A 72,089-nucleotide genomic window follows, 5' to 3' on the forward strand; every position below is an offset into this window, starting at 1 on the left:
GGTTTTTTTTTTTTTTTTGACTTTGACTGTCCTGTATTCATCGAAGGTTTTCTTCTCATGTTTACCCTCTCAGGCTCAACAAGACATGTCTTCTCTGAAGAATATTGCAGGAGAGACTGGGAAGAAGCTCAGCTCCTTCGCATCAACCTTCATGACTGATCTTCAGGACAGGATCCTCTGAAATTGATGGGTTCTGTGTTTCAGAATTTTCAAGTTTGCTACATTGCCCATCAATATTTGTGTAGTGTAATGTAAAATGAGTCCATATAAAATTCTTTTTGAAGAAAAATAAAATTTAAGACTTTTCAGGTCTGACAGATTTGTGTTATTATTCTGTAGTCCAGGTTTTGGGATCTTTGATGTTTTAGCTTCTTGCAATGTACTGAAGAAAGAGGAGGAGGGATTGAAAAATATGGACAGTTTGTTCTCTTTAAGGGGGTGATGTATGGAGCAGAGCTGCACATTACATGCCGTTGCAAGGAAACAATAATCAGTGTCCCAAGCATTTAGTATGTGTGCTAATATGATGGCTGGTTTCATGGGATCGTTTGCATTTTTAGTTATTTTTTAAAGTGTTTATTGTGTTTGGAAATTTATTAAAATAATATTTTTATTATTTTTAAAAAATTATTTTTGATATTAGTATTTTAAATTATTTGAAAATTTTTAAAAAATTAATTTAAAGTAAATAGTATTTTCTAAACACTCATTATACTACCCCCCTTGTGTTTTTTTAACACTATAAAACCTTTTCTTTAAAATAAAGTTTTTTTTTAATTCTAACGATATTTGATATTAATACTTAATAATAGTAGTATTTAATTATTATAAAATAAATTAAAAGGCTTGGGGTTTTTGAATAATTAACTTGCAGTGTAACTTCTCTTTTCTCGATATATAATTAAATAAAAAATTGAAAAAACTTGATTAAGTACACTTGACATGTTGTGAATAATTATTAAAAAAATTGTTAAACATTAAATTCATACCTGTATGATGATGAGATTGACTGGTTAACTTCAAGTTTACGCATATAATCTCTTAAAATTAGAATTAAGATTTTATTTATATATGTAAAAAAACACATATGAAAGAGGCCATTTTCATTTTTTTAAGTCGAAAGATGTCAAAATATTTAATCCAGAAAGATTTTATTCACAGGGCGTCATAGAAGTCTAATTTCATTTTTTAAGATTTTGTTTTCTTGAGCGCCGCCCCCCCCCGGGGGGAGAAAACAACAGTTAATTTCCTCAAATGATTGGCAGGTAACTGTAAACTGCTGTTCATATTTTATTAATTTATTTTAGTTCTTAAAGTTTTAATTTTGGTAATTTGATCTTAATTGGTTTTGACTTCTTGAGCAATGATAAAATTGGAAGAAGAGGGGCCATAATAAAAAAGACATGAAAAATGGATGACATTCTAGATTTTCGATGAAAAATACATCTAGATCCTCCATTTTTAAAAATAATATAATCCATACAATTCCTTCAAAAAAAAAATTAATTTTGATATAAACATTAATAAAATCATTTTTTAGAGATGGTAAAGAAATTGTCAAATTCTAGTCGCAAAAAAAAAAAAAATTAATGTTAATACCAATCTAGACTATCAAAATGGATGATTTTATTGTCGATAAGATTCGTTTGGTCGAGAGAGTTTTACTCGTGTGTTTTTTTTATCTTTAAATTATCTAAAAATCTAAATATAAGCTTGGGAAAATTTTTAATTTTTACGTTTGTTTTTTTGAGATGATTTATGAGTTCGGTAAGCCTGTAGAAGCTCTTTTCCATGTGTTTTTTTTATAAAAAACACAAATGGATGGATTATTAGGTTAAAAAATACAAATCCTTTTTTTTTTTTCACCGTAATGGCTAAATCCTTGGAAAACTAGGCTACATGTCGGTTGAAGTTTTTTCAAAAAATAATGGGTCCCAATTTCATTTTTTTAAAATAAAAACCTTGCATGGACCCTTTTTAAATAGGTTAGTTCTAGCGATACCTGATTTTTTTTGTATTTTTTTTAAAAATCATATTTTTTTAAAAAATATTTTTTAATTTATATTTAAATCAATACTATTTTCTCTAATTTTTTTGTTTAGTTTTTTTAATATTGGTTGTTTTTTTAATTATCTTGTATGTATTTAATTTTTTAAGATATTATTTCAATCTCACTATGATTTTCTTTCATATTTTATACAATTGAAATTTGCTTGAAAAATATTTATTTTTGGTTAATATTTCTAACGAGTGCAATTTTATAAGATATATATATTTTTTATTTTATTTAATTAATTTTATATATATTTTATTTTTATTATTATTGATTAAATAAAAAAATAATCTGAAAAAATAAATTTTTTAAATACAATTAAGTAAATAATTTTTATTATGAAACCAAATATCGTGATTTATATCATCGGTTAAAAGTTAGATACATGTTTAGTTATGTTAATAACTTTTATTATTATTTATTGATATAGATAATTTTTAATTTTGACTTAATTCTCTTATTTAAAATTTTTGAAAAATCTTGTATGTTTAGTTTTTTTATTGGAAAAAAAAAAGGTCCAACCCTCGACAGAGTACGGATATGACGAACCTCCTCTCCACAGCGAAAGGGGAGAAAGTCGAATCGAGTCGAGAAGCCACCATAGCATTCACACCCGAAGGGGTCGCCTTCAATATTTATTTCCTTTTGGTCTGTTACCAACAAACAAAAACAGAAACAAAAACCAAAAAAATTGGGCGCTTCCATTTTCCCTCCAACTCCGCCTCCTTGAATTTAACTTTTCCTTTTCCCTCCAACTCCCTCGTTTACAACAACCATAACAATATCCCCCAAATTGTTTTCGACTTCAAAACCCTCTCTTTCGTCATGGAGGTTTCAACTGAAGCAGACTTTGACGTGGCTTCCAAAACCAAAACCCTAGATTCCAATTCTTTTATTCATGCTCATGGCTTTTCTACCCAGTCACAGATTGAAGCCCTAAATAACGAGCTACTCGGAGACCCTGTGATTTCCCCCAATTCCGAGTTAAGCTGTGGAGGCCAATATTTGGTTCCTCTATCATCAAATTCAAATGGGTTTTCACTAACTTCAACTTCAATGCCTCGCTCTGAAGAAACCCTAATCGGCACTTTGCTTCCTCATATCTTAACCTCAGGTAGCCAGATTTCGGTTTCTTCCCAGTCAAATCAGGACTGGTCTGGGTCTTTAGTAGCTAATGGTAACGAAGATGGGTTTCTATTGGATTCTGACCAGCGCTTGGTCGCTCGTTGTGATACTGACAATGGTATTTTTGATGTTGATAATAGAGAACCTAATTCACCTATGCGAGTAGAACTTGAGAATTCGTGGCTTGTTCATGGAGATGTTGAGCATGAGGAAGAAGGTTTTGGTGATGATGGTGAGAAAGAGGATCCAAGGCAACTTTTTCGTTGTGAACCTAATTATCACCCAATGTATCATCATCGTCGGGGTCATTTTGATCCTGAATTCCATGAAAATCATCCGGATTTGTCTACTCCTTCGATTAATAGGTTTCATGGATCACAGGTTCCTCAATGGAGGAATCGTTGGGATGACAGAGAGAAGACAAGGAATCAAGAATACGGGCCTCCTGGTTTTATGCAGGAAACTGGACCTACTGGTGTGGTATGTCTATCAGAGGATATCATTTTGAATTTGTCTGGTGTGTATGTGTTTGTTGATGTTTATGCTTTGTGATATTAATGTTTTCTTTTTTTGTTTTTTGGTGCTGGTTTTGCAGGGTGCTGGGCTTTTTAATAAAGGAAACACATGCTATATTAATGCAGTCCTGCAATGCTTTACGCATACGGTGCCTCTTGTTCAGGCTCTTCGTTCTTGCAACCATGCAATGCCCTGTGAGTATTAGCAGTAGCTACTTAGGAACTGAATTTGTTTGTTGTATTTAATATTCACGGCTGGACATTTCGAATTTTCAGGTAGAACTGAAGGATTCTGTGTTCTTTGTGTTATCCGTGATCACATTGAACTTTCTTTAGCTTCATCTGGAAAGATCCTCGAGCCTTTGAAACTTGTCAACAATTTGGACAGTATCCTTTGCACTCTGTTTATTATTCTGCAAAATGTGGCAGTGGATTTATCATCTCAAGTGCATTATGAAGTACTTTAGACAGTATATTTATTGTGCATTATTGTTTAGTTTAATTTATATTTCTGTGCAGCTGAATTCTAAGTTTCAAGGGGCTGTCAACCACACCCAATTGACATTTTTATACTATTGTGATTTTTGTCTATATTTCATAATATTGCTTGTGTTTTGGATACTATGTTTTTCTTCTGCAGTACCTATTTGATGTTTTGAGGAAAGTTTTTTTTTTTTTTTTGAAAAGTTGGGCTTACTGTGATTCTTAACCCATGAATAATTAGGTATTTCATCATTTTTTCGTCGATATCAGCAGGAAGATGCCCATGAATTCCTCCAATGCTTGTTAGAAAGACTTGAGAGGTGCTGTTTGGATTCAAGCCTCACTGATGACATCTCATCCTCCCAAGATAAGAACATAGTTGAGCGGGTATTTGGAGGTCGTCTTGTGAGCAAAGTATGAGTCAATGAGTGACTTTTCCCATATATTTTCCTTTAATTTGCATATTGCTGATGTAAAAGAATGTTTGAATCATTCATTTTCTTTACTTCCAATGTTTAGTTGCGATGCTGCAATTGTGGTCACTTTTCTGATAAGTATGAGCCGCTGATTGACCTGAGTTTGGAGATTGAAGATGCGGACACACTTCAAATTGCACTGGAGTCATTCACCAATGTGGAGAAAATTGAAGATTCAGAGACAAAGTTTACTTGTGAAAACTGCAAGGAGGAAGTTTCTAGGGAAAAGCAGCTTATGCTGGACAAGGCTCCTTCAATTGCTGCTCTGCATTTGAAGAGATTCAAGATTGATGGGACCTCTGTTGAGAAGATTGGCAAGCATGTGGAGTTTCCCTTGGAGTTGGACTTGAAGCCCTACATCAGTGACAATGATTCCAATGATGTGAGTCATGGATTACTAGTATCAAAATGAATTTAAAAAGCCGTAAGATCACTTAAGAAATATTTCAATGGCAATGAAGATGAAGAGCGTGGAAATATGCATGCTAATAGAAATTCAAAAATGAAATCAAGCTATGACTATTGTCCATCCATTTAATTGATCTTTTTGTCCACAAAGGTCAAATGTGATGTTAGCTTGGGAAATAAATGATTGAAGAATTGACTCATGTCACCTATAAATTGTTTGTGAGCATTTAATTAAAATCTTCCATTTTCTTGACAACAGGTGGGCTTCAAGTACCAGCTGTATGCGGTTGTGGTGCATAAAGGATATTCACTTACTTCCGGACATTATGTTTGCTATATAAGATCCTCTCCAGACACATGGCATAAGCTGGATGACCCAGAAGTAATAAATGCTAGATTCAATCTCATTGCTGTTGATTGTTGTTTTGCTCTAAATCTCCTTATACAGTACCCCTTTGCATCCTTTTAAACCTATAAATAATAAATGATGAATGAGATTGTAATCATTAGTTGTATTTTGTGTATCATGGGGTTATATTTCTAACATCTGTTGGTTAAGTCAGGTTTACTTTTACCTGAACACGGGTTTGTTCTGATGTGGAACTGTCACTTCCATTGTTATCCCTAGAATTTCTAATTGTGGATTTTCAAAAGCCATCTTGTCCTAGATTTCAACATTTAACCCCTCTAATGTCAATTGTTTGGGAGGTGCCAAACCATTGAAGTCCTTAGGCTTACTGTTTGCTGGATAAATCATTAATTTATGAACAAATCTGCCAGCATCATGTGTATTGGGCATGGGTGTGTTCATGTGTGTATTTGATGGAAGAAACTAGAAATATTTTTCTGTAATTCTGCATGTAACACCTTTCAAGGGTTGATTGATTTTGATGCATTACTAGCTAATTCTGAAATTATGGTATTGGACAACCAAAATAACTGCCATATTCTTCAGGTCATCAAGGAAAGGGAAGAATTTGTGCTATCTCAAGCTGCCTACATTCTGTTCTATGCCAGGGAGGGTACACCCTGGTGTTCGAGTTTGATCAAACCACAAGAGTTTTGCTTGGATCGTAGCAACTCAAATACATCACCCAAGTCAGTTCTAGATAATGCTAATAGTGAATGCATTAGTGTAGCAGATAAAGATAGTTTGGAGACCAGTGTAATTAAGGATGCAGTTGAGGCAACTTCAACTCACATTCCGTGTGAGAGAGAGTTTGAAGAGATTGTATCTAGAGGTGAAACTGAGGGAATTTCCTTTCAGATTTCCTGTGCCAACATGGTTGATGTTTCTCTGCCACATGGAGTAAGTGATGGCCACGATGCAGTTTTGCATGATGAGATGTTATATTTTCCACCTGTTGAAGAAGATTACAGCAATCAGTGTGCTGAGAAAATTGGAAGAAAGGGTGATCTTCGTCCCTCAGCCCCACCCAGATCACCCACTCCAGATATATATTCTGGAGAACTGCCAGGTAAAGGAGTCTATTCCATTGAAGTCTTTGCATATTTCTTTCCTGAGTCAATATAACTGAAATGAGATAAATGGAACTTTTCAGAAGCCAGACGTTGTATTCCACGAGAACATCTGAAAGTGGAGAACCATGCAAATTGTAAAAGATCATCTAAAAAGGTCACGAAGGATTCGCAGACAGCTGAAGCTCTTAGATGCATCAAGAGAATGCCAACTGCAAGGGGCATGAAACTTATGGCTGCCTTGCTTCCTAGGAATGACAAGACCAGACCAAGATCATCTCCATGTAAAAGGGCCAGCCCTCCTGGTTCTCGCCGTAAACCCATTCGTGTGGCAGTTATTCGTTGAACAATTGAGGTTGTCTCATTTGGCTGTCTTGGTCTTTGGCCAACGTAGAACTAATATACTTGAAACGCAGAGTTTATACTTCACAGTGCATATTACCTTTCTGAGCTGCTTCTCAGTTTCCCTTGTGATGTTGCTAAATCAGGTATTCTGGTCTCTTGGTTTAGGTATACCTTTTGGTCTGGAAATGTAATGTCAAAATGAAATGAAGCTCTTTTGCAACCTTGCTTTCGAATTTAGAAATGGCCTTCGTTAGCTGCAATTTGAACTGAGGCTCGCATCAATGTGACATAGAATTCGACGCTCGATCAGTTTTTGTATGTAGCTGTCACTGCTTATAGCTTCTGATGAGGTTTAATAGACTGAAGAGTCAGGGTACTTCGGACTGAGAAGGCCAGGGATTTGAAAAAATACTCATCCATTTTATACTCAATAGTCAATACGTTAATATATATATATATATATATATATATATATATATATATATATATATATATATATATATATATATAACGGAGTTTCTTTGTTTATGTCAAGAGCATACAAAGCTGATCCTAGTTTCCTTCTTAATTCTAAGGCCTCAATTTTGGATTTTTCACTACAGACAGGAACTGAATTAATTATTTTAAAGTATCAGAAAACCTTCATACCAATCCTTCCTTCTTTCCATAAGGAGCAGGAGCATTTGGTATATTGGCAAAGCAGACGAAACGCCTCCAAGTTTAGTTAATTGACATGGCTGATTCATTCGCAAGGGGAAAAAGTAGTCACCAAGGAATGCCAGAGCCTTTGCGAAGCAGCCAGTTTCCGGAAATTGCCAGCACCACCACTCAGGTGGTCCTAGTCATGGACGGACCCAAGGAGTTCACCATAAAGCCGCTTAAGTGGGCTCTCGAGAATATTTCAGCATCCGGTGGCATTAAAGTCACTCTCCTTTGAGCCATGCCATGGATCAATATTCCTCGTCAGTATCTAGTCTTCTTTTGTGTGTGTGTGTGTGTGTGTGTATCTGTACGCATATCTTGTGCTGTTACAAATCGTGTACATAATTGATGAAATTGTATAACCCGGGGCTTAACTGTGCTTTTTAGTATCATAAAAAACGAGGCAAGATGTTTGGGCCGTGGGATTCGAAGAATTAGCTGTGGCAAAAGAGCAAGGCGATGAATGGAAGAGTTACTCTAAATATGTAAAGCTTCAAGCAATGATTGACCTCTGCAAAAAAATTGGGGTATGGATGTATTAATCTTTGGCTGATGAAACATCACTCATTTTATATTGATATTCCTGCCAATTATTTCTCATGTAATTTATGCAGGCTGTGCCACAAAAGGAGGTTGTAATAGGGTATCCCTTGAAATTGGTAGTGGTAGAAAAACTTACAAGCCTTCATGCAACATGGGTGGTTTTTGATAGGTGAAAAATAACAAGACAGAGTCATTACTATACTTTTCCTCGAGGGCCTCGAAGATTTTAGTGATTTAATTAGTTGTTCGGAGAAGAGACATGGAATTCTTTGCGGGGAAAGTTCCTTGTAACATGGCTATGACAGATAAAAACGGGGAGCCTGTAATTATCAGAACGCAGCCAGTGCAGAGTTCACTCCAGGGGAATCACCGGCCACTTTTCTAACCTCTCCACTATGATTTCCACTAACATGTAGCAAGTTCTAGAGGAGAAATAACCAGAGACACATGAAGATCACTATCAAGAACGTTTCCTTTTGGTTAATTATGGATTTGTAATTCAAAGATATTGGGTGGAAGTGATGCAGAGCTGATGGTGATGGTGAAATTTCTTGTAGGATGTGAATAATAAAGGACTATATATCGACTATGGTCTCCAGCCTACATCGACTTGTACTTCAAACCAGCTCGTCTCTCTCTTTTTCTTTCTTTCTTGTCATAAAGCAATTTTCACCGTTATGGTTCTGGCTGTATATTACTATATATTTAGCTTTTGAAAATGACTAGGGTCAGGTACGCATTGTTAAAAAAAATTAAAAACAAAAAAAATTGAGTTAGAGGACCAAAAATATTGTTTTTGAGGTTTTTTTTTCTCATGTATAAATAATATTTATATGATATAACTAAATTCTCTAATCCTCTAAAAAATTAAAAAAATATATATTTGTTTTTGTATATATTTTATTTATATAGACTTGAAATATTATAATGAAATATTATTATTATGAATGAAATTTTATAATTTTATAACTGTTATGTTAATGAAACAATTATATTTTAAATTAAAATAAATAATAGCTATTTAGTTTTTATCATAACCATCACAAATATCAAAATTAATTATAAAAATTAAAAGAAATAAATTTTGAAAAATAAATTAATTAATATCACTAACATATTAAGTTTCCAGTGTTATCTTTTGATTTATAAATATTCATATTAAAAAACTTATTAGGATAGTCTATTTACCATGACTCTCATTTCATTTACTACATGATAAAAATTCATATTTACAAGTATTTAGAATAAAGTATTTCTTTTCAATATAAAATAATTTTTTTTATTCATTTATAAATTACATCAACACGTATATTATAAAGTTCTTTCTGTTCGGATTGATTTAGCAAAGATCATAACAAAATTAGGCAGGACAAAGCTTTGATTACGATTTACATGCTTTGAAGACATTATTTTCAGATACTATGGTATAATGCTGCAGGTATAGGCTAAGAATATGGTAAAAAAACTCTATTAGTAAAGGGAAAAGGAAAACAAAGTTGCGCGGCTGACAATAATAGCCTCCTCCATTGAAAATCTCGGGGACAGTTATAGAATTCTTGCATGATATTTGTGACTTGATTCATATCTTGTATACAACCACAATTTTTTTTTTAGTAATAAACATTCTCATAATAATAATAATAAATAAATAGGTCAGAATAAAAAAAATGTTTTTATTATTATTTTAACATTTTGAGTGTTGATTAAAAAAACAAACCAAAAATAAATGGATCAAAACCCAATCATATTTTTTCTCTTCTTATGGGTTCAGTGCTCATTTTGAAAACCACTCAGATGGCAAGTTTTTTTTATTTTTTTTCCGGACCAATGTCTAAATCCTGTGAAAATCAAGTTTTTTTAAAAAAACTAATGACAATTTTTGTAAGTAACCGAAATGACAAATCTTTTTTTAAAAAGGATTGATGCCAATATTTTCTTCGGGAATAACCAAATTGATGAGTTTCATATTTTTAAGAATTGAAATTAAATTTTTTCTCAAATAATAAAAAATAATTACAGTAATTAATAATAATTATAAAGATAACTTTAGAAGATAACACATAGTAAATGTAATATCTCGTAAGAAATAATACTATAAAAGTAATATCGTTTTTTCTTTAAATATAATACTATAAAAGTAATATCGTTTTTTCTTTAAATATAATTAACTCCTTATATAAATTTATGAAATCAATGCATTTTCTAGGATTTGTAATTTTCTTAAATTATTAGTTGAGGACTCTCAATTTTTCACGTTATATATTTTCTCTCCATCAATTTTGTGGGAGTCCCGACTGGCGTCCACCAGGGTATAACAGCCCCAAAATAAATTTTTCATTAATATCATATACCTTGTATATTCATATTATATAAATATTTTTTATTGGCAAGAGGCCTTGTTCAAATAAGATATTTTGTAAAATATAGATATTATATCAGGAATAGGAATTATAGTTGAAGAAACAATTGCAATTTTGTAATATTAATATATAAATATTAGTTTCTGACATTTACTGATTATCAAGTTTTAGTTTCGCTTCAATTTTTTCATGCGTTTGGTTTGATTATATATATTTACTAAATGTTGGTAATCAAAATATTGGTACTTAATAAAAATTTTATCAACTATTAACATATTTTATTAAGTATATTTAATTTTATAATTTCCAATTATATTAATTGATTTTTTTAATTAAAAAACCATTAACATGAATTGTAATAAAACAAAGCTCCCATTCTCCTTTTCTTAAAAATAAAAATTATGCAATTTTATTTTTAACAATTAGAAGCAATGTTGTTTCAATTTCTATAAAAAGGTTTAATTGTGCGAAATAAATTTTGTGCAATGTTTAATTTATCAACACCAAGTTCCTATTTTTAATCTTACAAATTACATTGGCAATTTCTTTAACTGATAAGCGTTTTCTAGATGTTAGCTACTACATATTGAATGGCAATTCATTTTTAAGTTCTATATTTTTATTTTAGTGAAATTATAATTATTTTATATAATTTGAAGATAGAAAAAAAAAATTAATTTGAAGATAGAAAAAATAATTGTAGAAGGCAACTGTGAAAGACAGACATTGTCTTTTTTTTTAACAGACTAGAGAGTCACAGCACAGCTACTCCATGCTTGGGCCCCATTGATGAACAGGAGATTTATTATGAAAGGACTTCTCTCCTTCTCTCTAACAAGAGCAAGTAGATCTGCCCTCTAACAAAGAAGGAAGAAAACTCACAGCTCTCTGTCTTCCTAAATGACACCAAGCAAGCATCACGGACCCTATTTCAAGATATGGATGGGGAACTTTGCTGCATCTGAGGCTAGGCACCTAATCTCCCTCCCAGGGAAAAACAAGACACTAATGTTGCTCCTTTAAACGCTTCTATTTTTAAGGAGATAACAAAATTTCTTAATCTCTAAAAGGAAAGCTTATTATTCCAATAGATTTCTTGCTCATGCCGGCTGATAGTTTGTTCGATTTTTTTTTCTTTCTCTCGTCTATATCCCAACCAACTAATCTGATTCCCTCTCGTTTATATTCAGAAAAAATCCTGAGCTGAGCTGTTCTTGACAAGGTTTTTTATTTATTATTATTCATTTTGTATTCTTAGCTCGCACTCCCATAAAAGAACGAAAGAACAACACAGCATCAATATGATGATGATGATACATATAATTCTTATTACAAGTTAATCATTCATCACAAACATGAAACACGCGACAAACCAAATAGGTTAACTTGATGGGATTTTCTCATTACATTAAAAGAACCCACACCGGATTTGAAGCCACAAAAGAATGAAATCTATCAAATTCATTTTATTTTTTGTCAAGCCGTACCGGACAAGAACATTTCGATTTCATCAAGAAAACTCCTGCCTTCAGGCCTATTCACTTTCTTCACATAATCACGCGCAGCTCTTTCCAAACTATACTCATCTAACCCAGCTCTCCCACACCTAACCCACATCCTCTCCCCAAAACTCCTATGAGCAAAATATGCCTCAGCATCCACCACAACGACACTGCCCTTTTCACCCTCCTCCGCATCACTCTGTTCCCGCATGATTACCTGAACTGGACGCCTCTCATAGTGGCCAACACTCGTGCCCTCCAACTCATCTAATGAAACGAGTCCTTGTGTTGTCACGGAGTATAGCTCGCCATTGATTTGGTGACCGGCGCTACCAGGGAGGTACAGCATGTATGGAATCCCATAGGGACCAATAACGAGAGGGTGTGGTTGGTGGGTTATGCAGGTGCCTACGTATGAGGCTTCTTTCTGGGAAATCAGTTGTTGAAAGAGGTAGTGGTTTGGGAAATCTTTTTTCAGGGTGCCGTATACGAAGACCAGAGTTTGTTTGGTTTCATTTGAGACGTTTTTGGCATCAGCCATTGCTAGGCTCAGAGAGGGAGAGGGAGAGGCGCAAAGTGATCTACAATTTTGCAGGCCGTGGTTCTAGGTACAGAGGCCAAGACAAATTAAATAGACAAGGGAGTTTCATGAAATGGGCTGGGCTAGTTAAGATGCGTACACGTTGTCGGCAGACATGTTGGATCAAGTGGGCTATGTCTTGTCAGTGACTGGCCCATAAAGATTGTGAGGCGTGTTCAAGAAAAGAAAATCAAGAAATACAACAAAAAGGCCTCGTTGCCTTGCCTCTCCTAAAAATCGTCCTTTTTTTTATAATGAAACTAACATCAACCTGTCTGTGCATTTGGGCTTGGTTCGATTCAGCAACATTGCCGCTGATTTGGTGGTCTCAATTTGTCGATGCTAGCTCTTTTTTTTTTTTTTTTGCAATTGCAGGGTGGGTATTTAATTTATCACTGTTTTGCTATGTAGAGTGTAGATTTGGAGTAAGAATAAATATAAATTAGAGCACACCTTGAAGTGTAAAACCGGCAACATCTATTTCTATGAAATTAAGAAAATGATTAGACGAATCTTGACCCTTTTTAAATGATTAGAGTACACACACACAACCCAGTAATTAGCAGAATCACTCTGCAAAATTTCAATTCCAGTTACATTAATTAACAGTGTAAATTGGTGTTAGCTGAAAAGAAAGAGAAAAAAAAAGAGAAGAAGCACAATGATATTCGTATTGCCTAATAAAGCATCATACCTAATAACCTAGGCTATTAAAAAAAAACATAAAGAAAAATCATACCAAATGAAAGGGGGAGCGGGGCGTACATGTTAATCAAAATTATTAAACATGCAGGAAACAATTTAATCAGTTAAAAGAAAAAAGAAAAGAAAATTACAAAAAATATTAGAGTTATTGACATATCAACCTAGTTCGTATATCTTTAAACCTCTTGATCTAATTTTTTTATCTAATTCAGATTTAAAATTAAACAATATCAAAATTTTTTTGATGTGACCTAATCAACTTGACTGATCCAAAGTGAAAAAAATAAAATAAAAATGATAAAATTAATAGGAAAATATCCCTTTGACTCGAATCTTTTTCTAGTTTGAGTTTAAAATTAAACCTTATGAAAGTTCTTTTAATATGATCTAATCAACTTAATTAGTCTAAAGACAACCTAGTCTATTGTTAAAAAAAGTTTTGAAGATGAAATTGAGAAAAAAAAATATGATAAAATTGAAATAAAAAAATAGGGGAAATGAAAAAAAAGAGGCTAAATTGTAAAAAATAAAAAAAGAAGCTTCGCTATTTATATGATCAATAAAGTTTTATAAAGAATTTCAGACTTTTTAGTAGAGAAGACTAGTTTATTTCCGGTATTATTACTGCACGTTGGATCAATTTTTTTTGAAACATAAAAAAACAACATCTAGACAATATAAATTTTTTAGCATCGTTATTAAACTCAACACAACAAATTAAACTTGAAAACTCTCAACTCTACTTTTTGTTTTGCCCGAGTTTTAAATTAAATCATGTGGAAGTTCCTCTTACATGACCTTGTTGATAGGATATATCCAAAGATAAAAAAAAAATCAAAGAAACAAATAGAAACATGTTAGGTTAATCCTAGCGAGTTTAATAAAAAAAATATAAAAATCAATTTACTATCAACCCAGAATTAAAGGATAGAATTTAATAAAATTTCCACATTAAATGATGAGATTGCAAAAACAATTAAATAAAAATTTTAAATTTAAAGGATAAAATTAGAATTTTTTTCTTCAAAAGTACAAAAAAGGAAAGAAACCCAATTTAAAAATTAAAAATAAATAAATTAAAGAACCTAATACAACAAAGCTCAAGTACATTGGCTTGAAAGAGACCCGTGGGCCTGAGCCAACGCTAGCAGGAATCAAACCCATGACCTCGGCAACTGTTGAGACCACATTAACCAATTGAGATACATGATGCATTTGTTGACAAATGATTTAAAATAATATATCAACTTGTTTTAGTGTTGAGTAGTACATTGTCCGTGCTCTATAATAGGTCATTATCAATTTATTTTTTAATGTAAAAAAATATTAAGTGTATAAAAAATATTTTAAATGTCTTGAGTTTGACAGTAATGTCAAACCTAATCGCTTGGGTCATACCAAACCTAGGCATCGAGTTAAAAAAATAGGAAAAAAAAAGAAGATAAATTTTTTTATTGAAGAAATAGCAAAATCGTAAACATAAAAAATAAATCATTTCAATGAGAATATATAATTTGAATTTTTAATTCTAAAACATTAAATTAGATTTTTGTGATGATTTGTTGTTTATAAATAATTTATGAACTTGGATTTCTGTTTATGATATTTCTAGAATAATTTAAATATTTTTGTTATAAAAAATTTTTAAAAAATTATAATCCTCAACATTTTAATTATCACCTGCTCTGATCAAAGTTGCTTGGGCTGACATAGACCCAAGATACGTTTGTCTAGTGTTGGGTTTGGAAACCATGCTATATCCAAAAGCCTTGGATCTTGCAGTCATGCCATACTCAAGGTATTTGAGTATGACAAACATGTTTGATTTGACAAACAACAAACAAAGAGGACAATTGGGCACTTTAATTGTCAAGAGAGAGAAAAAAAAGAAAAAACACAAACAATCTATCACCGGTGTCTATCTAACCATTATCTATCTAGCGTGTCATAGCATGTGAAAGAGGACACGACTGTACATCCAGTGAGACGACGAATGACCAGATTTGACCATCAGAAAGTGTCACACGTGTTTCCTTAATGGTGCGGGTGCCACTCAGAAGAAAAGGAAAACCAAAGAAACGTCTTGTAAAAAAATAAAAAATAAAAAATAAAACTATTATTATAATTCACAATGAAATGTCTCTTAATTGGAAGTAATTTCTCCATTTTATTTAACTTTTGTTATAATATGAACAGTTAAACCAACTCTCCATGTGATTTAGTAGTTTTGTAAATAATTTTAGCCCACTTCCATCGTATGTCGAAACCTAAATAATTTTAGCCCACTTCCATCATATGTCCAAACCGCCCAAGCCCAAATATCCTTTGATGTAAGGCTCGCTGTGTGCTCTGTTGCAGGCCTTAGTTCACCTGGGCCAGTTGCCTAAACTCTCAGGCCTGGAGGATTTTGAATATGCTATTTTCCCTTTATAATATTAAAGTTCCATCGTCCCTCTTGCCACGATCAGGATTCAGAACAATCCATAAGCTGTTTTCTTTTGACATCCCTCGAAATTATTGTGCACTGAATGTCTGATCTGATGTATTTGAAACTTTTCCTTCGACATAAAAGACTACAATCTTCCCTGGAAATGACAATCTTGACAAGATAAACTTGACTATCACATGGCCGGTCTCTCCAAAAAGTCTCTCTCTCTCTCACAGCTAGTAGCTTGTCCACGTCCACGTCCACGTCCACGTCCTTCGTAAGAAGGTATCACAGGGCATGCTGTGGGGTACGGCCATCCAAAATTATGCCAGTCCTTATAGTTGCATCAATTCCTCAAAATTATCACGCATCCCTATATTTCTTCTTTTGTATTTAAAAGGTTATTCTATTGTTTTTTTTTTTTAAAATTACTTAAGTTATATTTATATTCCATATGGAATATTTCACTCATTTATTTTGGGCCCTAAAATTTTTAAATTTTTACTTTGATCCTTGTATTTTAGTTTTCTTTCATATAAGTCCTTAATTGAAAAAATATCCTTAAATTCTATTATACATACAATCTAGTTCATGAATGATTATTTTTAATTAAGTCCCTTGATGGTTAAAATTAGTCACACTTATTAAATATGCAAACAAACAAGAATAAGAGTTGAGTAACACATATTTGTTTTATAAAAAGTGTTTTTTTTATAAATTATTTTTCAAACTTTTTATTATTTGTTTACCATTGAAAAATTTAGTAAATGAAAAATATTTTTGAATCAAAGAAAAATTGAACTTGATTTGTAGGAAGATCTTTTTTTTTTTTTGAAAGGACTACACTTTTCAAAAGTTATAAAAAATTCAAGAATATCTTGCTATTTGTTAATTATATCAAATTTGATTATCTATCTTTTGATTGGTATATATTTTGTTTTGAATCTTTTTTTTTCCAATCCCCCCTATAGAATTTGATTTATTGATTTTTATATCAATTTTGGTTCTCATTTTTTTTCTTGTTATTTATTTTTTTCTTATCTTTTTTTCAATTAATTTTTTTATCTATCAAATTTTAGTTCATATTCTTTTCTATTTGAAATAATTTATGAAAATTATATATATATATATATATATATATATATATATTTTCAATTTCATCATTTTTATATGTAATATTTGGTCTTCATTCTCTTGATTGTTATTTGTTTTATTTAAAATAATTTATGTATTTGAGATTTGTTTTTCAATTTCATCCTCCAACTTTTTCAAATGTCAGATTTGATACTCGTTCTCTTAATAAACTTTAAAAAATAAATTAAAATATTAATAAATTATTTTTCAACTTATTTTCCATGACATAGTTAAACACTAGAAAGTGTTTTCCAACTAATTATTTATGACATTGCCAAACATCAAAAAAATAATCATCTTTTCAAGAATTCACTTAAACAAAAAACTTTTTGGTAAACTAATGGGGCCTAAATTTAAATGTGTATATCTATTTTAAAAGACAAACTTTTAATTTTTTATGATATCATATATCTATTGTTTTAAAATATAAGAAAATATATCAAATAAATAAAATAAAATAAATTCATAATAGTTATATGATTTTATAAAAAAATAAAATTTTTATTAATATATATATATATTGTTATTATTATTAGCAAATTGAAGTGTTTTTACTTTGATTTTGTTTTTTCCCTCATATTATCATAAATATGTTATTTCTCCATAAAAATTTTATTTCCAATAATTTATATGGGTTGGTTAAAAAAGTAAGAGTTAAGTGGATTTAATTAGATATACCCAGTGAAAACAAATTGTTCACTATAATATCATATATCTATTGTCACAATTTTGGCAAAATTTAAGATTTTACATGGGGGGGGGGCATAATTCAAAAAAACTCATTCAAGGATTAAATTGTTTATTGCAATCAAATACTAGGACCAAAAATTGTTGTCAATTAGTGACTTTTCTGTAAGAGAAAAACATAAGGGCTAAAACAATGATAAAAATATAATATACAAGGTTGATATTAAGACAAAAAATAATAATAGTAAAGGGACCTTTCAAACAAAGAAAGAGCCCTTATACATTCGGAAAAACAATTATTTGTACAATAAACATTCTTATACATTCGTTCACGCAAATTATTCGAAAGCTCTTTTTTCTTTTTATATACTACAGAGTAACATGATGGTTTTGTTGAAAAATATTCGAAAGATTAGACGTGCATTTAATTCGCATTTATTTACCAAGTAAACCTCCATTTATCGTTACTCTAAAATTAATAAATTATTCAGTCTCATCAATTTTAATCCTTTATTATTAAGTATGGTTTTATTTAAGATTAATCTTTAAGTTTCTCTCATTATTTGATAAGAAGATGTTATTTTTTTATATATATATAAACAAACTCATTCTCTCGCATTCACTTATTTAATTAGATGAACTAGTTTATTACCTTGCACTACACTACTAGCTGGATAAAATAACTAATATAATAAAATAATAAGTTTGTAAAGAAATTTTTGATATTATTATTAATTTCAGTCTAGTATAACTCAATTTATTATCTAGCTTAATTTCAAATTAAACTATATAAAAATTATTTTGATATAATTTAATTGATTTGATGATTCAAAATGAACCTAAAGTTTTATTTTAAAATTAATTAAAGCAATTTATTTATTAATTTTATTAAAGTTTGAATTTCTTATGCTTTTCCTCGTTATTTCAAATAAACTTTCAAAATTTTTATTTTGGTTTTCTCTGAAATGACAGTCTTTCAATTACTGTTGGAGCTTACCTGCAGTGAAGTGATAATCTTATATATTTTTTTAACTTTTGCTTCATGATCTTTAAGTATCTCATGTAAGCAACAGGCATCCCATTTTTTTTTTTTATTGGAAGGAAATTTCAGTTCTAGATTATTTCAACATTCTGTTTCCAGGTCACACATATAATTTAAAATATTAACCAAGCGTGATTAAACCAGCTACCTTGAAAACTGGTTTCTTTATGTTAGTATTTTGTCAAAAAATAATACAAGTAAATATCACAAGATTTTAGTTCCAAAAGACATAGAGTGTCAACTTAGCAGAAAGAGAAGATTGAAGCCTTTACCAAATCTTTCCAATGATGATGATATATGCGAGCGATATTCCGTCTCTTTCACTGCTTGATCAAGTCAAACATATTCATGACAAATACCTAACCTAAGATGGTATCCTAAAATGTCCAGATACAGCTAGTTTAGAAATTAGTTTTATATGTTAGATAATTAATTAAATTTTTAGTTTTAGTAATCTGATTTTTTTTTATAGTCAAAAGAGTTGGTATTTGATGCATGTTAAGCTAAAGTAATTGGTAGTTGATACATTCAAAAAGTTCTATTAATAGATATATGAGCTTTCAAATACTTAATATGTATATTTGTGGAGAAAAAATACAATGATATTTTAGAAAAATAAACTCTAAAAATATATATACTAAAAATATAAAGAATAAAAAGATTGTAAAACTAGAGTACGAAAGATTCATGAGATATTAATTTATAGTTTATAAATCTTGTTCTTTTGTGAAAAGAAGGGGTTAAAAAATAATTTTATTATTGTGATATTTTGAATTGCATTACACTCAAAATAATATGTATTGGATCAATATAAAATATTGAGGAACTCGTGTTAAGGTTTTGAAAGATTACTGAGAAAGTAATGGATTTATACGAGCTACCTAAGTTTATTACAGATAAAAAATAAGTTTAAACACGATATTTGAACCTAAGTATATTGGGCTTGGGTGTGACAACTCGAGCCTATAGGATGTTAGGCAACATGCCCAACATGGACTTGGACTACCATGCCTGATCCTAAATACCTCGGGTTGAGACAACAACCTTGAACCTTCTCTCTTGGTAGCATTTTGAGATTGGGTGTTATAACCCGAATCTATAAGTGAGTTTTTAGAATTTTTTAAAACTTGTTAAATTTAGATTTATCAGACAAGAATATTCTGGATTAAAATTATTGTAAATCTTAGGATTTAAGAAGTTTAGATACTTGTAAAACCTATGAAAGCTCTCCTTGCATGTCTCCACTGCACCATTCACCATCCCTTGAAGAACCAATGACCAAAGTGGTGTTAAATCTTTCTGGACTACAATGTCATTGTCCAAGAAAAGGATCTTGTCTAGTTTTGGATAAGCTTCAGGAAGATAAAATCAAAGATGATTCAACATTGAAAAATATTTTAGATTCCTATATTTGAGACTTTCGGCACCAGAAAAGAGAGAGGAAGGATGATTTTCCATGAAATAGTATTCTTTAATCCTGGCATATTTAATTTGACGTAAAACAGAGCAGTAAGAGGCATTCTACCATTTAAAATCATCGATTTTTTCAACTTGGACTGTTGCTTTTACTGGTGGATTGATAATAAAACACGTTTTCATCGCAGCAAAGTTCAGTTTATCTGCGACTATATGAAGAACATGTTCCTCTAGATCTTTTCATTGCAGCAAAGTTCAGTTTTTCTTCAAAGCATTTACATCCTCTTCAATTAACTACAGCATGACCCTCAACTTCCTTGACATTGTAGGATATTCGTATAGTTGATTCTTAGCTATAAACAAAAAAGACCCCATTGTTGGTTTTGCATGAACTAGTGCTCTGGGACACATAATAGAAATATCCAAAACAGAATGAATGACGTAAACCTAGAACATCTTGGCTGGAATTTGAGCAAGAAATTCAAAATAACCAGAGATGAAGATGGAGAAGATGTGTGTTTGGATCTCAGCAACTCTATTCTTCGTTCTTCTTCTTATCTTCTCTTCATACTCTTTCTACCTCCATGGTGTGGCTCCCCGTGACTTTCGAAAGGTTCACTTTTCTTGGTGGGTTTTGCTGCTTTTAATTACTATATGTGTCTTCTTTTATGTTCAAATTATAATGGAGTTGGATCTATGATGGCCTTTTTTTGGTGTTTGATCTGTTATCCTAATTTTTGCAGATCTATCACTTTGTTTTATTTTTTTGGTCAAATCTTGGGATTTGTTTTGTAAGTATCTCTAATATTGTGACAAAAAAGAAAAAGAAATAAAAGATAGAGTGAATCAACAACTGTTATCACAAACAGATGAAGCGGGAGAGGAGGACAGACTGCGAGACAAAGAAATCCAGGCCAAATCAACAGTTATTATTACAAACAGCTAAAGTAAAAACTTTCAGCTAAGAGAGGAAGAAAGGCTGTTTCTTGGAGCTATTGTGAAACTTTATAAAAAAAATCCGTATATTTTTGCAGTATAGATAATATTTTAATATCAATTTTTCCAACGAAAAAACAAATTTACATTTATTGATCTCAAAAACCTTTCACGTGCATTCAATTATTTAATTAAATAACTAATCACTCAAAACGATGCTGAATACCCTAAATGCTATGTGGAAAAAACACGAACAATCTAGTTGTTATGTTCTTCATTTTTATTGTATAAGAATATTTATTATTATTATTATTATTTTTGTATATTTGCGTGTAGTGAAAAATTGATATCAAGTGAAACGAGGGGACGTTTAAGTAATTCCCATATTTTAGTTGCATGCTCTCTCACTTTTTGAAGACATAGAAAAACAAGAAAATCCTTCTTAAAAAAGTACCTAGGCACAAGCTATTATAATCTGGTATTTCAGGTAAATTATATTTGTTGCATTAATTTGAATGGAAAAAAACAAAAAATAGATACATGACTTAGTTTATCCCTTGTACATTTTATGAAAGAAACATGGAGAGATACTTTCATTCATGGATATTAAACTGGCTTTAGGGTTGATTTGATGTTTGATTTGCTCGAATTATAAGTTGAGTGGTTTAATTTGAGTTTTTTACGTCAATATCTTTTTTTAAAAAATAAAAGTCTACATTCACTAAGCTTTCATGTTTTGAAAAATAAATTCTTTTAAAAAAGATAAATTAAATTTTGACTGAATTTCAGGTTGACTCGTCAGGTTTATTAAGTTAAACCAGATTAATTATGAATTAATTTTTTTAACACCTAACCTGAATTAAAGGCTATTCAACCAAGTCTCGGATCTATTTTTAGGACAAATTGAGCACTTGTCCTTTAGCCGAGTTGTTTTACTAGATTAATTATAATAAAATAACACAATTTAGTAAAAGTCACCAGTAGAAATGTGACTTTTTAAAATATCGCTAGTGGAAATAGAGATTTTTTTAAAAAATAATTAAAATAAAATGCTTTAAATTTCAAAACAAAGAGAAGAGAAAAAAATTAAAAAAAAAATCTCGAAAGCATACTAAAATTCCAATAATAACAATCTCATTATTACACTTGTTATTATTGAAGTTTTAGTGTGTTTTACGAGTTTTTTTTTTCTCCTTTCTTGTCTTGAAATTTATGTTAATTAATTTTAACTATTTCTTTAAAATATTATTATTCTCATCAACAAATTTTTAAAAGTCATCGTTTCACCTATAATATTTACTAAATTGACAAACAATGTTATTTAAAAAAAGACAGTGTTAATTTAAAAAAAAAGTATTTTTTTAAATAGTAAAAAAGAAATGTGGCATCGGTGTGCGTATATCTGTCGCAACCTCAATCGTACTAATTCGCAAGTCCCCAAAAATGAATTTTAAGAAGACCGGCGAAAAGACTTTAGGAAAAAAAACTGTTAACTAACAAAAAGGGGCTTCTTTTTACGTGATCGGAAAAGTCCACCTCACGTGTACGGTGGGCTATGGCACCACACGAGTTTTTCTTCCTAGGTGGGTCCAAATGTGTCAGCGACGGGGGAATTTCTTTCTTTATTTTTACCTTACTATTTGTTAATACCGAAGAAATTAACATCCTTAAAAATAGTGATGAATTCAGTAAACGCGGAATATAGTGATGCGTTTTGTAAATATTTAATTTGATTGCACGCATGCGTTGCAAATCCTAATTCTTTGATGCGAATAAGATGTTTCTCTGATATTTTAATTATTTTTGAGATTTCACATCTAAAATGTTTGGATAAAATCTTAAAAAAGAAAAATCAGAACAAACTATTTAAATTAGTTTTTTTCTATCTAATTTTTTTTTGAACTTCTTGGGAATTATTTACAAGTACATAAAACAAACAAGGGAAAAAAAATGCTTGAAGGGACCCCACGGACCGGCCTCCCCCGAGCAATAAGATTAGGATGAGATACACAACTTGTTAGGAGCCTGTTGTGTGGTGGAGATGGCATCCATACGGTGCTTTCTGCCCGTGCATTACACCCAGCAAGGTTTTGACGAGGTGCGCATGCTTTTTCGTAGCACCGAGAACGCTTCTCCATTTTATAATGGAGTTCTTTTCTCTATATATATGTTCATTATTATGTCGAGTTACATAAATCCCATCCTTGCATGAATATTGATTTAAGTAGAAATACTCAATGGACAAATTATTCAGTGTAATTAATCTATAAACAGAACTCAGAATTTGATTAGCGCTTTCCATCAATGAAAATTAGGTTTCTACACAATTTTATGGAGCAAAATCAGATTTCTATCCAGATTTGTGAAATCACATTGTATGGCTCACCAAATTGGATAGAGACTAGTTTTGTTTAACAAAAGGGTTTGATTATTTTTTAAGAAACTATTTCTACGTTAATTAATTGTTGAAAGGTGTTGAGCAACTTTTATCCTTCTAAATTCAATGATTTAATTGGTATGATAATATTCATTGGTTAAATTCTTTAATATTTATATCTTATCTATTACTTATTGGATAACAAGTTCAAATATCATAAAAATACTCTATTTTTTTTTTGTCTATGATTTGAGAGGGAATAGAGAAACTTGCTCAATTCTCATGGTAGAGAGATGAAGTCTCGGTTGAGACCGAGTTCGCCTATAAAAAAAGAAGATTTCGGTGTCAATAAGTTTTTTTTTATAGAAAGAGTTTATTTTAGGTGTTTCCCCTCCTTAAACTTACATGAAATGATAGATCTAAGCCCAAAAAGAATTTTAGTTTCAAGTTAATTATAAGTTTTGGAGTCAATTTTTTAATTGTTAGAAGCTATAAACATGTTTTACAAGGTGTTGAGGGTGTTTTTTTAGGGGTCAAATTATATTTGAATCTGAGTAGGGCAGGTGATGTGCGTTACATGCTATTTCTTCCCCCAAAATATTAATAGGCGGATGACTTGTTGTTCACCCCTTAAGAAGATTAAAAATAAAAGGCCCAAGAGCTATGGGCTATCCAAGCTCGAGAGCCGGGGTTTTTTTTTCTTTTTTTTTTAATTTTTATCCATTACAATTGTATTTCTTTTTATTTTTCTTGCTTATTTTTTTCTTCTAATTTCATCACTTAATATTTGATTGATTATTAATTAGGCAACATAATTTGTTTTGATTTGATTTTTCCTCCAATTGCCTCGATATTTGATTGGTTCTTAATTTTATAGGTGTCTATTTTAGATAAAAACATTGTATATAAAAAAATTATTGAATTCAATTGAGTCCATGATCCGGGTCACGAGTTTGGTTGGGAAGGGACTAAACTTCATAATTTTTATTGTTGTTGCATAAATAGTTCTTGATTTATTTAATTAGATGTATGCATAAACTTTTTGAATTTCACTTGAGATTTTTTTATGCATAAAAACACGTCAAAATCTACATATACAAATTATTTTGAAGAAAAAAAATATTCGACTCACAGCGAAGCGCGAGCCAAATAGCTAGTAAAAATCTAAAAGGCATGGCCTTTTCAATGTGCTCACATCATTGTTCACCCTCTCACATTTTACAGCGGACCTGCTATTCAAAATTTTGCTTTGTTTTCAATTTGGTCATTAAATGTTTTTTTATGTGATTGCATACTTTTAAGGCCAAATTCAAGAGAAATTAAATTAAATTTATTGACTAAGAACAAAATTAAAAAAACAGGGGGACAAAGTAGAATAGGCATCACAAATGGGGGATGATTCAGAGTTCACATGAAAAGTTTAATTTAGTCCCCACACTTTAAAAAGTATTTTGGTTCCTCAATAGTTTTTCAATTAAATTTTGCTAAAAAAATTTATTTATTTTATTTTTTAATTCCTGGTCCGAGACAGAATAGAGAAAGGTCACCAAATTCTGGTGGTAGAGAGAAAAATATCATCGACATCGATTTTGGCCACCAAAACGATCGATTTTTGTGTCAAATAGTTCCATTTGATAAAGAGAATTCAATTTAGGTGTTTTTTTTTAATCATGTAAGTGCCTAAAAACTAGTTATGAACTTAGGAATCCTTTTGTTTTGAGTTGATTTTGTGTTTTGAGATTTTTCTTCTTGGGTTTTTTGAGGTCATAGATAGGTTTATCAAGGTTTTTATGGTGTTTTCTAGGTTTTTTGGATTGAAAATTGGGTTCTCACGTGAAAAAACCTTCAGCCCTGATTCTTCAACAACTACAATGGCCAGAATATAGGCAAAATTAGACAACACATCGTTCGCCTCAATGGGGATAACGGCTTCTTATTCAATTTTTCAATAAAACATGAGAAGGAAGATTTGTCGTAGATTTGTTGTTTGCCCTGTCTGTAATATAATTATTAAGAAGCATGCGGGCCCTAACAAAATGGACCGAGCGGGGTAGCCTGACTTTCCAGACCCAACAACGCCTCATATTTTCCTTTTTTTTCATTTTTTTTTATAAATATTTAAATTAATACCTTTTCTCTCTTTCATTTTGTTTATATAGTCTCTTTTAAATGAGAAATATTTTTAATTATTTTTTATGCATTTAAATTTTGAAGAGACTATTCTAATTCATCTATAATTTATTTTTTAATGTTTTATATAAATAATTTTTTTAAATTTTGTACGTATAATATTTCTAATATGTATAACCCTGCACAATATTTTTTTCCTTTTATTTTAGTCAATCAATTTCATGTGTATATATTTATATTATTATTTGATTGAATGTAAATTTGATTTTGATGAACAAAATTTTGTATTGCAATGTCAAATATCTTGATTTATACATGTATATCGATTTTCATTTTTATCTTCATTTATTGTTAGTGAATTTTTATTTTTATTTTTCAATATATATTATTTTTGATATATTTTATTATATATATATAAATGTATAAACTTTTTAATTTACTTTTATAATTTTTTGTACGTACAAATACACGTAAAAAAAGCCTATATATATATATTTTATAAGAAAAAAATATATCTAATCTGTTGCATAATGCAGCACATAGCTAGTAATAAATGAGAAAATGAATTGATGGTTTCAGTTGGCAACCAATTTATACAATGTAGAGAGAATTATTAAAGTGTAATTATTACGAAATCAATGTTGGATGCTTATATTGGTCCCATGTTTGATAGTCAAAAGTCACGAGTTCCTTAGCTGATCAAACATGCACACCGGAGAAAGTATTCCGTGTACAGGAAAACGAGCGTGTTTGGAAAGGTCAAAGTTTTTCTCAAAAGTCGATTTATTATGGCAAAGATGTTAAGCCCTCGGGTTCTGTTGACCCTAAAGCGGGCAATACTTGAAATTTAAGCTTCGGTTGATTCTTTTTACTCTTTAATTCTAACTACTTTTTTCTCCTCTAATTCTTTCAATTTTTGTGATTAAGGTATTTAATAATGAGGTTAAACCTGTATTTTTTTAGAGATATCTTAGAATCCGTTTGGAAATGCGGTGCAAACCACGTTCTTTAAAAAATTAAATTATTTTACTAAAAATTATTTTTTTATGTGTTTCGCATCGTTTTAATACGATGAACTCAAAAATAATTTTTAAAAAATAAAAAAATCATTTTAATACATTTCAACGTGAAATATATTTTAAAAAACAACTATAATCATACTCCCAAACAACCACTTAAACATTTCCAGTCAAAAACCAAAACGTTTCTAGAAAAAATAATAAATTCCAGGGCCCAAAGTATTTAAGGGTTAGGTGGAGGTGCATATTTTCTACGGATTGACTAATTCGTAGTCAAAGCTTGTGCCTAGTCCAGCTCCTTAGGAAAGTGTCTTGCTTTGCTGTTTTATTTGTTTTACCTTAAAACAAAGCAAATTAAAATCACCAAAAGAATTTTAATACTCCATTGCTTAATTTTTTGTTGGGGTGGGAGGTGATTCGACTTAGAGAGTCTATTTGGCCTCTACTATGTTATATTTATTGCGCTTATTATACTGTGTTGTGTATAAAGTAATTAAATTGCTTGGTAATAAATTATAATATATTGCATTGTGAATAAATGTATTACTATGATATTTACATTAAAACGACCATAAAGCATATAATTTATCATAAGATTTTTACTATCTAAATTAACAAAAAAAAATTAACAACAACTATTTAAATATGAGACATTACAGTAATTTAATATGATTTTTGTTTTATAAAATTCATGTAAAAATTGACTAATTTATATATTTAAAATTATGATCGATTAATGGTTTAATGGCACTAGGGATCCCTACGGTGTGGATTTTTGAGAAAGAGACTCTTATGGTTTCAATTTGACCAGCACTTGGATCCCTATTGTTTAATCCACCGGGCAACCAAGATCCCTTCATCTATAGTCAATCCAAATTTCTATTAATCTTGACTTCAAAAGGGGCACCAATAAGATTCCTATTAATTCTAGTTTAGAAAAAAATAATCAGCCTCATTTTTTTACATTTGATTTTTTATTTAATTTTTAATTACTCCCTCTCTCTCTTATTTTTTTTTATTTTCATTAATTCTTATTTTAATTTTAATTAATACTCTCTCGCATCTGTACATTTTGTCTCATATTCCTTACTAAACGCTGCTTTACCGTTTAAGTATGACAACGAAGTTCCATAAACATTAACGCTGCTTCCACTTGGTGATCATCCTCTCCAAATTATGAACCTTTCTCATTTTTGTTTCTGTTAGTGTCATTTTTAAAGTATCGAGTCTTTCTGTAGGACTACTGTTTGATTAATAGTGGCATACGTCCTTCAGAATAATCTAAAGAGGTCCAGGTCAAAATTTTATGGCATACAATATGAAGTAAAATCCTGGCGAACAATAAAAAATAATTGATCTGGTAGATAAATGACCCATGTTATATGTTAGTTGACCAGGCATGCACCTTTGCATAATTTCATCATTTATGTACTTTATAGAACCTCGAGATGAGAAAATAGTGGGTTTAAAGTACGGAAGAGCTAGTGAAATGATCTTCGTATCCCAATTTTTTTTTAGTTTGGAGGTGTGGTGATTTTTTTTAAAGATATAATAATTTTAAAGTATAAACAACATCTTTAAAATCTAAAAATACATGTTTTTTTATGTAGATTCCATAAAAAAAAGTCAAAGCCACCTCCAAAACAAACACTTTTAAACTTGTAGCTTGAGTAATGTTGAAATGTGCAAGCGATTTCAGAATCATATCTTTGTATCCTAGTGTTGCATGTGCGACGTTACGATGATTACAATTATAAAATAGCAAAAAAAATAGAATATTTTATTGATGTAAATACGCTAATTCTGTTAGTATAAAAATCATCAATGAATTTATCGATGAAAACATATCGTCAAAAAATATCTTGAGTTGATGTCATATTTGTCAGTAATTTTTTTTTATGATTTTATACCGATGCATATAGTGACCACTTATTTTCATTGGTCCTTAAGAAAGGGGCATGTCAATATTTTTCGCCAAATTTGTTTGTGAATATTACCAATGTATTTTCAACGGATATGTCCATCAACAATATATATGTCTCTTTGATAGGTTCACCTATAAAATAACCAATTACATATTCTGTCGATAATCCCATAAGGGTGTATATTGAAACAATTAACAATTCTTTGTAATTCTCCAAGGAAAATTATGATGCTTTAAAGAAAAAAATTCCCATCGATATGGATCAAAATAGTTAATAACTCTCTGTAATTCTCCGATAAAAAAGTTGATCATTTATCGACTAAAATTTCTTCCATCTTTAAAGAATTTTTTCTAAATGTTATCAAACAATTTCACAACGGCATTAAAAAATATCAAATGACTAATTAAAACTGAAGAACAAATTTCATATAATGTAAAAATCAATTGTAAATGTCTATACAAATTAATTACAAGCTCTAGCTGCAGATGGAGATGAAAAAGGAGATAAATCTCATTGAGGTTCATATGAGAAGTATATTGACCGGAAAAGTAGGTCATTATCTTTTTTTAATTGCTTTTTTTTGTTCTTCATACTTTGCCTTCATCCCAACCCTCATAGCACAAATTCGTTGTTCAATCAACTCTTCAACAGCTGGTGATGGTTGACTCAAGCTGAATTTTAGGATACTTACAGTTGAGACACTACAATCCAATCTCATATATCAAGCCATAATCATAAAGATACTGTAAACTTGATTCTTATCGAGTCCACAAATTGCTCCAACCTCCAATCACATATCCAAATCGTATTCCGGATAAGTTGAAGGGTCCTCTCCATATTTGGCACACATGACGACGTTATATTGTTCCTATACCAAAGAAAAATAAGTTAGATATATGGATGAGAAAATATTAGTTCAAATAATATACAAAAGGTTACAAAGTTTACTTACAATAAACGCATTAGCTCAGTTATCGACAAACTATTGCACCCCTTTTTGTCTATCCTCCCTCTATATATATGTTTCCATATACAACTTCATTGAAGTAGGCTTATACCCAAGCTGTGTTGACTGTAAAATAAATCAATACTTAAAGCTTATCACAAATAATAACTACCATTTGAAGAAAAACACTTAAAAATAAAAAAGCTCTTACTTGACGCTTTGCATGGTTAGTGAAAAGAAGTGACCTGCCAATATGCTTAATAATAGAATCATGGGTCTCTTTGTTTCTGTTCAAGAACTCACTCCTAGAGCATCTTTTAAAAGCATATGACATGAAGAACTTTAGATATTTCTCCTAGATACTCTCTATGATGTGGGGAGGTCTACAATGCTTTAAAACATCAAAGTCATCTGACTCGTCATGTCTCATGATATACCATTGGGCATTATACATGAAATTATGCAACTTGATTCAAAATTCATTAAACCAAAATTTTTTACAAAAAAAGATTACTATTATACAAAAAACATATACGTCACACATTAAAACTTACCTATTAGTGCTATGTTTTTCTCAGAGTTGCCTTGTCACCATTGAGTTTGCCTCATCCTACCAAAATTTCTTCTTAAAATCATTTTCGTAAAATAATTACTTTTCAAATTTTAAGAACATATTTTATTCGTTAAAAGTATTAATCATTAACTAACCTCGAATTTCCTCCACCAAGTCTCAACCATAGGCCTCCGTTATGTATGATCTTTAAGCTGACTACATTGAAAAGAAGCACCTTCATTGATGTTTTTATCATCGATGTTATTGTTATCGCGACTTCCATATTTATGAGCCTAAAAATAAAAAATTCACTCCAAGCTATATAAACATGTTAACATTAATTTAATGTTATTTTTGAACAAAAATAGATTTTCTTATGTGCTTAAATTAAGCTTCCATTCCAAAATTAGCTTGTTGGAATATAGATCCCTAACATATAGGACCCCAGATCCATGTTTGGTAGTCGACGAGCCAGCACTATTAGATGGTACATTAGGTGTCGCTTTATGATTGATACTTAAATGAGTCGAAGGATCAGGAAAACTATTGCTTGACGATATAGTATCGCTTTGTTTTGACCTTATACTATTTATATGCATCTAAGCAATATAACTAAATAATTAAGAATATTCTTTTAAAATCTCATCAATGGTTTATGTTTTTTTTTAGTGTATTTATCTATTTATAACAAAATTCCAACAACACCTTTTCTATGCAGGACCTAACCCAAAACACCACTAACAATAATATCACAATAAATCTTGACATCTAGCTTTATTCCACTAAAGATTTCTCTCATAAATTCATCAGGATCCACTGTAACCATAAACAAAATTCCAAGGTTTTATGCTTTATACCATTAGCTTGACAAACCAAACAAATCAACATGCACACCAGGAACAAGTAACAAATTCTACTTTTGGGAATTTATATCAAAACAAGGACTATCTGCTACTGAGCTAGAAAGATCTTTCTTTAAAAAAAAAAACACACAGATCCTTTCATGACCAGCCAAGGAGGTCGAAAATTGCTTGTAGCAGCTTATCTTCCATTTCCACCCAAAAATTTAAAACCTCTCGCTAAAAGCATCAATTTCTATAGTTTGGGAGACTTATAAAACCAACTCAAAATCTTTAAACAAGCCGAAGTGTTAAAACTTTAGGCTGAAAAGGCACGCCTAAGTTAAAAAAGAAGAAGAAGAATTTAACAATTAAGCTTTAATGCAACTAAATTATTTTTATTTTATTTTATAATTAAACTATTTTATTATGGTACTGACAAAAATGTGAAAACAAATCCAATCCTCTTTCTTTTTTTGCAACCTAGCCCTATCCATGTTGTATTTCTTTGTCACATGTGCTTATAGGAGCTTTTATAAAAAAAACTTTTTTAATTAAAAATATATTAAAATAATATTTTTAAAATTTATTTTATTTTTGATATTAATACAATAAAATTATAAAAAAAACACTTAAAAACATTTATTTAAATAAAAAGCAACTATAAAAAATCCAAATCACAGAAACAAAAACGCTGTTATCACTGAGAAGTTCTTGTGCTGTGCTTGTAATTTACAACACAGCATACTCAGGTATTGATCAATGCCCATTCTAGCCTAGCCTCCTTCTCTACCACACGAAATTCATCGCCTAAAAACAAGTTCCAAATCCTCGCGGCATGCAACTCCCAAATTGATGCTTTGTTGAACTTGAAACCACATGTGTAGTGGGACCAAATTACTAATCATTTGCTTTCTTTTACTTAACGCTCGAAGATTCTCACCTGATTGCACTCCAATCACGCAGCCAACTGTAACTGCTACATGCACACAGTGAGACTATAAAATTACAAAATGCTGGAAAAAGAAGATTAAATTAAGAAATTTGATTGGTCACATAGATTACATAATATCTCTTCCCAATGCATAAATTGCAAAAATTACATGATAAAACATAGTGTCGTCATGTCTGCCAAAGAAGCAGCACGTGTGTTACTGTATGGCAGTTTAAGACTAGTAGTTATTTTTATTTTTATTGCTATACAAGAAAACAAAATCAACCCCTGTACAAAGGCGACCTTTCATGCACCAAAATTCCTCTCGATATTGATTGCTTCAAAATCTTGATCGGACTAGGGAACCATCCCTTCCCTCCCTTCGACGATCTCATCACGTCACTCCCTCTTGAATCTGACGTCACCGCCACCGATCTTGACTTCCTCATCATCTTCCTCCTCTCCTCATCTTCATTTACCTTTCTCGCCGATTCATCCTCCCCCTCCTTTAAAATGACCACGTGTCGTCTATCAACCTCCTCTGTCATGCTCCTGTTGCCATGTCCTCCCTTGAATAACGACCAAAACGACGACGACGACGTCGTCTTGTGACTGTTATAGCTCTGGTCAGCGGAGGGCTTTGACCGGAGAAACGGAACAGCTACTGATCGAGAGCGGCGAAAAGAAGGCTCGCTGCCTATTAAATTGGAGACGCGGCCGACGCTTCCCACTCCAGCCACGGAGGAGAAGCGGTGAAAAGAGGAGAACGATGAAGAGTAGCCGGCGGAGGAGGATGCGGTTGTGGCGTAGCAAGCGCAGGGGCGCGCGTTAGCGCAGTCAGGGCAGAGAGAGGAGAGGCGTTCGCGGAGGCACACGTGGCAGATACCGGTCCGGCGACGCTTGAAAGGGTGCTTTGGACATTTCCATATCTCTTCTTCATCGACGTAAAGAGCCATTTTGGTGTAAGTTCCCTATGTCTCCCTCTCCAAAAGAAATTGTTTTGTTCTTGTTTCTCTCTCTATGCAGCTTGTTGTTTCTGTTCTGGCTTCTGGATTTGCTTCTTAAGGATTTATAAAATGACTTGACCATGATTAAGTATCTCGAGTCAAAACCTAACTACGGTCAAACTAATTAAATAATTAATCAATCATTCAATCAGAGCCGCTTAGAATGCCAGTGTCAGACGGAGCGTTTTGGAGAGGATAATAAATGTCGTTTACTAAGAGAGTAATTTACTAGAATGCCATAAATAGGGAGTGGCCTCTACACTCCACAGAGCGGGGTCGGGTCGGGGCCTGGGGGGGGTGTTTGGTGATGAAATGACCAGCAAATTTTAATTTAATTACGGATATGCCAGTTCACACGAATTAAAACATGTAAGGATGTATTTGTCGTAAGGGGAACAGGTAGTCTCGTCCGTGGATTGGAAGGGGACTCTAGTGACCTAGTCGAGTCATAGATGAACAACAATATGTGGGACCCAATTGACTAAATGATTTGTTTTATTTTACTAATATTTTTAATATTAGAGAGCGATTGCTGGGATATTATGTTGACTGTGTTTGGTTTGAGATTTTTTTTTTAATTTTTTTTCCCCAAGCAGTGCTTCTTACTAATTAGTATTTTACAGGGATTGTTGACCAAGAAGGCTGTAATAACTAATAGTCAACACGATACCATCAAATGTAAGTTATTTTAGTTCCTCTAACAAGTTCACACGTGAACGAACTGATGCACTTATGCTTCGATTCCCTGTAGTGTCCGAGATATGCATATCTTTTAAATTTGTCATAAAGTTTATATATTTTTACATAACATAGCCGACATTCCATAATATACTTATATTGCAGCCTTTGTATCATCAGACACAAAACATTATAAACATTATTTTTCTTTCAACGAACTTTTTTATTTTTTAATCTCATCTTTTCAGCTTATGTTGCCATCGTTCTATATTCTCGAGTTCACTTCTTCTTTTTTCTTTTTTCTTTTTTTATAAACTCACATATGAAAAATATCATAAGAGAATAAAAAAATAATTCTATAAAATAAAATTTAAGGTTAACGTTAAAAAAATTGAAAGATCAAAGGAAAAAGATAAGTAAATAATTAGAATCTACTTTCAAAATAGCTAGAGTTTCAGTCCGTGACATGTTATCTTTGTAATTTCTAAATTTTATATTTTAGTCTTAAATTTTATTTTTATCATCTTTTTAGCTCCTAAGTTTTGAGAAAAAAAATTATTAGAAAAGAGAAAAAAGAAAAAAAAATGTTGGCTTACCACATTCTATCCACAAAAAAAAATATCGATATTATGTCAATGAGCTCATGTTGCACAATAGAGTTCTAATGAGATGATTTAGAGTTTTATCTAGAGATTATCAAAATTTAAACCAGATGATGATACTTTTTCCTTTTAATTAAATAAAAAATCACATTTTTACCCATTTAAAGAAAGATTAGGCACGCAAGATTGATATTAGAAGAACAAGCACAACTAGGGTTTTTTTAGGCCAAGCCCATGACTTTTTTTAATAACGATAAAATTTTTTATTTTTAAAGATTAACATTAAATTTTTCATTAATCAAAAAAATATTTTATTTTTAGGGATTAATGTCAAAAGTTTTGTTAAAATTCTAAAATTAATAAAAAAATTTTATTTTTAGGAATAAACATCAAAATCTTCTATTTTTAGGGATTTAACATAAATGTTTTTTTTATAAAACTCCAAAATCAACAAAACCCTTCTGTTTTTAGGGATCAATGTCAAAATTTTTTCTAAACCAACAAAATCTTCTATTTTAGAGATTAGCGTAAACAATTGTTTAAAATTTTAAAATTGATAAAATCTGGTATTTTTAAGGATTAATACAAAAAGTTTCAAAATCGATTAAATCTTTTATTTTTAGAAATCTTTTATTTTTAGAGATTAATATTAAAAAAAATTTAAATCGATGAAATCTTTTATTTTCGGGGATTAATGTCAAAAGTTTTTTTTTAATTCTAAAACGATAAAATCTTTTTTTTTTTTAGATTGGCATCAAATTCTTGACAAGTCTTCAAATGTTTATCGAAAAAGATGCTAAAGCTCTATAGTTTATTAACAATATGACAACAAATGTAGACCTGGTGCCAATGAGGGTTTTGAAAGAAATACTCATTAGCAATGCCAAGATTGAATATCTTAAAAAATACCAACTCAACGAAGATACTGACATTACTAAAAAATTGATAAAATAAAAAATGCTTTGATTATACTACATGTCTTAATCAAGGGTAATACATTGATAGATATTGGATATAACATGAACTGTATGGAGGTATTTGAGTAATCAATAGAGGATTCATCACCTTAAGTGAATTTATTTAATATATTCTTAAATAGTATTGATTATAAATTCTCGTGCAAGGTAAAATGAGATTTGAAGAATTAATAATTATGGTGTTGAGACCAAACTTTATTTGATAGAGTAGACACACTCTATGTTATAATGTTTAAATTTAAGCATCATTGATGATGGATAATAATTAAATTGAGAAACTGGCCACTGAAATGTTAAATTAAATCATTTATTAATTTTCTAATATTTATAGAATCATGACACGTTGTCAAGCATTGTACTTGATCCTCAAATATAAATCAATCAATTATTGAATTGATAGTAAATCAATTAATTTAATCCTATAATTATTCTGAAATAATATATGTGATATTATTCATGGGACAAATTGATATTTTGCTATTTATAGAGTTTTTTTATTTTTCTATAAATAGAATGGTTATGTTTTATATAAAGAGAAAAACTACTTAAGTTATAGAACACCTAAAAAAATAAAAGAAAAGAGCTATCATTCTAAAATATAATAATTCCTTTCTTTTAAATGAGTTTAAAAGATTTATTACTCATGGTGTGTATGAATTATTGTCAAAGATCAAACACTTTAAGAACTTATGATTTATAACAATTTAACTTTAAAATAACTATTTAATATCGAAAAAAATATCCGATCTTCTAGTAATTTTCATGTAAACCCCAAACAACTCTAATCTCTCTTCCAAGATCTTTAGAACTCCTGAAAATGTTAAACTTATCTTTTCAACTATGCATACGTATTTTAAGAAAAGCAACAATGAAAACATGATAATTCATTAGAAAGTAAGAGTTTGGATATGAAAAGCCTAATCACTGGTGATTTTACAGGCCGAAGTATTGGGGCCCTTATGCTTATACTCCTATTGAGAAATTAAGCTTAGTTAACGCTATAAGCCGAGGCCTATGGACCAAAACATGCCAAACTCTTTCTTCATCTTTTAGTCTTACGGAGCTGCAAGTCTAAATGACAGCCCAGTCTTTAGAAACGACCTTCTCTCTGGTGTTTGTTTATTTTTTATTTTTTATTGTTTTTTTTATTATTTTCTGCTTCTTGTATTTTTTTTAAGAAATCTCAAGCATGGAGTGGATAAATTCTAATTAACCTTTTTTTTTTACAATAAATAGATTCTGAAAAACATTTTATTTTGTTATAAAAGAAATATTCCAACTCGAAATCTTTGAAACGAGGAAGATATCAATGCTATAGCTCGTGTTTGGAAATAACTAATTAACAATATAACCATCTAGGCCTCGATATCACTCGAGTTTGGGCCCTGAGGTCCCGGGCAGCACCATCTTCTCCGGCACTCTAAAATACTTGCTTCTTGAGGGACTTTTCTGAGTTTTTTCATGGTTTCTTGCCGCAACAAGTTAGAAGAAGTTGTGTGCATGGATCGGTAACGTGCCTTTATTAATCACTGGACTGGTTAATTTATCATGTGGATTAAAACATTGGACAACAAACTCACTCCCCGTTTTCATATCCTTAACAAGTCTAATAGTCTAATCAATCAACGAAATATTCCAAAGACGGGAAAAGCACATAGACATGGGCTTTCTGCTGACTTGTCGAAAATTCCAAGCACAAGAATTCGAGCGTCTTTTACTCTAAAATTAAATTGCTAATTAGACTTGATCATAAAATTAACTTGCAACTCTATCTATACTTTTCTAGGTAATACATGTAAATTAATTATCATGACAAATGAGTAACCATGCACTAACATTGAACAAGGCTTTGCTTTACAGAACTGATTTACTTTACCGTCCTTTTCAGATTCTGTTGAAAATTTTGCCCGTTAAAAAATTGATTATGACATGCTTAATAGATATATTTGAGTTCAAGAACTCTTGATTGATAAAACTCTCAAACCCAAACTAAAAGTTGCATGCCACAGTGAAAGATTATAAACATTCTTAGAAACTTATACAGTTGCGCCTTGAAAGGTAAAAATTGAGCTCGTAGGGCATCAAAATTTTTAGAGGACAGAGAACTTGGGCAATGTAAGCTTTGTATAAAACCAGACGGGTGTGCTTGAGTTTAGATTTGGGTTAATTGTAAAATAAGTTTTTGATATAGGAAATTGTTATTCTTTTGATTCCTTGTTTATGATTCATGGGAAACAATCTAAATATATAACACCCACACCCACAGGGTCGAACCTCTATAGATTAGTATCCTTGGGACCATGGAAATTTATTAATTAATCAATAAATTATTTATTTATATATTGATTAATAAAAAGTTAGTTTATTATTTACATAATTATTGTATTATGAATTATCATTAACATTAAGTCAAGCAAAAATATTTATAAAAAAAGCAGACAGTATTACAAATGGTAAAGCTAAACACAATGATTAATGAAATGTATAGTATTGCATGAGTGCATAGAAATTCCAACTTGCACTCAAAAGAAATTAAAACAAAGAGTATAAAAATAGTTTAACTTACAAGTGAGCAAACCAACAAAATCAAATACGATCAAAAGTTCATCCAAGTATCTATTAAAAAAGGTGATGCCAAAATCATAAAATTCGGAAAGCTATAGAAGGCTTTCTATAAATGGTTTATTCAATTTGAAGAATGTGTGAATATAATAAAAAAAATTAATTACGGAGAAGGCAAAAGAGCTTATGTAAAAATGATGTACCTTGTAGATAAAGTCCATTTTTTTCTCAAGTTTAGCATAAGTGCTTCGAATCAAGTCATGGCATCAAAGATGCATCAATTTTTTTTCAGAGAAAGCAGATTAATTGTTATAGAGCTCATGAAGATAAATTTGTCGTTAAGAAAGAAACTAGATTGATTTTTCATAAATATATTTTCATTCTGGATGAAACAAGATTGTTTTATAAGCTATAACATAACAACTTAAAGGTAAGAAATAAGACAAAGAAAAAACTTACAATTGTTATTTCTTGTAATAATGACGGTTTTGAGAAAATTTCTTTATAGTTCAAGTATGCTAAACCACAATGTTTTAAAAATGTGAACTTAAGCAGTATAAACATTGAGTATCATGCCAAAAAATTAGCATGGATGACCGAGATTTTATTCATATAATATGTTTGACAACATGATATAAAAATCAATGGTAGTTTTAATAATTGTCTTAGCCATCCAAAACTTATTGAGTTATTTTTCTTACCACCCAACACAACATTAAAGTTTAACCTTGTGATGTGAGGATCATGTGAGCTTTCAAGATGTTTTATCATTGTTGATTTTATTGGGATCTTTTAGAGGTTTATGAAATGGGATCCCAAATCTAGAAAAAATAAATGTTTTAGAAGTAATGAATCTTGTAATCTCGGTTTGGATAATAGATATTCAAGCAAGTATGATTGAAAATTATGTTCGACATTGTAAAATTAGGTTTGCATATAATATGGTTTCAGAGATTTTGGATCAAATTCAAATAATAAAGGTGTTCAATAATTATATGTTTTAATTAAAGAATTAAAGTATCGTAATATAATGGATGTTGAGTATCTTTTTAACTATCTAGGGTGAAACAAGATGATTTTAGAGTTATTGAGTGATAAATTTTTTTTATTAAGAAAATCATGAAATATAACAAAAAAGATGACTTTGAAGATGATAGTTTATTTAAGCCTATTTCACACAAAGATGCATTCAAAGCAACAAGCATATTGCATACTTTTCTCTTGCAACACAAGAACACCTGGCCAAATTTTTTTAAATACAATAAGAAAAGTTAGAGATGAGGTCTAAGGAGAAATCAATTTTACGAAGAAACACGTAACATTGGAGTTATATTTTATGAAGTTCTTCTAATTAAGTCATATACATAATTTTGATATATAAGGAGATTATTAATTTATATATCAAGTGGGATTCATGTATTTTTTTGAAATGTATTATCTTATAAACATAATGAACTATTAATTTATCAAATTGATTCCAAGTCAAGACCAACTAAAAATATTATTTAATTGAAGTTCTTAATTTATCAAAGTTATACTTTATATTATGTTCATAGGTAAAACTAAATATTTCTAACAATCTAATGTTGGATCTTTTTATCTTAGTTATATATTTGAAAGCCTCGATCATTGCTAACTGAATAATTTAACATAATATTTTTTTTCAAATTATAGCACAAAGTAATAAAAAAATATTTTTTTGTTATAATAAAGAACAATGAACATTACTCAACAAAATGTTGGTTTGACAAAAAATTTTTTGGCAAAAAGGATTTTAACATCACCTTCTGTGATGCATGGTGAAAAACTTGAGAAGTTCAATAATGTGAACTTCAATAGAAGGTAAAAAAAAATGTTCTTTTATCTCACCATCTTGAACTTGAAAAAATTATTTATAAAATATACATTAAAGGATGATATGTATAATGTAACAAGACATGTCTATAATGAAAGGAGGATCGTCTTTACTTATAAAGAAGTAGACCACAAAATAGGTGTAAAATGGTCTTTAAAAATGATAAATTTATACCCACAAAGAGTGGAATGTTTATAAAAAAAAAGGTATCAATGTGATGATCTTTTTAAAATAAATGTTATATAAAAAAAGGTGAAAAATAATAGGATCGCCTCTTCTTCTTATTTGTTTGAGTTTTGTGGTATATGATATAACAGATCAAGACATGTGAATTATAATTCTATACAAAGATTAATTAATCTTGAATTGTTATCAACTATGATTCTTAATACTTAAAATTTATAAATGTGAAATTTATGTAGAATTAAAATTTATAAAGATTTCATTTCAAACCATTGAAAGAAGTAGTGAACCTTCAAATTTAATTCACTTTTATATTAGTGATTTGTAATTTGTGCAAAGTAGAGATAAAAATAAAGTATTATATTATGAGATAACTAAACTAGATATTGTTACACCTATTTGTAAAGAAAAAAATATGAGAGTTTTAAAGTGTTTAAGATTACAACAATGAAGTTGAAAACTAACATAATAAAAAGATGATGGCAATAAAAAACGATAGAGAAGGAAAATACATGACAATTTTAGTGAATTTTATTTTTAAAATGATATTATCCACCAATTTATAACTCTCTATTCATCTTAATAAAATGAAATTATTGAACGTAAAAAACAAACTCTAAAAAAATAATGAATGTCATGTTGATAAGTTCAAGATCACCTAGAACTTATAGAGGGATAAGATGTTGATGGTGCGTATCAATTTTTTATGCACAAATCAAGTATTGATGATTTAATGATAAAACAGTTAAGAATTGGAATCTCACTAACCAATTTTATTTAATTAAATTAATAATTTTTAAGTATAAAGTATTGGTGGATTTTACATGTTTTAAACTCGAAGTCTTTTATTTGAATTGATACGTTTTAAATGATAATATAGAGAATAATATATAACTATTCATTGTATTTTATTTAACCATTTAAGTTTTTAATTGAGATGTTATGACACTAAAAACAGACAATTATGATTTGTATAGCAATTGATATCAAGGGAATAAAATAAAAAGGAAAAAGAAAAGAAATGTTATTTTCAAACAGAATGTTAAAGAACATCTTGTTAATTGGCCGGCCGAGCTAAAGAGGAGCGACAAATGATTTTTGCCGAATTTGAAGTTACACGTAATTTTGAAAAGGAAAGAGATAATGAGGCCAATAAGATGGAAACAACTTTGCTTGATCCTCGTGGCAATTTCTCTCTCTCCCACCATCAACCTCTAATATCAATTTCTATCTTCATTGTTTCACGTAACATCATAATATTTTTGTTGAACATGAATGATAGAATGATTGAGTTTTTTTTTTGGATAATTATATTATCTGATGGTTAATAAATATAATATAGATATTATTAAATTTGACTCAAATTTAATTCAAGATATATATTTATATTATATAAGTGTGTCCATACATATATAAGACATTTATATTTTTTTAACCCAATAAAATATATATGTGTGTGTAACTTTATTATTTAATATATACACACACACACACTTCAAATACATTTGTATCACTATTTTATTTTTTGTAGAATAATAAATAATAATCATACAATATATATATATATATATACCTAAAACTCGCTAGATAGAATATGAATGTCTAAATCTTGTACCTGATGAATAATTGATAAAGTGTATATATATATATATATATATATATATATATATATATATATATATAAAACTTGATATGTGGTACTCGTTATAAACCTTAGCTAGATACTTGACCCCCGCTTGTAAGATTGTTTTTCAAAAAATAATTTCATATATAGGTTTTTTTGACATGTTTTTGTAGTTAAAAAAAAATTAAGTGAAAATAATAAAGTTTATGCATACATTTGATTATCAAATAAATTGAGAACTTTGAGTGTTAATAAATGAAAAAAAACATACACAATAACTCAAAAATAAAATTAGAAAAATCAAGAGATAAATGTAGATTAAGATATCTAATCTCACAATAAGAGACATTTACCCGGTTGTGTTTACTAAATTTTTTTATTCAATCAAACGATAATAAAAATAAACACACAGTTAAATTGATTCAATAATCTAAAAAGAAAAAAAAATATTATACAAGGTTGTATATATTAGATAAATCAGGAATACCTCTTAAAATAAAGTTCATCTATACAAAAAACATATTAAAAATTATAGATAAATCAGAAAAAACTCTTAAAAAATTAAATGCATAACAAAAAAATAATTATCAATTAAAAGAGGCTTTTTAAACAAAACAAAAGGAATAAGGAGTATTAATCTAAATATAAAAGATGGAAATCTAGCAAAATTTCTTAGCACGTGAATTAACTAAAACACTAAAAGAGTTGGGGTGAAAATAGTGAAGCAACTCCTTTTCTTCTTCTTCTTCTTTATTTTCATTTTTTAAAATAAAAATTATCCCCAAACTTTTTTTCTTTTTTATTTAATCTTTTTATAGCCAAATTTCATGAGATAAAGTTTTAAATTATAGTATAAATACAAAATTAAAAAAGAGATGATCACAATGTACAACACAAATAAAATGTATGGCCAATTTTAAAATTTTTATTTTGGCCCAAAAATTTATTTTATTTATTTTTCAGCTTTTAGGTTTAAGATATGAGAGAAAAGATAGTTGGAAAATAATAAAAGAGAAAGAAAGTTTTGGTTTGACATATTTTGGCCATGAAAAAGATTATTATTATTATTATTAGTACTACTACTACTACTACTACCATCATTATTATCATTCTCATCATCATTATTAATACTATTATTATTACTAATAATATCATTATTACAGATATTATAACTATCATTTTTATTATTATTATCATTATAATTATTCATAATTATTATCATCATAACAACTATTATTACTACTATTATTATGATCATTATTAGTATTATTATAAGTATTATTATTATTATTACCACTACTACTATTATTACTATTCTTGTTGTTGTTGTTGTTGTTATTGAAAATAAAAGCTATGAACTTAACTTGAATGATAGAATTGAAAACTATAAATTTTTTTTGACAAAAGGACCAAGAAAAACAATAAAAAATAAAAAAAGGGACCAAATTAGAACAATTATTATCATTAAAAAAATAAAAACTATAAAGGATAAAACTGAAAGCCATAAAAAATTTGTTAAAAGGACAAATGATAAAAATAAGAAATTAAAAATAGAATGACCAAATAAAAAAAACATTATCTATACAAATCAAAAAGCAAGGGTTAAATTGAAAAACAACAAAACTTTAACAAAATGAAAAATAAAAAAATATATAGAAATCAAAACTAACGGGACTGAATCTGAAACACCAATAACAAAGAGGCACCGACGATAAATCAACAACTTCTGGACACTACGCACCACTCCAAATAAAAGAGGAGATAGTGAGATATAACATGAGACGACGAAAGCTCATTTTTTGCACTAGGAGCCACCGCATGCGCCGCCTAAAAAGTCAAGAACATAAATTAAAAACAAATAAAATTTATATAAAAAAAGTCAAGAACATAAATTAATAATTAAAATAACAAGGATTGATGTAATTTTTAAGGACAAGAAAGAAAGGAAGGGAAAAAAAAAACTCATCGGCAACAAACTGGATCACCAACACTAACATGCACCACTCTAAAGCTAAAAAGACACAACGGCGCTTCCAATGACATGGCAAGAGGGTATTTTTAGATGTCAGGAGGCACCACACATGTCGCTCAAATAGCACAGACACCTCTTATGTGCTGGTGTGTGCACCGCATATGCTTGTCCAATTTTATTTTTTATTTAATCAAATACCAAATTGCTCCTGGAGATGACTTAATAATTACGAAAAAAAAACTTTGTGAAAAGACTAAAAATCCCTTTGACTATTGGTTTATTTTTTTTTATGCTTTTAAGGATATTTTTGTAGTTTTACTGTAAATTTTAATTGTTTATTATTTTTTATACTTAGACAAATATCAAATTGATCCTCAATTGAAATTATAATAACAAAACCATTATTAAAATACAAAAATACCCCTTGATGTCAGGTTTATTTTTTTTGTTTTGAATATTATTTTGATCCTTTTACTATGCAATTAAGAACGAAAAATACTTATTTATCCCCAATTAATTTGATAATAACAAATAGCTCATGTAAAAAGATTTTAATAGCTTGATAATTAGTATGAAGTTTTTTTTGGCATCATTACACTATTTCAATTAACAGTATAAATTAGTGTTGAGCTCCAATGTTTTTTTAAGGGGCTTTATCTCTTTTTAATTAATTTTAAGAAGGTGATTGTCTAGTATAAAATATTTTACAGAAAAATATGTTTTTAAATTTTTTTATATTTGTTTATTGTGAAATATTTTATAAAAAAATTAATCAATATAAAATAATTTTAGCATTTAAGATCAATTGATGGAAAATATTCTATTCAAATATTTTTTATAATGTAAAATAATATTATTAAAACACAATATAATAACATTTTTTTATATAACTTAAAAAATTGTATTAGAAAAAATCTCTTATTTTGAGACAAAAATAACTAAAATTATAAGAAGAGCTTGACTTGTACAAAACAATTTACATATATACTAAAAGATTTTGAGTTTTTTCTTGAGTGCTTTATTATTCATGTAAAATACCTCAAGTTTTTTTTTGTTTTTTTTTTCTTGCAATTGAGTTCTTTTGTAGTTTAATTAGATAGAGTTAAGCTTAACCGACTCAAAATACATGATAGAGAACTGAAAAGTACATCATGAAAAAATAAATGAATTACTCAAAATACCCTAAATCCATTGTCCTATGCTACGAATAAGGTGGCGATGTAGTAACGATAGCTTCGACAATAGCTATCATAAAAATAATAATAATAAAAATCCTCGTAAATGTAAGATTAGATTCATTGCACTGTGTGAAATAGTGAGAAAACTACAAGAAATTATGTGATCTTTAGATTCTCTACCCTTATTACTTTTTTTTCTTAAAAAAAAAAAAGAATATAATTTTCAAATTCTGACGTACAAACTACGTGGAAGAATAGATACTTATTGGTGAAACAATGTAACAAAGTAGACGATAAAAATATACGACGTGTATGCTTAGACCACTTGGCCGGCCACTAGAGCAGTAGGGAGGGACCCACAAATCGAAACCCCTCGAAGCTGCGGGCAGGAAGGGCCCACCACAATAATTAGTAATATACAAGGGGGGCCCAACTGTGCAAAAGTGGAGCCCACAATGACACTGAAACGCCGTAGTATTTGAGAGTTAACAGGACTTTTTAGTGGGTTCCGTGTGATGGTGAATCGCTGCTAAGCACGCCATAAAGCAAAGCGAAAGCAAAAGAAAGAGGGCTGCGCGGTCATGCCTGGTGTGTCGTGACCGAGGGTTCAAAGTTTACTTTTGACTCCAAATGCTAGCCAATAGGCAGCCATCTCAAGTCAACTTAAACCATCATACACGCCTAAACAATAATTTTTAGTCTTGACTTATTATTGTGTCATGATAATATTAGTAATTTAAGTGAAAAATAGTTATTCCCAATGAAGCTCTCACACTGAGATTTGATAATTCAAGATGTTAATAAAATAGACTTAATTGTATGTGTGGTTGGGACGAAACAATTATAGACTGTTGTGTGGGCATTGAATCAGAGTAAATAATTTGTTGATTTTCTTGTAAAATGGACAAATCTGGTTGATGAACTTGATTGCTATTTCAAAAACTGGTTGAAAACTTCAAACAATGAAACGACGATTAGTTCCTCCAAAAACTATTGAGCTATGAATAAAGGCGATGAACAATTCGTACTTGTACTGTAATTGTAATTGTTTGGAGGTATACAGCATGTTTTTCTTTACAAGTTGGGTAGTGAATATTTGTATCATTTTGATATATTTAATTCAAAATATGTTTGGTATTATGATAGTTTTCACGGCTGCGGTTTGAAATAAAAAAAATTATTTTTAGTTGTAGTTGACTAGATTAAAATATATGCCTATTTAAAAATATAATTGAAATTATTGTTAAATAAAACGAAGTTCAAATATGTTAGGTTAAAACTATTTTTGAAAGTTATTTTGATAATAAAATGATAAAAAATCACATGCGGTAATTTTATAGTCTTGAATTACATTATTGTGCATTAGATTATTAATACATCATAAATACAACAATATGACATTAATGCCCTATTTTTATCATTCCATTAAATTAGTTGCAATCCCATATTGTATAATCACTAATATCACCATATTGTATAATCATTTTCAACTACTCTAATCTTTATGTTTTTACCTCATTAACCCCAAGCAATAGCACTCACATGAAATACAGATAGAAAAGGCTCACACTTTCTCAACACAACCATAACATCTAGTTGCAAGGGTAAGTGGATGGCAAAAAAAAAAAAAAACATGTTAAATAAGATCTCATATATACCATAGCAAGAATTTTTTATATAGAACTAACATCCGAGTAAAGAATGAAAGATTCACTTCTTGTTCAAAGGCTTCAAACTTTGCTCGTACATTCTTTGTAATTATTTAAGCATTTTATCAAGATCCCTCGTTGATGCCCGCATATCTTTATTTCTCCTTAAATAAAAGTACTTGGTAGAAAAAGAAATAAAATCATTATTGATTATAATTTTATTTATGGTATGAGGCTTTGTTATCACCTCGCCAATGCTGCACCTATTTTTTTCTCCATACTAGTAGAGCTGGAATCACTCTTGATCCAAACATTATCAACTAGTTGATCCCAATGCAAAAATAAATAGGCTTTAATTTCAAAAGATCTTTTGTTTTTTTTTTCATCTCGCACCTCAGAATGTTCTATTTTTTCTCTTACCACTACTATATGTGGTACTGATGTTTGACTTATCAACTCCAACTACCATGTCACAAACATCATATGCTAAATTAAGAATGCTATCCTTATCGGAATCATTGCTTTCTTCCTTTAAATTAACATTATCATCATCATTAACATTCTGAATGTCATCATCCTCGTTATCATCATCAAACAACACTTCTGAAGAGGGAGTCCAAATATATTGTTCAATAGGCATTATATCGTTGAACATTCTATCAAATTTTTAACAAAAAAGGTGGTTCAAAGCTAACATGCCTAAACTTTTTGCTCCTCTAATTTCTTACATAAAAGTAAATAAATATAATTAATGAAATCTAATCAAATTTTCAACTATATAAACCAAACAATTAAAAGGTTAAACAATAAAGTTTTTAATAATTAACCTGGATTTACCGCCTATCACTTACATATATAGTTCTTAGTTCACTATTCTAACCAACACTAGTTTCAAAAATTATTTTTTCCATATTCTTCAATCCTTTTTTGAATCATCTCATTTGTTCTTAGATTGTAGTTTACTGAAAGCATGACAAGTCTTATCTTTAAAGATAGTCATAACAAATTTACAACTGACTTTATTGAAATGAGTATTTGGTCTCATTTCCATACCAATAACTATGATATAAATGTCATAAAAAGTATGGAAATTATTTTTAGTCCAAGATGTTTTATCCTAACTTGTAGCACTTTTCATTTCTTCGTTTTCTAGGCTTATTTAACATACACAATCAGGCACATGAGTATTTAAAAGTATAAATGTAACGCCTTGAACTTTTTAATAGAATTTACAAGTTTTCAATAATTATGTTCATTAAAAAGAAGGAATTATGTGTGTGTGTGTGTGTGTGTGTGTGAGAGAGAGAGAGAGAGAGAGAGAGAGAGAGAGAGAGAGAGAGAGAGAAAGAGAGATAATGGCACCATTAAGACCATCTCTCCAACAAATTATATCCACAAGTATATAACAAATTATATCCACAAGTATATACACCATTTTTACTTACACATTAGTGTGGTTATAACACCTTATAAATTACAAGCATAAAATAGACTACTATTATAACCATTAATCAATACCAAGTGCAATCCAATAAAAAAGGTCAGGTAGCTCGATAACTTTTTTTTATAGTATCGAGGCTTTTAAAATAAGATATTTGTAAGACATATAAGATCACAAAAATCACCATAAGTAATTACATCATCATGTTTATTACATTTCACAACTATATGAATAAATTAATATCATTAGCCCTTTCTTTAAACACATCCATCTATGTCATTTTTAATTTAATATCTCCTCATCAATCACTAATAAAATCTTCTTTTCCATTAAATACATTTAACTATTATCATCACAAATGTAAACTTTCCAAGCTTGAAATCTCCTTTCTCTCTAGTTTTTGTTTTCCTTGGCTCGATATCTATAGTAGAAATCACTATTATACTCTATAGAGCATAAATTTTTAGAAGAATAAACACTAGATTTGAAGAAGAATGAAGAACAATGAATACTCCTCTGTTGTTTAATGGCTATCAGCCAAAACATTGGCAACGAGTTAAAATTGGCTAAAATTACAACAATATCATTAATGAGTTCGTGTGTTATTTTTTGTATTTTTATTCGACAATTAGCACTCTCGCAAGGTTTTTTCAATCTTTAATTGTCCTAAAATTTTAATATAATATAGAAAAATATGTTTAAGAGACTTTTCATTAAGTTTCAGCTCGATCTAATTGTTGGATTTAAAACTATGTTTAATGATGTGAAATTATATAGTATGTATTTTTTCACTAAAATCTAAATTTTAGATATTATTTTATTTACTTAAATCATCATGATTTTTAAATTAAGTCATTAAGAACTCTCATCCATCATCATCATCATAAAATTCTCATCAAAGTTTTCATCACTTTCTGTCAGAATAGTGCGATGAACACGTGATAGAGTTAAGATCAGAGATGTTCCAGCATCAAATGCCATAGACGACCAACATTCCTATTATGTATTGGCTTATTGGAGGTCCACAGCTCCATAGAAAAAGGCCATAACTGCAGCTAAATCCCAGTATCAGAAATACTAAAAAGGATAGCAATATTAGTGGTGGAGGAACTCAGAAGAATAAATAAAACCAAAGAAATAACTTCAAAAAACCACTTTGAGCAACCTGAATCTCCTGAAATAATTGAATAAATTAAAAAAAACAGAGTCCTAAATCCTAAAGAGGTCTAGCAAATAGAAGCATAACACTGCATGCTTGTTAAACATGTGTAGGTGGGATCGATATCATGACTTGTTTCCGATCGGGTACTTGCACACGATCTAGTTCCTGCAAAAATAAGCAAAGTGCAATGAAGAAAGATCCTCCCTACCGTGTACTCTATAATAGTATTTAATATTATAATATTAGTTGTTTTATAAAATATTTTCTTTTAAAAATACATTAAAATAATATTTTTTATTTTTTAAAATTTATTTTTAACATAAACATAAATTTTATTTTTTTCAAAAAAAGAGAAGAAGATAATGATGGTTTAACAGTATTTTTTTCAAAAACAAATATAGATTCCATACCAATGAGAAATTAAAATGATGGTTTAACAAGAAAAAAAAATCCTCGAGTAATCGTTAATCAGCAGCTTTAGAATTTGTGCTTTGTATGTTGGCTATTGACAACTCATGAGAGGCGTAACTTTCTAGAAACTTTTAAGATCGATTTGTCTTTTATTGAAAAAAATCGCTGAAAGATATGTATTTTTCATAAAAAGTAAAAAAAAACATGATAGTCATAAAATTGGGGAATCTATGAGCACTTAAAAATTATCTTATTGTTCGCTACAATATTTAACTAGTTTAATTTGATGCTCGTATTTTTATTGAATTATTTTATAAATAAAAAATAATATTTAGATATTAAAATGAAGTTAAAATAACATAAAAAAATCAGTTACATTTAAACAATACTAATTAAGGCTAGAATAATATTATTTATTTTTAAACAATACACGTTTACTTACAATGAAAGAGGAGACATTGAAAAATAAAATTATATAATGGAAACATATTTTTTTATCATTAGAAGATAAAACATGCATCGCTCAAAGCGCATGGTGGCCCTAACATCCCAGAAGTTTTTTAAATTTAAAAATATTATTTGAATATTAAATTACATTATCACCCTCATCAAATCTACAATTAAAAAAAAAACAAACGAGGCTAAAAGATCTTAATACTCGTGACCCTAATTACTTACATTTCTTAGATTCAATGGCACATATGTAATTTAACTATTTATATAAAAAAGAAAATATCAAGATACCCCTGCCCTCGTTGCGTTAATTCATTTATCATCGACAATATTTTTGTTATTTTACTGTAATAAAAAATACTGAATAGGTGAAAATGCTCCAAGCCAAGTTTACAGTGATTAATAAACTGTTAGAAAATACAAAAACATTATTGACTCCAAGACAAGTGATTTTTTAGGAAGGCTATAGAGATAACTTGACTATTGTAGTGAATGATGAATTTTTCATATGGTTACTGGGAAACCTTCTTTCTTTTTAGTTTTTTTTATAACCACCACCACCACCGCTATTACCGTGTCTTCTTTTTGGCAAAGAGAAATTTTACCATTCGATTATATTCAAATTTTTTTGTCTTGATATTGACATACACTACCTAGATCCTATCCATGAATAGCTACTCCAAGTATTCTTCTCAGGATCATTCCTATTACCTATCTAATATATTCCTTTTATATTTAATTACTTATTATATCTAATTATTAGAATACATCTAATATATATATATATCATTTTATTTGATTAGAATTCAAATTTATATTCATTTATAATTTATTAAAAAATGTGATTTACAATTTCTTATAATTTATTATTCTAAATTAGAATTTAGAATGATTCACTATTATTATTATTATTATTATTATTATTATTATTATTGAGATGAAAAAAATAAAATTGATTTCAAGAATAAAATTAAAGACTATAAAAACTTTGACAAAGAAAAAATAAATCAAAAGAAAAAGGACCAAATTAAAATTATTATTATTCTAATTAAAAATAAATGAAAAACTAGATGTCGCGGGGGCACGAGCCAACGCGACGTCGTCTGACGACGATGGAGGCTTTTTGTCGTGCCTCTTGTGTGAGGTGTGGTGTGTTGGGAAGGATTTTTTGGATTTAATCATAAAATTATGATTAATGTTCAGGAGTTGTCACCTAGTATTATGGGCACTAGGAACCTATGGTCTGCGAGAGTCTGAGTAAGGGACTAGTTGTGCAAGGAAAAGACGCATCACCCCCAATGCACCCTACCTAAAGTAAGCTGCATTGTTGTTTGATTGTTTTTTCTAAGTCGGGTTTATATTCGTCGGTCTTTTCTAAGGCTCAAGGTAAATTTCTCTTCATGAGAGAGTCTCTACCTTATCGTGTTAAATCCTAACCATTCTAAAGTTTGAATTTTAGCATCCCATTTCTACACCTTGTATCTTTAATACCTGAGGGTGTATTTTATTGTGTAATTTTACACCTTACAAATATTAAAATATACATTTGGATCCTAAAAAAAGATTGGAAAAAGATTTTTGACATGTTGGCCAATTCCTAATGGATAATCATAAAATGATTACGATATCCATTTTTTAATTTTCAAAACACGAGAAAGATGCAATCTTTTAATGAAAATATGCTTGAATTTTTTTTTAGAATTTGGCAGTATGCAACAACATATTTTTTTTTCTTTTTGAAAATGTTTTGAATTTTTTAAAAAAATATTTCAGAGAAAACCAAGTATTTTAATATCGGATTTGTATTTTACAGTGTAGATATACAACTCGATATTATGCAAAATTGGTAGAAAAATATTTGAGAAAATCATAATTTTTTGAAATGATTTTTGAATTTTTTTTTGTTTCTATTTTTTAAAATGGAGGTTGGGCCGAATCCAACCCAACCATTTAGGCTGGGCCAAAACTGGCCCGGCCCAAAGCCAAGTTAATTATTCTACTACTGCATGCAGAATGAATTATGCATGCAGCGGCCTTGACGAAGAAGAAAGAGGCAACGCAGGGAGGAGAAAATTGCCTGGCTTTGGGGTCTCGAACGTGCTGAGGATGTCTGGCTGGTGACTTAGGAGGCTGCGGCTGAGGTGATAGTAGCCGGTGGCAGAGGAAGCAAAAGAAGAAAAAGAAAACAGGAGGGGTTGCAGAGAAGAGAGAGAAACCAACGGTGGCTGTTGGTGGTCGGTTGGTGGTTGTGTTAGCTTCCTGTGGTGGAGTTGATGGTGGGAAGACCAATGATAAAGGTGGTGGTGTTGCTGAGAGCACGGTGGAGAGGGAGAGTGAAGAGAGAGAGACAGCGGCAGTAAAAACAGGAGAGGGAGCTGATTTTTTGAAATGTTTGGACCTGATTTTATCCTCCCTCAGGTCATCAACGGAGCCTCTATTTATAGGTCGTGGAAGAGGGTAATCTCGTCTATATCGGGGTAAAATTTCAGCCCTTGATTTGTTCGGGGAAGGATCCCAATCGTTGGTTCAAAGTCTCCTCCCTGAGTTGTAAAATTTGCAGGATAAGGCTGCCTTAGTTGACCTCTTCACGTCGTTGTCGGTGTCGTCATGTTGTCATTCATCCTGAAACGTTCACATGAGGTTGTAGAGAAACTGCAGCGGATCCATTTCGTGCAAGTTTTATTCCATTTCATGCTGAAATCAAGCATTAAATGCACCTGCAAATAAGGCGCCCACGCTGTTTTTTTGGATAAAACGGGGAAGATAATGGACAGTGACCATCGTCTGGTCCTCTTTTTTTTTTTTTAATACTCAAAACGACACCGTTTTGGATTGAATTAGGGATTTTTATTGATTTTCAATTTAGTCCTCCAACTTTCAATTGGTTCCAATTGAACCCCTAATTAACCCTAAACTTTTGATTTAATGCAATTAGGCCCCTGCAGAACTTCAACTTCAGCCCCGGATTTACTCTCCTTTTGCAATTTGGTCATTGGTCTCGGATTTATGTAATTTAACCTCTAATTGACCATTAAACTTTCAATTTTACCCCTGGTTTTTGTCAATTGAGCCCTCATAGTTTGCCGCCTGTTTTAGAATGGTCATTGGTCTCGGATCTATGCAATTTAATCCCTAATTGACCATTAAACTTTTAATTTTTTCAATTTCACCCCCGGTTTTTGTCAATTAAGCCCCTATAGTTTGATGCCTTTTGTAGATTGGTCATTTGCTATGAATTTTGTCAATTTAGCCCTTAATTGACCCTAAAACTTCAATTTTCTTACAATTGGGCGCCTAATTTCAATAAAATAACTTGGGAAAAAATAAATTTGGTTTCTTAAAATTCTAGTTTTCTCAATTAAGCCTAAATTAGGCTCCCAAACTTAATGTTTTCACCAATTAAGCCCCAAATAAAATTAATTTGACCCATTTAAAGTATAATTAAGTCCTTGCACTTAATTAAATCCTTTAATTGGACCCAAATTAATTATTAAACATAATTAAAATTCAATTCGTCTCATTATTAAATCAAATGGCATATTAAAAATTTAGTTATATTATTGGACTTAATTTTTATGCAAATTCGTTCAATAATCATTTAATTTGACATTGAATTTGTATTTTTTCTCTATTTTTGGGCATAATAGGGGTACAATTAGGCCTTAAATTTCCTCCAAAATTACAGCTTGATTCCCCGGTTTGCTTTCTCCACGTTGCTAGCCTTTATTATTCTTTTTATTTATTTTTTATTTTGAAAAAGAAATTGATTTTTTAGGAATAACCTAGAATTGGATTATGACACTAGATATGAGGGATAAAATTAAAAACCACAAAAACTTTTATAAAAGAGCAAAGGAGGTAAAAAAAGAGGAATCAAAAGTAGAATGACCAAATTGAAAAACTTACATTTATAAATTAGAATTGAAAGATTGAATTAAAAACAAATAAAACTTTAAAAAATGAAAAACTAAAAAAATCAAAACTAAAAGGACTGAATCTGAAACCAAGAACAATAAGGACCATAGTTGATTTTATGAGGCAGAAGAGAGAAATGAAAGGGGAAAAAAATGATCATTGGCGACAAACTCGTCATCTTTAGATGACATGCAGTACTATTAAAGAAAGAGGACATGGAGGAGAACCAAATGAGACCTTTTTTTTTTATTTTTTAATGTAATATAGATAGATACATTCTCTTGTTGTCTGTGTTTTTCTACCTTCCTCTGTGTGTTATTTGATTTTTAAACATTGGTGTTTCATTAAATAATATAATTCTTTATAAAGATATTGACATAAGGTCCGAGTCTTTTTATTTTTTTAAAAATTTAAATTTAAATTTGTTTTCATTCAAAAACACCTCAAATATATTATTGAAATCTCAATAAACCCCTTTTCACCCCCAAACAATCTAAAATGTGAAAATAAAATCAAATAAAAATAACTCTTTAATGAGCTCCGATCTACTTTTTTTAGCATGGTTAAAGAAAAAAACTATCTTTATTAAATTAACCTTTATAAGATGTACTCATTATTTTCTATTGGGATTTGGATGGCCAAATACTTTCTCTCTCCTTTTCTTTTTTGAACGAATTTCTCTCTTTTACCTCAATAATGAATAACCAAGGATTGAAAGGTAAGAAGATAAAGTATATGAATGAAATATAAAAACCTAAAATAATAAAGGCTAAATATGCAAAAATAAAAATAAACTTATGGGACCAATTGAAAAAATAAAAATCTTTGGGGATCAGGTTGAAGTTTTCCATGTTTTTTAAATATTAAAAATGAAAAGGTGCTATGTTTATTTAAGTGTGTTGTTTTGAACCGTATTCCCTGTTATTTTTAAAAATTTGATCTAAAATTTTATTTTTTAATTTAACGTTTGAATATGTTATGGCATAATACATGCCAGAGTATGTTGCTTTCATGATATGAAACTATGATAATATGACTTATAATGATAGAATTAAAAATAAATAAAGTTCAATGACAAAAGTGTAAGTGAAAAACTAGGGTAAAAAAATGACTGAGCAATTACGTAAACGACGGAATGTAAAAAGTGCACGGTCTAAAATGCCCGCCTGTTTTAGTTCATTGTATATATTTTTTTTAAATGGAAATTTTAATGGGAAAATGGCTAATTGGTACTTTGACCTCCCAAAAGGCCCGGTCCATGCACGTTACTCCAAATCAATTCTACATGGTATTTTTTTAAGGCAAAATCAATCCATCGTGGAAACGAATCAAATGTGGAGCATACTTTATATATATATATATATATATAAAATAATTTTTTATTTCGTTTGTGTACAACAGTTTTCCCATACAAAATAGGCTGTGTTAATAGTCTTTTTCCCATTCACTATCTTTATACAAGTTAGGGTGGTTCAATATGGATAAATAAACCATAAAGTAGTAATTAATCAATCCATCATGGAAACGTATCAAATGTGGAGCATACTTTATATATATATATATATAAAATAATTTTTTATTTCGTTTGTGTACAATAGTTTTCCCATACAAAATAGGCTGTGTTATTAGTCTTTTTCCCATTCACTATCTTTATACAAGTTAGGGTGGTTCAATATGGATAAATAAACCATAAAGTAGTAATTAATCATATGGACATAATTTATTTTCCCGTATTCTTATCTTCTTTATCACTTCTTACAAACACAAATATAAACACAAACATATATCATGGAAACGTATCAAATGTATGATTAAGTACTTTCAATATTAACCCCCCCAAAATAAAATAAAATAAAATAAATAAAATGTTTTTCCGTATTAATTATAGATACATGGGAATGGAAAACTACCTAGCTAGTACTTCTGGATGAGGAATTCAATCTCATTCGTAACTTAATTAATAATATCCTTACGGATAAAATATATAAAAAATAATAGTATAATTAATTACCCCCCAAACAAAGACTAGGGTATTATATATAACTGATATATATTCTTAAAAGACTCGAGTTTAATTTTTCATTTGTTTTTTTTTTAAATTATACATTCCGTGCCATGTTAAATAGCTGATATTATAAGCTTCTTAAATATCTACGTTCTTATGTACTGGAAGCAGCTTCTCTCTAAATTTCCTAGATCCTCACCGGCTCCTTCTATCTAGTGTTCTAAAATATATTTCAAGTACAAATTTGTGGGGTTGCCAAAACAACCGTTAAATGTTTTTCTTTTTTTCTTCTTTTTAGAAAAAAAACTAATCCTCTCAACTGTAAATTAATGATATTTTTGAACAAGCGCGTACATCAATGAAAATTATATAAGTTTCTTCTCCAATAATCCTGAAGAGCAAATCATTCACATTTATTTGCTACATTTAGATGAATATAATGATTTTTTTTATATTTTACTATTAAGATTTAAATTCGACAAGTTAAGAAATAAATTATACCTCCGTAGCAGTTAAACTACTCCCTTGGGATTGCCATTTTTTTTTTTGCCTAACAATATGTAACCTTTTAATAACACCCTGATGCTTGAATTTTTTATTTAAAATTAATTTTTATATTTTATAATTATTTTGATACGATGTTAAATAATTTCAAGTAAAACATTCTTAAAAAAATAACCACACAAATAAATGATGGGATATAGTTTTAATACCAATTAAATTGTTCTGACAATGTAGAATAAGAATTCAAGTACCTTAGTAACATTTGCCCTACAAATGCTCAATTATAGAAGTGGTTTTGTTCTTTAATTAGGGTTAGCCGACCGTAGCCAAACATGACATGATTAGGGACATACCATGATATAAACCGGTCTTAGAGAACTAGTGCTCTTATTAGCTTCCATACCAAAAGAATTAGGTTTGCCCAAATGGCCAGTTTAAGATGTCCCATTTCCTGTCCTAAAACCATATCCTCAAAAAACCTAAACAAAATAAAAAAGAAGTCCGACGAGCTATTTACATAATACGAGATTACTCTTCGTGAAAAGCGTGGAAATTTTGTAGATATTTTGCATATTTTGACCAATTCAAAAATTAGTAATTAAAAGAATTAACCCTCCCTCTGATTTTGCTAACATAATTTTTTATCTAGAGTAAATTCTTAATGTGTTTTATGATATATTTGAAGGTGTGATAAATATTATTTTTCAAAATACTTATCGTTTGGAAATATATTAAAATAATATTTTTTTCTTGAAAAATTTATTTTTAATATCAACACATTAAAATTATTAAAAAATACTTAAAAAAATTAATTTAAAACTAAAATAATAAAAAAAAAATCTCAAATGCATAGCGGGATTGCAATGTAAAACAGAACCTTAGTATATTTAGTGATTTTTTAAATTGATTATCAATTTGAACACTAAAGGGTGCAAATAAAAAAAGCTGAGGGCTGAAATGGAATATTTATGTTTACTGGGACAGTGAATTTCAAGGCATTCTAGATATTTGGTATATGTAATGGTAATGTAGAAAAAATAAAAGAGAGGAACAGTGGGGGAAGGCAGATACGATAAGACCAGAGAAAAGGGAAGATGCAATGAAAATGAAAAGAAAAAACGAGGTGGGTTCCTTGCACCCAACGCATCTTTATGGCTTATTTTAATATAGGTTTGGGTTCGGAACTAGGCTTGGTTTTTGTAGACTTTCTCTTTGTGTGAGGATAAGAACGACCACTCTCTCATTCAAGAACCCCCGTGTAATTTCTCCCAGCCGCCTCCATTTCTCAAAGACCCAAAGGCCTTCTCCCTTCTTTTCTTAGCACCCGACACAAACTCAACACACCTACATACACACCCACAAAAACTCTCCCTCCCTCTCTCTCTCTCTCTGTCCCTGCTTAGTACAAACCAAGAAGAAGTTTCATTATTTTCTTCAATCTCTCTAAGGCCAGGTCGATCATTATCTTTTTAGTCATTCAAGCTGGCGATCGAAAACCAAGAAACCACTATTAAGCCCAAGAACAGAAGAATAATGGTAATGCCTTTGCTTTCTTTTGAGCTCTTCATCTTCTTTTCTGTTTCTTTTTCCCGGATTTGAAACACTGGTTTATTTGTTTTCATTTGCTTTTTAAAATGTCATTGGAATTCATTTTGTGGAAAATGCATCTCACTTCACTTGGTGAATGGAGTTTTAGTACAACAGTAGTTGGTTCTTCTTTGTTGTCTGCTTGAAAGATTCTTACTTTTCTTCCTTTCCTTTTTCTTTTTAATACTAACAATCTGTTTGTGTTGAATTGTGTAGGGAGCTGGAGGACCTGATGATGAGGACCACAGGTGGCCGCCATGGCTAAAACCTTTGTTGCGCGAGAGATTCTTTGTTCAATGTAAGATGCACGCTGATTCACACAAGAGTGAATGCAACATGTATTGTTTGGATTGTATGAATGGTGCTCTTTGCTCTCTCTGCCTTGCCTACCACAAGGATCACCGTGCTATTCAGGTAATTCAATTGTTTTCCCAATTTTGTATTTGTGTTTTTACTCATTCTTGTCAGTGTTTTGATTTTGGTCCTGGATTTTTCTTCCTCCCTTCCTCCCTTCTTTTTTTCTGTTTTGTTTTGTAAGGTTTGTTTTTCACTTTCCTATTCTGGGACTGAAAGAATCCCTCTGTTTTCTTACTTTTTTTTGGACATTGTAAATCCAATATATTAAATTTGTTTTTATTTCCATATATAGTGGATGAGTGAAGATGATTTTCTTTAAATTTGTTATTCAAAATCTCAACTCAATCTAGTCAATTGAATGCAGATTTTACCTTTTCAAAATTAAAACTTTCCTTTTTTTCCCTACATTTTCTGAACACCCAAATAGACAAATTTGGCCATTGGTGAAATCCTTTCTTCTATTTTTTTTTTAAATGGGATTCCCATGTCCTGCAAAATCTCATTTGGCTTTGCATTTTTTTCATTCTGAACAGTTACAAAAACAAAAAAAGTATCATGAGCTTCACATGGTCTTCTAACACTCTGTCTCTTAATGTTTCTTTGTGAATGTACAGATAAGGAGGTCCTCATACCATGATGTGATAAGGGTTTCTGAAATACAGAAGGTGCTAGACATCACTGGTGTCCAAACTTATGTTATCAACAGTGCTAGAGTTGTGTTTTTGAACGAGAGGCCTCAGCCAAGGCCTGGAAAAGGTGTAACCAACACTTGCGAGGTCTGCGAGCGCAGCCTCCTCGATTCCTTCCGCTTCTGCTCTCTTGGGTGCAAGGTATAATTACGTTGTCCCAAATTTTTATTTTTCATCTTTTCCCTTTCGTTTACGGAGAAAGTTTTGGGAAAGGAATGGGGATATGAGATTCAGACCCACCCACCCACCCACCCACAATGTTATTTTTCTTGGTCAGCAAGCATTCTGAAAATTCCACTTAATTGAATTTTATGCTGGTGCTGGGTGGTTACAGCCTTCAGGAAGTTGACTTTTCTCGTTGTACCGAGGGGGCAATGAGAAGGCAATGTGGGCGTTGAAAATTCCATTTCCTTTCCCGCAATTTTCTCACCGATCTTGGATTTCTAGTATTTTGAATTTGCTTCTAGTACTTACTAGTTTCTGCATCATAACATGAAACATCTTCTCAGTTGAATAATGTATAAATGGGGTAGTATGTATTAATGTTTGTTGGGTATCTATGGCAGATTGTTGGTACATCAAAGAACTTCCAGAAGAGGAAGAAACAACAAATGTCCATGGCATCGGATTCGGAGGACTCTTATAGCAGCAGCAGCAGTCATGGGCAGTACATGAAGACGAAGAAGAACAACAATGACAACAAAGTGCAGAGCTTCTCCCCCTCCACACCACCTCCAACACCTGCTAGTCACCGGGCAGCAAAGCGAAGAAAGGGAATCCCCCACCGAGCCCCAATGGGAGGACTAATAATAGAATATTAGAACACTGATGATGTTTTAGCAAAGATATTAGATCACCCCCATATATACAAGTTTGTTATCTAAATGCCCCTCTTCTCCAAACCCCATACTTGCACAGCTCTCTTCTGACAGAGAGGGACCAGTATTGGAGGTTTTAGCCCTAAGTCAATGTTGATGTGTATATATGAAGAAGTAGTACTGCTACAGCACATAGAAGAAAATAACATGAATGTGAAGGACTGGATGGTAAGAATAAGAAGCCAAGGCTTTTGCTATTTATATTGAAAAAGAAGAGATAAAAGGAGATAACAGTGGGGGTTGTTATACATGAGTCTGGGCTTCAAGAAAAAGAAAAATGTAAATAGGGTTTTGGTGGGTAGGTGGGTCGCTTAGGAAAGAGGCAGTGAAAAGACAATGTACTCCCTGGTTTGAAAATGGTTTCGGCTACTTGTCTGGAACGATAATGGTGTTTATATAAAAAGGAAAATGAAGATAAGAGATTTTTAATTAATCTGTGTATGCGTAGATAGCACCTTGTTTTCTTGCTCTTTTTAGAAACTTGTTCATTATTGATCATCTCTGGTTCGACTGGACTCGTGGTGAGTGCTTCCAATTTTAGCGGGGCCCAACATGACTGGTAGCTCGGGCGTGTCGGTACTCTATTGGTGGTGGGGAAATCTAAGTGTCTTGATTCTCGGTATGCAAAAGCAGGTGAGCCGCCCCTGCCTTGGATGGTTTTTTTTTTTTTTTTTTCTCACTTAAGTTTCTTAGAGCCTTGTAGTCACGCGGGGTTTTTTAAACAACTAATTTTTTACTTTAAATTATTTATTTATTTATTTTTATGTTTTGAGGTGTTTGTATAAAAATTTTTTTTAACAGTTTAAAAAATATAATTTTAACATATTTTTAAATAAAAAGAATTATGAAAAGACAAAAAAAAAACCAACAACGTAGGAAGTGGGTTGTTAAAGTCGGTTCATGTGGGACCCAATTTTGTGTTTCTTTCTTGACCATACGATTATCATTGACAAGGGCTTTAGGTGACTGTGTCTTGAGTGATTCTTTTAGCTGTTCCCAATTTGTATTTTGTGGGAGTCCCTCAAATTATTCTATTTGCGGGGGGTAAAAAAAAAATGTGTTCGGGTCTGTATGATAATTTTAGGTGACTAACTGGTATTTTTTTTATTTAATTGAAATCCAATAGGCCTTTTTTTTTTAAAAAAAAAATCCAATCCACTAGGCTAACATGCAAAGGTATCTGTCCATATTTGCATTCCAAACCCATCCTTAATTTTTATTCTCTTTTTTTTATATAGCATGAATGGTAAAACACACAATTAGAGATTATTTTCCAGAATGCTTTCCATAATCTTTATTCTCTCTCGACTCTTTTATAGCATGCATGGCTGTACACCTAGAGGCCATTCCGTAAAGTGATTTTAGTTTAATATTTTTATATATATTTTAATAGCTGGTTATGACACTTGCAAGTTGCAACTAAATTGCCGAAAAACTTGTAATATCTTTAGCCTTTTGATTTGATATATATATATATATATATATATATATATATATATATATATATATATATATAAAAGAAAAAAGAAAAAGCGGAAGCATACAGTAATTTCTCTTGATACATGCCAAAAACGTGCTTCAAGATTTACCAGCTCTTTATAGGATAAAATTATGTCGTGGCATTTTGGCTAGCCCACCCGCCTACCCTCCGGGGACTTTCACTCGGGATTTTTAACTGAGCAAGGTGCGTTTATGGCGGTACAGCATCTTATCTTTCATTCAGGTAATTAAAAATAATTTTTAAAAATTAAACAAATATTATTTTAATATATTATTAAATAAAAAATAATTTAAAAATTAATCATTACTGTACTCTCCCAGGCATCCTTGGCTAAGCTAAAAGGGCAAAAAGAAGGGGTCGTACGCGGTGACGTGGGCATGCCAAACCATTCTTTTACCATGTCTTCCCAAGGATCCAGACGGTTAATGTATAAACAAATTAAGTTATTTGTTTTATATTTTCTTTACCGTCTGCCTTCGTTAATTATATTTTATAATATGATCGTACGCCGACCTTACCTCTTCACATCTGTTTGTCTGTCACACGTGACTTGCCACATTTTCTTTTGCATTATACCTGCAGAATTTACCTCCACCATTTAAGTTATTTTAGTTTTGACTTTTGTATTTTTATTTTGAAGGGGCATATATAAATAATTTATTATAAAGAACGAAAGAAAGATATCTTGTAACAATTTCTCAGAAAATAAAAATAAAATCTTAGCGTGTGCCAAGAATTGGAATCAATAATTGAGGTCACTCAATCAGGATCCATAAACAATAGCATAGTTTAATCTCAATTATTTTTATATGTATATATACGATACATATAAATTTTCTTGTAGCAATTAATAAAAATAAGCAGATGAGGTCCCCGAAAGAAACGTGCACCATCAATTGAAGATACAGAGACGACACGTTTCACGTCCCTTTTCCGTTTTCTTTTAGCAATAACTCCAGTTGGGATTGTTTTTTCCATACTTTGAAAGATGAAGCCGACAAAAGACACGTAAGACTAACCTGTACATATCAAAATTTCTTTTTAACTCTTGCCTTTACATTTGATTCTTGAGTGGTCAAGAGTATGCCACGTGTCATTGAAAACGCCAGCCGGTTTTGTTCGGACCGTCCAGAGCATCGCAAATAGCTTTCGCACGTGTAGGGCTAGGAAAGGGTGGAACTTTCTTGTAGAAGCAAAACTGTGGGCTCCACTCAGTTTGTTGGTCTTCATCTACTGGCCATGAGATGCTTCGTTGTGGATTTTTTAAAAACAAAAACAGAATCCGTTTCTTATTTGCAGTGCATAAAGTTACCGGAGCTATGTTTGTTTCAAGAAAAATAAATAAAATATTTTCACATTTGATTCATTTGAAAAAAATTAATTAATACAAAATATTATGCAATCAAAGTAAAAATAAAAACTAAATTAAAACAATACAAAACAACTTATAATTCTTAAAAGATGAAATATTTTATGATATTCATTTTTGTATTGTTTAAGGTTTTTTTTTATTTTTCACTATCGTGCAAATGACACAAATTAACTCACTCTAATAGAAACATTCAACTGAATTGTGTAAAATAAAAACAAATAAATATACATCCAACTCATTCCATCAAGTTCATTGCGCCATTGCTAAATTAAACTAGGGGTAAAAAGATAGCCAATCATGCGTTTGCATTTCACTCGTTTTATGTTTATATAATCCGAGAGCATGAGAGTGGTTTCTACTAATTTAATATTTTATGCGTGGCCGGCGTTGGTAGTGTAGTAAAGTATTTAACAGGTGACACTATTAAAAATGGGTAGTCACGGGAGGCAAGAAGGCAAAATGTTCGTTCTGCCTAACCATCTAGAACGATAGGACAAAAAAAAAAAAAAAACAGAGAGAGAAGTTACATTTATAAAAACACTATTTAGAAATAAAATTGATGCATTAAATAATTTATTAATTTTTTATTTTAAGTAATTTGATAGTTTAATGTATTTGATAGTTTAATATGAAAAGTCTAAATGATTGATAGTTAGTGATGTCCACTAAATTAAAGTGGTTGGTAGTTGATATCTCCAAAAGATTTTATATATATATATTGAAACTTTTAAATATTTGAATTAGTAACTTTATAGATAAAAAAAATACAGAGATATTTTAGAGATATAGGCTCTAAAAATATGTATGTTAACAATGTTAATAGTGAAGAGATTTTAAATCTTGAATTTGAAGGATTCATGATATATTTATAACCCATGAATCTTGTCTTTTTGCGGAAAAGATGGGCAAAAATGCAATTGCATCATTGTGATATTTTGAGTTGTATTTTACTCAAAATAATACGTATTGGATCAATTTAAAATATTGAAGAACTCGCGTGAGGTCTTGAAAAAGATCACAATGAAGTATTGAACTCGAACAAGGTGTTTGTGTTCATTAGAGGTGAAAAATAAATCTAAAAGTTTTGTCTAAACCCAAACATATTAGACAAGGGTATGGTAACTCGAGTTCATATTGGTGCTAGGGTGCATATCCACCATCAACCGGGCATGATATACCTCGATGAGTATAGGCATAACATAAACATACACCTAGCATGGACTCGAGCTACTATACCGAGTCCATGGATCTTAGTAGTTTTTTGAAATTTTAGAAACATAGTTTTTGTTTTTCTATTAAATTTGAGTTTGTCAAAAAAAAAAAAAAAAAGAATGAAAAAAAGAAAGATATGTTGAGGTTCGTGTGCTTAGTGTTTTGCTCGTGTCCGGCAAATTTCTATTCGAGCGGCCGCCCACACATATGTATATAGTTAATTTAATGAGAACATGGAATGCAATACCTTTGTGCACATAAAACATGTGGCAGATCTGATCTGAAACTGATTAGCAGTATGGATGAAATGGATGACCAACTTTGCAATCTTTTCTTAATTTTGTCTCCATTTAAAACACGCAAATCTCGATAGCTTCAATTGCTTCTACGTGCTTGAACTCGGAATACTTGTAGCTAGCTCGAGGGATTAGCGTGCTAGTTTAGAGGTTTATATAATATTCTTCTCTTAATTAATTACTAGGATATAAATCTTAAATCAAATTTATTATAATGATTATCCTTTCATCATCTTTGTGAGTGGCGGTGATGCTTTTACTAATGGCATCACTATTTTTATTTTTATATTTTTCTTTAATAATCCCGGATCTAATACTATAGATGTAATTAATGTGTTTTAGTTTTATTCTACAGTTTATCTTCTTCTTGTTTTTCTTTTTACTAGTTCCTAGGGTTCTAATTTCTTCTTTACTTGTTGTAAGGTTTTCTTCCTCTCTCGAGATTTGATTAACCCTTATATGGGTTTGTGGTGCAGCAAGGGAATTTCTTCAACGATGTTGGTTTGATGATTGATGTCCACAATATCTAATGGTTAGAAAATAATAGCAATTGAAAAATTTCAAGTTAGCATAGCTATTACTTAATTGTTGGCATAGTTTTTCTCGAAGAAAAACTTGTCTTGCTCCATATATGATTGCATTTTCATTTTCTCTATGAATTTTTTATATATACCCTAGATGTCCTTAAATTTCGATATTGAACTATATATCCGTTCCAATCCTTACTTTATAGGAAAAAAAAAAAAGAACAGAGATATCATCAACTCAAACAATATTTTTAAATGACTACAAATTGAAAAGTAATTGAAATTATTGCATGCAAACATTAGCTTATTACTTAAGGGTATGATTTTTTCAGATAACCACAAGGAGCATCATATACTATAGGCCACTAGAATTTGGACTTTCTGCTGTATAGAAATTATAAAAATAAAATTTTTATAATGGGAGGAACAGAATAATGAATTGTCTTCAAATGACAAAACGATATGCTTTCCCAGGCATGAATCCGTATCTTTTCCATGAAAGATAGCATGAAATAAATAAATAAATAAAATTAAACACTAGGATGGTGGTAGCCATGTAGGTTCACATAAGCGAAGGCTCCAAAATTTAGTGGATGTTGAGCTCACTCTACCTTCTACTTTGCTTGGTGTTGATTAGCTCTGTGAAAGCTTTATTCAAAGCAAATAAAAAAACAATCAAAATAACTCAATAAAAAAAAAGAAAAAAATAGAGTTTGAGGTGGTTGGTTGTTGATAATTCAGAAAACATTTCTTAATTGATAGAGCGTGAATTTTGCAAAACTAATTTATGATTTTCCAATAGGAAACGAAAAGATTAAATTAAAAAAATGATAAAAATAAAAAGATATTAATAAAAAAAGAAATTAAACTAATTTACTGTTTATATAAACCGTATTTTCACTTTAAATCTTTTTAATGTTTTTATTAGTATATCAAACTTCATTAAACTATGTTGAAAGAAATAAATTTGCAATCATTTGATTTAATGTTTTTTTTTTTGCTTGCACCTGTCATTTACCATTTATATTCAACAAAAATAAAAAAAAATGAATAATAATAAAAAGAAACTCAATAGTTCTCCCATCAAGTGAATGTGGGGCCTTGTACCTCAATCAAATTGCCTAAGGCATGATGTCATTGGTTAACTAACACACACACACACACACACAAACACACACGCACGCACACAGATATATATACACACACACACACTGATGCTAATTGATTAATAAATAAAGCAAGGAAGCACCTATCCTATCCTTGTTGAGGAGCATCAAGGTGGGCCACCTGGCATCTTGTTTGTTCACATTGATTGGTGATGCTTTCTCGTCTGGTCACCCGCATTACCTAATTTTTGTATATAAAACGGTAGTTCCGTTTTCGTGATTTTAATACTTATTTAATCCATTGTTTTCTTGTGCCTCTGTTTCTGACTTCTCATTTTTATATATTTATTTTATCAGACCGTCACTTTCAAAAATATCGCAAACCTCAGATTCTCCGCCACTAGTTCTGGAAATCTCACTCATCTCCACAGTAATTAATAACCCCGGCCCCCACACACACTAGGTGCATGTCCAATCAAATGTTTTTTAATTATAAAAATAGCATATTTTTCAGCATAAAAAAATTTCATCATTAATTTAGAATTTAATATATATATTTAATAAAATATGTTTATGATCATACATGTAAATAATATTAACAAAAAAATTTAATAAAAACTAAGTTGGAAAAATAATTTAGATTGCGCACATATTAGTCCAATTTGTTAAATTTAAAACCCAAATCATGAACTTGACCGAGTTTAAAATATGTTGTGTTTTAAAATTATTTTTATTTAATTATATAATAATAAAAATACATGATTTCATTAAATCAACCTAATTAAATTAAAAATAATAATTATAACAGGCTGCATAGAAAACACTTACTAGTATTAATTATAAAAATACCATGCAAATCCACATTTCACTATATCTTAAAGATTCCATGTTTTCACGATTTCTTTTAGTTAATATTTTTTTTTAAAAAAAAATGCATTACTGGACTCCTCTACATACTTTGATCCATTGAGATAACCGGCGATGATTGCATATATTTCCTAAATAGTAGAACCATATAAAAGTTTTATATGTATGAAAAATTAATATATATACTAATTCTATTTAGACTTGGTATGTATATAAAAACATGCTCGATCGATTTATCGTGATCAATTATGGTTGATTAATATTGTCATGCTTAATTAATTATTTATAGTAGATTGATCATGGCTGATTTTGTTTAAAAATGACTAGTAACAAAATAGATGCGCTAATTACTTGTTGAATAGTTTGATACGTTCAAAAAAGTCAAGTCAAATTACATTGCTATGAAGAATTCAATCTTCTGTAATTGTTTGTCACTGGATGCAAATCATCTTAATGCAAACAAATAATTAATTTTTAAAGATTTTAACAACACCACCACCTTAAAATATTATAATATCGATCAAGGTCTGTGAACTAATTAATTAATTTCAAAACAGACTCAAATGATCTCTCATCAAAGTACATGACCAAAGCTTTAAAATAAGCACTAAAAAGAAATATCCTTAGTCCCTTTTTAACTCTTAAATAGGAGGAGATAAAGGGTTGTTGATAGCAATAAAGATTACTCTGCTCGCTAGCTCTAACCTCTTTAATCTATTTGCTATTAAACAATATCCTTAATTAGTCCTTTTTTAACTCTTAAATAAGATTACTTAGATCGCTGTCAGAATTAACATTTGCCTTAAAACACAAGATATTTTTTCCCCTTAAAAAAGGTTCTTGAGGTAAATAGAGGTTGCTAATCAACATTTTATCAAATATCTTTTCATATTAAAAAAATATTTTACAAACCGGACCAAAGCCAAGCCGAGTCCAAGTCGAGTGTCTGTGGTTTTATTACAAAACTCACAGTGTCTAGACTTTTTTTCCTATAAAATCTTTGGAGCTCTATGAAAAGCCTTAATCAATCAAAGAACCTTCGAAACTAACCAATTCTTACAGTCTTTTTTTTTCCCCGAAATCTAATCCTTAATCTTGGTATAATATATATTCTGTTATTTATAAGGAGATTCGAATCACCAATAAAGCATATATGATTTAAGAAAACCCCGAAATCCAACCCTTAATCATTCAGTTTGGCGGAAATCCCAGTCTCATGTTGACAGTACTAGTTATGCGATCGATTAGATAAGACAATACCAAGAGGCATCAAATATCGATGGAGTTTCATCTTTCATGTGATGTTCAACACCTAATCCGCCTAGAGAAAGCTCCAAGAGTACGTCCATGGAGAGAGACACACAATGAGTAGAATATTAGTTTATGAAGATAGACATCCTAATGCACTAATCCGGTAGAATATCGCTCTCGTCATCCAACATTATCCATATATCCACAGGAAAGTATGCCGCAACTACTCTGCAATTCACGCAGTTGTTTCTTCATGGGGTCTACTAGAATCAAGGAAACCGAGCAGAAAGTGATGAGATTGGCTACTGCGCCAATGTTAAGTCGTTTTAGTACCTTCCCAGCTGGTTAAATATTTTGATGGAAACCCTTAATGTCTCCAACCCCACGGTGTTGGACATGGGGTCACTTTTTTTTTTTTTTTTTAGTATGGAAGAAAGTAATAATCAATCATGAAACACGAGTTGGAGGGACCTTCCCAAGAGTAGATTCCTTTTGATTTCTTGATATTTTTTTTTGACTTGTAGAATGCTACGCCAAGGAGTTCACTGTTTAGACGGCTTCCACTTAATTCCCCGTCGTTTTTCTCCAACTAGTCGGGATGCTATATGCTGAAATTTTCTCGGAAAACTCAAGGACGAGCAATTGTTTTTATTTTTATTCAATGCAGAGTGACCACACCTCTTCAGATCAAAAGCTTAAAGGGTCAATGGGGTTGATTGATTACAAGCTTTCATATTTATTGGTGCACTAACAGCCATCTGTGCATATTTTATGTCAACTTGATGGCTTTTAGTGCTCTACTTTCAATGATAACTAGACGAAGACCCGCGTCTTGCACGTAAGTTGATCACTTTTTTATTATAACTTTTGAGGGTTTTTTTATTATTATTAAATTGGTTTGCAAACAATTATAGATAGATATTTGTTGGGCTATATGTTTAGCTTAAATAGATATCATTAATTAAAAATACTTAATTTCATTCTATGAATTACATGTGTTCTGTTAATGAAAGGACACAACCTTAAACCGCGTTTTAAACATCTCTCTTTTTCCCTACTTAAATGAAAACTAAATCTAATCTTATACATCTTCACATCAATATATCAATTCATGTAGTGGAAGAATATCTTATGTTAATTATGAAAAAAGATAAAATTATGCTGTAAAACTCGTATTGAATTTGTATCTTTGTAGCATGAAGCTCACAATCTTTAATATGTTATTTGTCTCCATTATTGGATCTAAAATAAATACACATTTTTAGAACTAATAAAAAGACTTCAAAAATCTTAGATAGCAAAATAAAAGATTTTTCAAGAACACTCAAAGAACTTGTTTAATTTTATGTAAAAGAAAGAAAAAAATAAAAAGAAAGTTGTTTTCAGATAACTAAATCACTTGTGTTTCTAATAATGTGACCAATAATTGATATTTTACTTGTGTTTATAATCAAATAGCCAAGTTATGCTTCAATCTTATGCTACATGAGGTTGTAAAACAAAGTTTGAAAAGATATCTTTTCAAAACTTTTATTCTTTACACTTTTCTCAATAAAATTTTAAAAAGCCTTGAACTGCAAGTTACCTGTTCGCATTTATGGTCCCATGTATTTGTTGACTTATTATTGTGAGAAGAAGTCGAAATGAAATGGTCCGGAATATTGCTTTCTTCATTCAGGAATTTGCTTTATGCATTAAGGCCTCCGAGGAAATTTCCTAGCTTGTGCATTGTGATACAAAGCCTGTATGGCTGCGTCTGTCTCTGACGGGGAAGTCAGGTTCTCGAAATCTGACCTCCAGTTTCAGTGGCAGCGGAAACTAATCGTACATCAATTGTGGGATTAGCTAACATGATTGCAGCATCCTCAATAACTCCACTTCTAACCTCAAAAGAGTACTCTTTATTAAATAAATAAAAAATGTATTATTTTTTAATCATTTCAATCATGTTACGTAGGCGAGGTGAGGTGTATACGAGCAAGCCAAGACAAAGATTACCAACCACAGTGAGAGTCTTCAATGCGGCAACGCAGGTCGTCACAGAGAGTCTAATTAATGGGCATTCTGGTGGGGCTATGGTAATGCGGACTTACCAAGCCACCTTCCTGGGCTGTTGAAACTCTTGTGGGAGTATTTATTGTGGGAGCAGTATATTTGGAAGTGTAATCGAAATATGTTTTTACTAAATATTTTTTTTTTAATTTTAAATTATGTTTTTTGGTGATTTTGAATCATTTAAATTCTTTTTTTTTAATATGTTGATGTTAAAAATAAAATTTTAAAAAATAAAAAATTATTTTAATATATTTTGAATGAAAAAAATTTAAAAAAGAACTTTTACTACTATAATCCCAATTTCCACTTTCCAGAGTTTAGTTTCTTTGTTACGAGCTTTTGGGCCCTTCATGGAACCAACCAAGTAAAAACACAGTAATACTCCTAGTCATTGTGGGGCTTTTAAGCCTATTGAAGGACTCGGTGATCAACGCAAATTAATGCAGTAGGCCCATTCTAGGTAACAGAGCAGCCTACTTTCTGGCATGCTCAATTAATTTTTGCTGAATCTTCCCCTAAATGAATTCACTAAAGACCCACAGCCACCGGAACGTAAAAGAGTTTATATGCTCCGGCAAATACATTCTCCAGAGACCATTGACTACAATTTCTTTTTGTTGGGGCCATGTTAGCGTAGCATAATATTTTAAATCACTTCATTTTCGAATTATTCATTATTCAGTACCGTATCATCACCACATTTCTGGGAAAAGAAAGAAAAATCATGATGCTGTATTCCATAGAGGAGCAAAAACGTTAAAAAAGGAAGAATTAATGGAGTAACAAGGAAAAGAAAACAGCCCTAGCAAGAGAATGGAGCCATATATATATATATATATATATATTGGCAGGAATACATATACATAGATTATTCCTATAAAACTTGACATTTAATTACGTAAAAGAAAAGGGAAGCAATTAATTAACTAGCTACAAGCTTTCTTTGTCGGACAGAGTAAACGAAACAACAAAATCATTGGATAACAAGTGGGGTTTGAACTATACAAGCCGTAGATCCATGTCCCTTAAACAACCACTGGCGTTGTGCTGCATCAAATTGAATGAGCAAATTATCACAAAAACAAATAACAAGAACGCTGACCCAACTCCACGCCCTATTCTTAAAACTAGAACGTATTTTCAAACTTAAACCGAGTCTCACCTCCTTGCGATCTAAATCACTTCTTAACCTAGCCCCCAATCCATCATCATCTATTTGATTCGGGAAATCACAAGGTTTGCTTTTAAATTGCAGTGTTGACACATTTCCAACACCCATGGGTAATTCCTCCCCATCCTCCACTAACTCGCCGCATGAAATACCAACACCACCGTATTTAACGAAAGCAAATGAACCTCTGGTTGGATTAAAGCTAGCCCAGGGTTCAGGATTCTTAGCAAAAATAGCGATGCTGGTGTTCCATACGGTGTCCAATTTTCGAGAGGTACCAAGGTTCAACTCTTTGAAGGTTAAGGAAGACAAGTGGACGGAAAGACGCACCGTATGGGGTCCATGTCTTGCGTTCTCATAAGTGGCGAAGATAAGGAAAACCACGCAGGATAAACCAACCAGAACGCAAAACCCATATTTGCAAGCTGCCCGGGACAACATGTAGATCGCTCAAAGGGATGAACAAGGTTAATTGAGCCGGTCTCGACGGTTTTGAATATTGAGTTTGGAGAACAGAATGTTACCATGGATGGAGAGAAGAAAAATGGATCAAACGCAGTTTTATGCTTGGGATGATTCGTTATGTTTGTATATCTGTATCTACCATTTTCAGCTTATTTGGACACCCTTTTTTCGACCAAAAAAAGAAGATGAAGAAGAAGAAGAAGAAGAATATATGTATCTATCTGTCATTTTGTTACCAAACTGAATGGATTGCTTCCTTTTATTAACCTCGGAAAATACCATGCAATTACCTTCCAGGTTGTTAGCTTGGTAAGATTTCCTGTGTTCCTGCTTCTTATCACATCAATGTGTGCTTGTATGGAATGGAAGTTGTATATGAAAAGCAGGGCCAAGTTTATTTATTTATTTTTTTATTAATATAAATGTACGTGTTAACTTATATGTGTTTTAATTAATTTTATAGGTATGAAATTAATAATTATATAAACTTTTAATAATTTTAAAATTTTTAAAAATTAAATTTAAAATCTAATCAATTAAATTATAAAAAATAAAGTTTAATTTGACTGGGTCATGTGCAGTATATGAACTGCTGGCCGGTTGCTCCCAAAACTGCAACAATATTCCATGATGGCCTCATCACGGCTTTTGGTGTCACCGTTGAAACAAAAAGGGACAACAGTCCCGACTCCTTTTATCAGTACGAACAATATGCATTTTCACCGGGTCCTCTTCAACTGTTTAATCATAATTGGTTCCGTAAATTTGAAATAAGAAAATTATGTAAAAAATATTGATATATTCATTAGCAATGTATTAAACTAACCTCGTTTATTTCTCATACTTTCTTTTTCAAAAGTGGTTTTTATTGAAAGTGAAAAGGAGTTTTTAATTTATTTTTGTTAATATCATAAAAAAATAAGTTGAAAAACACT

General features: G+C 30.5%; 5 protein-coding genes across 5 annotated transcripts in view; 3 read left to right on the plus strand and 2 right to left on the minus strand.

The window, feature by feature from the left end:
• The window catches only part of LOC133701699 (probable ADP-ribosylation factor GTPase-activating protein AGD8), a 4,787-nt gene extending 4,353 nt beyond the window's left edge, over positions 1-434 (plus strand). Inside the window, exon 7 of the mRNA XM_062125723.1 lies at positions 74-434. Coding sequence (XP_061981707.1) covers positions 74-181 — 108 coding nt within the window. The 3' untranslated portion in view covers positions 182-434. The remainder of the gene's footprint in view (positions 1-73) is intronic.
• Positions 435-2,587: 2,153 nt separating this feature from the next.
• On the plus strand, positions 2,588-7,125 carry LOC133700632 (uncharacterized). The gene is made up of 8 exons (XM_062124213.1): positions 2,588-3,658; positions 3,774-3,888; positions 3,970-4,080; positions 4,418-4,590; positions 4,696-5,034; positions 5,320-5,442; positions 6,016-6,538; positions 6,623-7,125. Exons 1-8 carry the CDS (start codon positions 2,594-2,596, stop codon positions 6,883-6,885), a joined length of 2,712 nt encoding a protein of 903 aa, XP_061980197.1. The 5' UTR covers positions 2,588-2,593; the 3' UTR covers positions 6,886-7,125.
• A 4,840-nt stretch (positions 7,126-11,965) lies between these two features.
• Positions 11,966-12,532, minus strand: LOC133701942 (putative gamma-glutamylcyclotransferase At3g02910). Its single transcript, XM_062126140.1, has one exon. It carries the CDS (start codon positions 12,530-12,532, stop codon positions 11,966-11,968), a length of 567 nt encoding a protein of 188 aa, XP_061982124.1.
• Positions 12,533-31,722: 19,190 nt separating this feature from the next.
• LOC133701181 (uncharacterized) lies at positions 31,723-32,695 on the minus strand. Its single transcript, XM_062125009.1, has one exon. It carries the CDS (start codon positions 32,596-32,598, stop codon positions 31,924-31,926), a length of 675 nt encoding a protein of 224 aa, XP_061980993.1. The 5' UTR covers positions 32,599-32,695; the 3' UTR covers positions 31,723-31,923.
• A 24,333-nt stretch (positions 32,696-57,028) lies between these two features.
• On the plus strand, positions 57,029-59,764 carry LOC133702087 (protein RGF1 INDUCIBLE TRANSCRIPTION FACTOR 1-like). Its single transcript, XM_062126285.1, has 4 exons — positions 57,029-57,356; positions 57,624-57,821; positions 58,379-58,594; positions 59,020-59,764. The coding sequence occupies exons 1-4, from the start codon at positions 57,354-57,356 to the stop codon at positions 59,272-59,274; spliced, it is 672 nt and encodes a 223-aa protein (XP_061982269.1). The 5' UTR covers positions 57,029-57,353; the 3' UTR covers positions 59,275-59,764.
• The last annotated feature ends 12,325 nt before the right edge of the window (positions 59,765-72,089 follow it).

This window comes from Populus nigra, chromosome 8, assembly GCF_951802175.1.
Source record: "Populus nigra chromosome 8, ddPopNigr1.1, whole genome shotgun sequence".
In the NCBI taxonomy this organism is placed as follows: Eukaryota; Viridiplantae; Streptophyta; class Magnoliopsida; order Malpighiales; family Salicaceae; genus Populus; species Populus nigra.

Excerpts from the sequence above, each read along its gene's own strand:
- LOC133701181 (XM_062125009.1), bottom strand. The coding sequence starts at position 32,598 with ATGGCTCTTTACGTCGATGAAGAAGAGATATGGAAATGTCCAAAGCAC.
- LOC133701942 (XM_062126140.1), bottom strand. The coding sequence starts at position 12,532 with ATGGCTGATGCCAAAAACGTCTCAAATGAAACCAAACAAACTCTGGTC.
- LOC133702087 (XM_062126285.1), top strand. Across the intron at positions 57,822-58,378 it reads AGGATCACCGTGCTATTCAG|ATAAGGAGGTCCTCATACCA; the intron begins GTAATTCAATTG and ends GTGAATGTACAG. Across the intron at positions 58,595-59,019 it reads TCTGCTCTCTTGGGTGCAAG|ATTGTTGGTACATCAAAGAA; the intron begins GTATAATTACGT and ends TATCTATGGCAG.
- LOC133700632 (XM_062124213.1), top strand. The coding sequence starts at position 2,594 with ATGACGAACCTCCTCTCCACAGCGAAAGGGGAGAAAGTCGAATCGAGT. Across the intron at positions 5,035-5,319 it reads GTGACAATGATTCCAATGAT|GTGGGCTTCAAGTACCAGCT; the intron begins GTGAGTCATGGA and ends TCTTGACAACAG. Across the intron at positions 6,539-6,622 it reads ATATTCTGGAGAACTGCCAG|AAGCCAGACGTTGTATTCCA; the intron begins GTAAAGGAGTCT and ends GGAACTTTTCAG.